We start from the raw sequence: 72,089 nt of genomic DNA on the forward strand, positions 1-72,089 counted from the left end.
TGTATGTATGGTATATTCACAAGTGTATCTTTGGGACAGTGTGAGAGAGGGTGAAAAGTGCAGCAGTGGAGCTCTCTGGGCATGGATGACAGTAAATTATACAACTGGTGGGTGGAGGGGAGAGGGAGGAACTGGGAGGGGGGAGGGACTGGAAGGGGTGTGGGAAGGGAAGACACTGTAGAAAAGGAAATAAATTCATTACCTGACTCATGGAATCATAATCCCTCTGGACATCGCCTCTATAATAACAACAAAGTATACAATAATTGTTGTTGTTTTTAAAGGAAAATAGTATAAGAGGAAACGTTGGTAGAGACTAGAGCCCAGGAACATCCAGTTGTGCCAGCAACCATAAGAAGCAAGGAAGGGTTTTCCAAAAGTGTTTCCCTAGAACTCCCAAAGAAAACACAGCTCTGGCGACACCTTGATTTATCACTTGTCCTCCAGATCTGGAAGGAAATTAATTTCCATTATCATTAGGTACCAAGGGATGGCAGCCCATACACCTGACACACTTTCCAGGGACACAAGCACGTCCTCCAGAAGTGCCCTGCTGGACTTCCAGCAAAGAGGTCAACCGGGAGCAAGCGGCCCCAGCATCAGAGTGGACAGGACGTCCAGCTGAGATCGTCCAGAGCTTTGCGGTCTCCAAAAGAGCTCGCCTTCCGATGCCAAGGATGAAGGAAAGGCAGGGACAGAGGAGAAAAGAGAACGAAAAGGGGAACGAAGACTGGCTTGGGGCCCAAGTTCAGATCCCAAGTCACGAGATGAGGAGCCCAGTGATGGACGGAGACCACGCTGCTGATCCCACGGCCTGGAGGGGCCCGCGAGTGGCTGACAGGACGCAGCCTTGCCTCTTCTGCTGCAGCCCACGGAGGCACACGTGACAAGGGTGGCGTAGTCGTGGTTGGCCGGCCAGCGATGGGACAGGGAGAACCCCAAAATGTCTAGAACTCAAATTCCACCTTGGCATTTTCTTTTCCAAGTATTTGGCTGCCGCTTGTTCTCCTTCCTGTTCGGCTTACTTTCAAATAAAACAACAACCAAGGCTACAATTTAAGCTCTTCCAAAGAGCCCATAAGTAATGTACCATTTGGGACAATGCCACAATGGGGTCTGATTTCTTCAATTTGTAAGTTCTGGGCAATCTGAAGAAGACATTAAAGCAGAGTGACCACAAAAACCTCACTCATTCAGACTAATTACCTGGAGGGCCTTCTGAGTGGATGGTGAAAAACTGAATCTACATAGTATTTTCTTTTAAAGATATCCAGTTTTATTTTCCTTCAAGGACAGGCACTATCCAGGAGTACCCCGTACATGGCTAGGTAGCAGCCCTCAGAGGCTGTGGGTTAATGAAGAGGTAAGAATGGCTTGTAATTAGTCCATCGTTTGTTTGTACGGCAAAGGGTGCTTGGAGATGCTTGAGGATGCTTGAAAGCGGTGTGTGCTCTTCAGGAGTTTGAGTATTTCCCCAGAAGTGTGTTTGTACAGCTAATGTGTTGCGTGTAGCCAAGGCTGCGCTGAGCCTACAGTATCCTTAGCCAATGCTCACCAAGGAGCGTACGGTGATGAGGTGGCGAAGGGTTTTGAATCGACATGAGGAGGCAGTAGAGGACAAGGAGCGTGAAGGAAGGGACTGCTGGCCCTCACTGGGCCCAGTACCACTCAGTGACTTGATCACCAAGCCTAAAACATGGGATGGTGTTGGAACAGAGGCATTTATTCATTCTTTATGCACCAAGAATCCACACACGCCTCAAGGCCGAATTCACTTTCTGCTTTCAGCTTCTGAAGTGTGAATGCTGACTGAGAGGTCAAAGGAGGTGACCTGATACTTGAACTGTCAGCTGTACGTCTCTTGGTATATGATTTAACCCATGTCTCCCTCTTTGCCGGTCAACCAGCAGAGGAGATTTAATGAGCTAGTCTGGGCATTTGTGTTCTCTGGAAGCCATATGCTATATACAACAAGCAAGCATAGCCACAATGCCTCAGCCATCCAAAAGCTCAAAGAATTGACTTTCACTTCTACAAGTTCCGAGTGTAGTGTTTGTTTTCTGAATCAGAGAGCTATGGTTTGAATCCCAGCATCCGTCTTGGTAAGAGTGCTGTTGTCATGATACGAAACTGTTCTATCTCTTAATTACATACATGTCACATGGAATTGGGAAAATAACTGCTTAAAGAAGGTGTATGGTGCTTTCCACATATGTGATGAGTACTTCACGGTAGCACACCGTTATACCACTGAATTCCTGCACCCACAGGGAATAGGCTCACGCCAGTGATTCTGGTGGTGCACAAATCACGAAGGAGGCAACCCGGAGGTCCGCTCTGGGAAAGCGGACAGTCTGAGGGGGCAGTTGTGTGGCCCACAGAGTACCATGCAGTAGTGAGCACTCACAGATTATAGATGCAAGCAAGAAAATTCTAGAACGTTACAGAAAAGAATAAAGAATAGAATGGAACGGGAAACGCAACTGCCGTGATCGTTATAATCCACGGACCAAAACCAATCTCCGTTCTGGAAGAATTCATCTAATACACACTGGAGATGGATGGGGAGAACTAACACGGCATGGGGGAGGGGGTAAAATGAATGAGTAAACGAGCAGTAGCAACCTACTCCATGCACACTTACGGTGAGATTAACTTGCCCCTCTGCAGCTGAAAAGTAAAGTATAATAAAATGTAGTTGTTCTCCTTATCATAATGCCTTCTCCGTCCAGATACATGAACTATTTTCTTTTAAGGTTTGTCTTGTTATCTTCAAGTAGTTGTACAAAGGACTTGCCATTCAACAAAGCAGTTTATGAATACAGTGCGTCATGGATATTTTCTTTTTAAGTAGACTTATACGTTACTTTCCTGAGGTGGCTGGAAGCCCTACAGATGGCCAACCGGAAACAACAGAAATGCATACTCTCAAAATTCTGGAGACCAGACATCTACGAAAGTGTGGCCTTCTGTGGGACGGCGCTTCCTCCAGAGGCTCTAGAAGGAGCCCAGCCCGGCCTCTTCCAGCTCTCGGCTGTGGCCACAGTCTCAATGCAAGCAGAGACTCCAGGGTCTGATGATACCCTCTGAGCTCGCAGATCTCCTGACTCTCTGACCAGGACCCTTGACATTTAATTAAGGAAACACCCTGATAATCCAGGGAAATCTCCTCCTCTCACAATCTGTAACTTAGCAGTCAAACATAAGACACTTTTCCCAAGAAGATCACAGTCCCCCAAAGGTAACCAATCAAATGACTACCACCCACAAGAGAAGGGGATGGACTCTCCCAGGGCTGAAGGACATCTTCTATGGAATGTTCAGGAGACCCACAGAATACAAAGCCAGCTCTCTCGGGGCCAACTATGGCTCCTCTCCTCACCCTCCCAAGGCTGGACAGTTGAGGTAGTCCTGAAACCTTCCATATACTGCTACTGTACCTCCAAACACAGGCCCTGAGGAACCCGCCCTCTAAGACACTCAGTCGCTCTAGCCAAGGCCACAGTAGGCAAGCAGTGTCCAAGTGACACCAGCGCCCTCTGCATCTGGGCCCAAGGCGAATGCCCTCTCCCATGGGAACCTTCCTCATTGCTCGGGTCAATGTGCACCCCTTCCCAGTTCCTAACACTATTAAGAACACCCACGGCATGTGGGACTACTTGATGCATACTCTATTATTTTAATTTTAAGTAGTGATACAAAGGGGTTTCAATCCCACAATGTATTTATACACAACAAATACAATGTTACATGCACATTGTGAATGTACATTTTAAATAGGAGTCTCTACTTCTCCCCCCCTCTCTTACACACACCCCTATCTAATATACAATAAATCGATGCAAACCTGCAAACACAAAGGTAAACTGAAAGACATACATAGGTGCTGAATATAAATCATAAGAGCATTCAAAGCAGGAAATTTCTTTTTGTTCTCTTTATTCTCAATTTGATCACCGGATTCTTGTTTGGGATAGATATTCAAGGTCTAAGGTGTTCTGGTTTCCTTACAAGATGGTGCTTCTATGATCCTCTGGTAAAAAAAAGACTTGGCCTAACATACTAACCATCCACATTTGTTTTCAGTTTCTGGGTGTGAACAGCAATGTAGATCCCATGGCCCTATGAGGAAACTCCTGACAACTTTCGTTTGTTCACAGAGATGTAATATGCTTGCTGTAGGATTGGATTGTAATATGCAAGCTGTAGGACTGGATTTGATGCATAGCCTTTACTAAAGTGAGGAAAACCATTCAGCCCTCAGAGCTCTATCAAGTCACAGTTCCAGGGCTAAGGACGGACACTCAAAGCTGAAAGAGGCTCGCGAGTGGAGACAGAGTGGCCCTTGACTGCATCTTTCTGTAACCTCAGCTGTCCTTGGGTGACAAATCTTATTTGCACCATTGTAGGAGCCAGTGGTCAACCTTCCTGGAAGCAAGGATGGCCCAGTTCAGTTCCAACTTGCAACTTCAATCCCTTTCTGCTCAGGAGGCATTAGTAGAAAACTCGTCTCTTTCTTCCTAAAGACAGTTGCAAGGGTCTTTCCCAAAAGGTTGTCCATATAACATAGGGGGTACTCATATAGGGTAAAAAAAAATGGAAATATGATATTGCTTCTGTAGTTTGGAGTGGAGTGATCATGTAAATATTTGTGATAGAGTTTAAGTGAAATGAATGTGGTATATCTATTCAACGAACTACTATACGGTCATTAAAAGGGCAAATAGAGTTATCCAATAATTATGAAGATTGCAAAGACTGTTAGGGATCTAGAATGTTATAAAACAACATTTTAAAATGTCACATGACTTGATGTATATAATCACACATATCAAAAATCGATTTCTGAAAACAAATTCAAGGTGTGAAGGACATTCCTTCAGTTTGTAGATTGTCAGGTGAATTTGTTTACTACTTCTTCATTTATTTGCCTTGTGTTGTAAATGTATGTTTACTTTATTAACAGAGGACAAGGAAAGAAAAAAATTATATTTATAGATGATGGAGTACGAAAGATAGCATTAATTTGAATGACTGTTAACCACATTCAGGTCTCAGAGATGATCAATTTGTAAGTTTTACATCCAATTTGAAAGACTCCACACAAAGTATATCTCATTTGGAATTATGAAAGGAATGACATAGATCAAGATGCCTTCTACTTACAAACTGACATGTTGAGTTAAAACTACTCAAATATAAATAACAATGTAATAATAATAATGTCTCTCTGCTCACATACAAAGTGAAACTAATGGTAATGTCTATCCTCAACAGAATATCAACAGAAGAGCATTTTTTTTTTTTTTGGTAAATGTGAGATACAAAATCCTGATGTGGTAAGAACGCCCCAGAATCAGACTTGCTTCCATTAAATCCCACTGCAATAGCTTCCTAGTTACAGGACACCAAGCGGGTTTTTTAACCTCTCTTAGTTTCAGCTATCCAATCTACAAATAAACATAATAAATGTACTCATGCCATAGCTTGGCTATGTTATGAGGATTAATTCAAGCAGTATTTGTAAAGCACTTCCATAATTCATAACAAACATTACATCTGTGTAATAAATAACTACAATGCTATGTGGAACACTTAGAGGTTACATTCAACTCCTTGTCTAGGTTAAGGGTTATTAATATGATGGAGTTGTGAGCTTTAAAAGCCTTTTTTGTGTTTGTATACATTTATGAACAATACGCCGCTGGTACCAAGCTCATCCAGGAAATTTCACCCAGTAAAATGCAAGCCGCATATTACAATGAGAGAGAATTGCTTTGTTCTTTTTCTCTCTTTTTTTTTCCAGACTGGCTTAAGCAGGTCTGCTCAAATCAATATTGTAGTTTGAAGAAAAAAAAAAACATTTTTTTTCCTTAACAAGGACAGATTTATCCATGAAAGGATCTGGCATGTTAATTGAAAGGTCTTTATTAGTGCCTGTCTGCTCCTGTCAGGAGCCATCTTTTAAATCAAGATGGCTGCCACTTAAATCAAGAATCAATTCGAAACATTAATAAAACAACCTTGTCAACTCCCATCAGACCAAGGCCAGACCTTTTTCTTCTCTATTAGGCAAGCAATTGCTAATCACTATTTTTATCAATATCTCAGAAACATGATCTGTAATTTACTTTCTCTAAATGAATTATTTCACTTGGTCACTGACTCTGCGTTGAAAGGATTCTCCCTGGGGATGGGTCGAAGGGGGAAGGAGAGTCTGAATTCTCTGTCATGTGATCATGTGATTCAGGGGGAAAAAAAAGATTCCAGTTAGAAATGGTTTTTATCAATTATTTGGTCCAACATACTTTATTCATGGATCCATTTAGGATGACAGTCTAAGACAAGTCTCCAGCTTCAGATCCAAATAATCCACCAGCAGTCCAGAATACCCCAGGTCCAGAAGCTGCCCTTTCTCATTCTTGGCTGTTCCTATTCCTTCAAGATTCTTCCATTGGTTCATAAGTGTCTCTTTTTTTTTAATTTATTTTATTTATTTATTTATTTTTACCACCAGCTTCTGTGGTTCTGAGCCCCGCAGGTTGGTGTGAGGTCCATTACTAATGTGCAACAGCAGAGCCCAGGTTAGAGCCAGAAAACCAGATGTGGGTCTTCAGTCTGACCACATCTGAACGCTGTGCCCTTTGAGTGACTCTTCTGTGGGAAAATTCTCATTAGCCAAAAAAAAAAAATATATATATATATATAACAGAAGTTTTCATCACCCAGCAGGAAGTTAGAAGATTCATGAGTCAGGTGTGTGAAAATAGCATTTGTAAAGCGCCAGGAGTGTAGTTTTTTTATCACAGGCAATTTCAGTGGAACAGCTCATGAGGTTTGTGAAGGACTCCTTGTAGTTTACCTGGTTCTTCTCATTTCTGCTCTTAAGATCTTGATGTTCTACAGTTGTTCCCAGGTATTGTGAGCGCCCCACCATAGGTTGAGAGGCTTGTTATATTTTGTGGCTTTGTTTTGTTTTGAGTTTGCCTCGTTTTCATCATTCTGGGGATGGAACTCAGATCCTTGCTCAAGCTTGGCAAGCAAGCATTCTACCACAGATGTACTATGCCCTGAGATTTTTGCCTGCGATTTTGTCCCAGTGCACAGCATTAGATTCAAGGCCTCTGCAGATCAAGTGAGTGTAATTGTAATATGGATTGTCTACCGAGTTCTAATGGCATTTATTGAAGAAATTTGGCTTTGCTCGTGTAATTGAGGTTTCAAGTTCATTATTTGCTAAATTTCTGAATATATCTCTGTTTGGGGGCCTTTCAGTGTTTTCCTTTAGCCAATTTATCCATTGGTGAATTGATCATGGGTTTAATTATTTATAAAATATACACATATATAGGTTTAGAATAAGGACAGTCATTATCCATCTTTTTTATAAAATCATTTTACACTTATATTAATTTTAGAGTAAGCTCTGTTTACTAGCAAAAGCAAACTCAACAAAACAGTTGAAGTGTGTTTAAATTGAAGGGAGACCTGATATAGTTATTATACTGAGCTTTGTTTTCCAAATCAAGGTACATTTTTATCTTTTGCTCAGTATTTATTTCTACCTTTCAATAGTGCTTTAGAGTGTTCTTTGTAAAGGTCTTGCAGATCTCTTATCAAATTTGTCCCCAGGCATTTCATCATTGGGGAGGGGTGTAATTGATGGGAATTGTGTTTTCCAACTATTGATTGTTTGTGTACTTTGATTCATGTTGATTAAGTTCAAAGCCTACTACCTTATTGTAAATTCTTCATAGAATTATTATTTGTAGCTGTTTCTACCTGACTCTCTTAGATTATCTAGCAATCAATCTTATGCTGTGACTTTTGCAATGAGTAATTCTCTTTCCTTTTATTTGTTTCTCTATACCTCTAATTGTTACCTACATGCAGCATTAAACAACAGGAGTGACAATGGGCATCTTGTCTGGTTGCAGAACCTACTCGTGTGTCTCTCATGCTGCTATATTAAGGGGATGATGAATTGTGAATTAAAAAATATATACATGTAACGCTATCAAAATTTTATCTATATAACTAACCTATCAACATATTTATATTTACACTCCTATCCATATCTAAAGATATAAGCCTACATATTGTACATAAAGATAGATATCTCTAACTATATAATCATCTTTGCCTATAAAATATATGTGAGTTAACATAATCATAAAGAAGAGAGATATATCTTGAGGGCTTTACATTTTCTTTGATAACTTTTTCTTAAATCTAAGTGTTCAACAAACTTTCTAGAGTACAGTTTGATGAATTTAGATAGATATGTATGTTATGTGTGTACTAACTTAATAAAGCTATAAATATATCCATCACCCCAGATTTTATTCACTTTTGAAACCCTTCTCACTCTCTTCCTCTGTTCATCAACGCTTCCTTCCCCTGTGGGGTACATATCATTTTACAGGGGTTGATACGAACCCTACAGTATAGACTCATATCATTTGTGAGAGGAAATAAACTAAATAAATAATAGCTCTGAGATCATGTTGCTTTGTTGTGTACATCAATATTTCATTCATACTGTTTGGTTCATTTCTTTGTTGTTGTTGTTTGCCAGTGCCTGGGTTTGAACTTAGGGCCTTGGGCTTACTCACTTTGCAGATTGGTCTGGAGCTCTGCTATGTAAGCCAAGCCCCCAGCCTGGCTTTTTGATGGCTAATTGGAGATAGACTATTACAGGCTTTTGTGTCTAGGTTGACTTCAAACCATAGTCCTCCGGATCTCAGCCTCCTAAGTAACTAGGATTACAGGTGTAAGCCACCAGTGCCTAATTAGCATTTAATTACTTTTTATTGCTGACTGGTATTTAATAACATAGACTTAAAATTTGCTTGTTAACTCCTCTCTTGATGTATGGTCAAGTTGAGATTATTACAATGCAGTGGCTGAGACCATTTTTTGCACAAGCGTTTAGGTCTACATTTCCCCATTTCTTCCAGGTAAATATACCTTTGAGTGCATTGATGGAGTCATACAGCAGATACAGGATTGGTATTTTATGAAACTGCCAGTTTTTCAGAATGGCTGTACCTCTTTCCATTCCCCTCAATCATGAGCGAGAGCTAGGTTTTGCCATGTGATCATCACCGTTTCGTAAACAGCTATTTTCATTTTATCCTCTCTAATGTCATCTCCGCATGCATGTACTCTGCTTTTCCTTAAAGACGTGTAAGGCTACAAGTTTCTCCTGATCCTATTGGCCATTCTTGTATCTCCTCTAGCAAAGCATCTGCTCAAAGGTTTGCCATACATGTATGTTATTTGGGTTGTTAGCATTCTCATTATTAAGCTTGTTGAGATCTAGAAGATAAATACTTTGCCTTTGCTGAATTTTGCCTTTTTTTAGGCATTTAAAGAGATGGCCATTCAATGTGTCTTTCTTGTTTGTTTGTTTTTTTAATGCAATGGATTTTTCTAATGTTGAAAGATTTTTGTGTACTTCTGAAATTATTTTGTGTCCCCTTTGTTTAAGATTTCCACACCAGAGGTAAAATTGTTCATTTATATTTTTTTTTGCCATGTGTATCAGGTTTAAACAACAAGTCTTAAACATTTGTTGACAAATGAATTACATCTGAAAACAATGAGGACATTGGATTTCTTTTAATTTAGTCAGGAAGAGTTGAGTCAGCAGGGGCTGTATTTGAATTTGTACTAAAACTTGCCCACACCTTGTAAACCCAGGATCCATATGAGGAGGGATGAAGATGAACCTAAGGTAGCTTGGAGTGCCAAAAAATGTGCTTTACAAAACCACCCTGCAGCAGGGAAGGTGAAGGAAAATTAAGGCCCAAAAGATTTCCCAGCAGCAAGCCTGTGTTGGGGTCTTTAGTACCCTGTGCTCCCCCAACCTGCGGGAGAGACGGGGAAGGCACACCCCAACCGGACGAGCCAAGAAAGGAGAAGGGTCGGCAGAACGCCCACACCCAGCCCTCCCTCACCAGAGGACAATCAGACGGCCTAGGAGTCATCTCCTTTATTGGGGAAGTACGTGCCACTAATATAAGGCACAGGAGCCAATCAAGTCTAAGATCGGCAGGAAGGGGAGGGATGAGCTGTCCATCAAGGGCAGAAGAGCCGGGGCGTCACAGCCCACAGAACCGCCTCAGGGTTAGAACCAAAGACACTTGTAGCAGCTGCACGTTGTTGTTAGGCACCGCCATCTTAGCCACATGTGGCCCCAAGACTGAGGAACAGGCAGGGCCAGCTAGTTGACTTCCAGGTGTGCCCCACAAACCTGTACCAATGTGAACAGCCAAGTAAACAAAATTGTATTGGATCAGCCTGGTAGGAGTGAAAAACTGCATAAATAGGTGGGGGAAAATAGATAAATATCCTGTGAATTCCAAATCATTTAAATAAATATTCTATCCAGAAATAGGAAGAAAGGAGCTCTTCATTCCTTAAGTACTGGTTGTACACAGAGACTTTCCTTCTGAAGAGCACAGTTTACAAAAATAGAAGGATCTTTTTTCAGTGGAACGAGTGGTAAGCACTCCCATGGCCAACACCAACATTGTCAGGTCAACATTCGCAGTGACAAGTGATATAAAGAAAACACACTCCAAAAGGATGCCAAGAACATGGCATTCACTTTTCTGATCTTTCTCTCCCAATCACTCAACCTTAGTCAAGTCACAAGAAACTATCATGCCGAACCCAACAGCAGGACATTCCACAAAATATTTGACTGACGTCAAAACTACCAGAGTCATCCAAAAGAAATCCTAGAAACTCACAGCTCCAGATAAAAGGGTTCTAAGAAGTCCTTGTCAAGGGGAAAAACTGGGAGAAAGCAAGGGAGGGTGGGGGGTGATGCTGTTCAAAAAGAAATGTACCCATTACCTCACTCGTGTGACTGTAACCCCTCTGTGCATCAGGTTTACAGCAAAAATACTTGATTAAAAAAGAATTACTTGTCAGTGACTGAATTCGAACACAGAAAGCAAGACAAAACAGCAGCAGCAGCAGCAACAACAACAACACTTTTTCTCTACTTTCTTTTCTTGGAGGTGCTGTTGATAACTTCACTTCTACACCAGTCAGATCATTTCCATTTTCTTCCTCTTTTTCTACTGAATCACATTTTCCTAAGAAATGAACTGTTTCATCCAGTTTGTCCAGTGTATTTGACAGAGTCTGGACATTTCTAAATCACGTATGTGGTTAGCATGTCATTTTGCATCAACGGTCATAATCATTGTATTTTTTTAAATTAGGCATAGAAAGGGAGACCCAGCCAGAGCTGATGAAATCAGAGAAGACCATGCAGAGCAAATAGAGCAAGCCCTTCCCCTGCAATCCTGCCCGCTTGCCTTGTTCCGCTGGACACTTAGACCATTCTTGCTTCAGGAATCAGGTCTGACATGGGCACTGTGGACCTGAGCGTACACCACTCAAAGATGAGAAACCACCCAGGTACAGTGCCTCACAAGGCAAGATGCACAGGTTAGGGCCTGAGGGCCCAAGAGGCTCCTGGCTAGCCAGTCCCTTCGGGCTGGGGCCCCAGCTGCTGGCGCCCTGGGTGCAGCCAATGCTCAGGATGTACTTTGGTGGCAGAGGGCACGGTGTCTGACAAAGTTCTGATCTAGGTTAGAGCTCAATGCCAAGGGCTCTTTGGAATAAGATCAGGTCTTTATTAATGAGCTCCAACCCCATCTCTCTGATAGGAATGATAGGAGAAGGTGTCTCTTTGGTGCTATTCAAATGAACAGGCGAGAACAGTGGGTGTTTTTAAAACTCTCTCCCCATCATAGGAGGACGGAGCTCATTAGTGAGGGGAATGATTTTGCTGGGGAAAGGCTGTTACAATAAGAAAACACAACCTACTCAGGATGAACCAGATCCAAGTCAATTAGACTGGGGGAAAAAAAAGGAGGGAGAGAGAGTGTGTGTGTGTGAGCTTCAAAAACACTACCTCTTTTCCTTCCATTCATTTGAATAACAGCAAGAGGACTGTTTCGTTTTTTAATCATATTTTTCCCTTGAATCAGTCTGGATCTCATTAATAGAGGAATGATCGTGCTTAAAAGACCTGGTGTTAAACTCCTGTTCAACTGAGATTAACCAAATGGAATGCGATTTGACCAAAAAAGAAAAGTCTAAAGTATTATATCTATTTCTAATACATTACGATCTGACTTTTAAAAAGAATAAAGAAAGGATACACATGGTATTTCTTACTCAGCTTCTTTGATGTTTCTAGAGTTGATTTCCCCAGGTAAACTGGTATTGAAATTCCAGTGAAAATAGTTAGACACATAAAGTTACCCCAAAAGAGGAGACGTGGGAATTTACATGTGTAGGGGAAGGAGAAGAAGAGCCTAGAAGACATGTCAGTTCTGGAGGCCATACACTTTCAGTCAGGATATTTTTTTTTTCCTAGGGTCTGTCAGGGACTTACACTTTGTTAATCTTTCTAGGCCACAATTGCTAAATGCTTACAAGTAAACATACTTTACTGGAAGGCCTCAGCACAAATGACCTTTGGGGTACCATTTCCATGGCAGGATGTTTAGCCATGGCACCATTCGCACCCACTAATGCCAGCAGGACCCTCCAACACAGTGTTGACACCCAGAATCATCTCTCTACATTGCTGCCTGCTCCCTGAATGGGGAAAAAGTGCAAAGGTTACCTAATCCTCACGAGAAGGCAAAAGGAAGGGCAATTCCAACAACCATGTACATGGGCCTGGGTGCAATCTGTCATCCCAGATTGGTTCCCAAAGTTTCTCTGAGGCACCTTGACCTCGGAGCCTGTCCCAACCTGCAGGCTGCACTCCATCTCACTACTTCCCATCCCAGGATGATGTAATGAAAAGATGTGCTCGTGCCATGGGGAGCAGGTGCTCTGGGGTGTGAGGGTGGACAGCCTGAGGTTGTTTCTACTCAAGAAGACAACCAGGCATGACACATGGCGGAGCCTTTGGTAAACAGCAAAGTTTGAGTCATTGCAGTTATTTCCTAGATACGTTCTGAGTTCCCCATGTTTCAGTTTATGATTCTTTGGCTTCACAATGGTAGGAAGGCCATCAGAATGAGTTGAATCCATCCACGTGTATCATTTCTCAGGGCAGTCCCTCTCCTGAAACCGGGCAGAGGTGGTAAGCCACAGCTCCCAGATCAGGAGAGGAAGCAACCAATAACTTACAGCATCTTATCTTGTTAAGCTTTGGTCTTCATTCGATTAGGTGTATTAAATGCATGCTTACCCTATGATGACCTGGATGTAGCTTTTATGTAACTCATTGAGATCTGTAATTAAAGTTAGGGCCAAAGATAAGCATATGGCAGAAATAAAAAGAGAAGGAAAAGGAAAGACGAAGGAGAGAGGGAGGGAGGGAGGGAAGGAGGGAGGGAGGGAGGAAGGGAGAAGAGGAGGGAAGGAAGGAAGAAAGGAAGGAAGGAAGGAAGGAAGGAAGGAAGGAAGGAAGGAAGGAAGGAAAGATGGGGATGAGAAAGTGAGAGGAAGGAAGGAAAGAAGGGAGGGAGTGAGGGAAGGACAGAAAGTAAAAAGGAGGGCAGGAAGAAAGGAAGGAAGGAAATAAAGAAAGAGAAAGAGAAAAGGGGGGGAAGGAGGAAAACCAATAAAGTAACAATACAAGGAAGAGTAGTGTGAAGAAAAGGAGGAAGTGGAAGAAAAGGAGGAGGAGCAGGACAAGGGCAAGGGGCAGGGATGAGAAGAAATACCCTGACATCTCCTTCTCCAGTCTCCAGATCTCTGGCTCTGGGTTCCAGCAGCCATGTCAAGTAAAAGTCCATGGATGTAGGGGACTTCAGAACAGCTTCACAGTTCAGCCATTTTACTTGACAAAAGTACCCAGGACCTGCCCTAGCACCTAACAACATGGGGAGGTGCCCATTATCCAGTGCTCTCTTCATCTGTGGTGGGTCTGGCTTTTAAACCAGAAATGGTGTGACAAGTAAAACTCAACCTCCAGTGCCAGCCTTTGAGGCTATGGGCACTGTTGATTATTGGTTGTGGAGAGCTTAGCAGAACCACCTCTAGATCTGAGGAAGCCTTGGATACCTTCTTACATCTTTGTGACAGAGAAGAAACTGTTGGTATGAGACTCTATTGCTGGAATTTGAAAACCCCACACAGACACATTGGGAATACTTTAGGCTTTGCAGACATCTGTCACAGACACTCAGTTCTGGTGTGGTAGTGCAAAGGCAGCTGTGGACAGTTTCTAACTAAATGGATGTAGTTGTGTCCCAATAAAACTTTATTTACAAGAACAATGGACTAGCCTTGGCCCACAGGATATTTGTGGAACCCTGCTTTGTAAAATTAAACAAAATGGTTCTCTCCTCGCTCGCTTGCTCTCTCTCTCTTGCTCTCTCTCTCTTCAAACAGAGACTCTATGGGATTGCCTGGCATGCAGGAACCAGTCTGTAGCCAGTAGTGAGGAGTGGGACAATGGGATTCAAGTTTACAAAGCACTTCTTTTTTGTTTAATGGTTCATGTTTAATGTAAACATAAGGGTTATATTATTCACACTTAAAATATACCACTGATCAGGAGATTATTAAACATGATTTGAAGGGAGAGACAGACCTAATTGCACAGGAAGAAAATCATTTTCCACAGGGTATATGCTTCTCTTGCAGAAAAAGCACGTCAGCCTCCTTGGCAAATTCACAGCCTGGCATTCCAGCATTCTTAGTATTCATGCATGCCACTAATGGATTTACAATTGCAAATCAGCCCTGTACAGGAGCTGCTGATATTTTAGACTGTGTTTATTATGTCTCTTGTGTGCCTGCACGCTTGTGTGATGATCCCTATTTCTTCTCCCAGAACAATTAGCAGCAGGCCGACCTCCCTTTGTTCGTATTAGCCCGGGCTCTGTGATGTGGGGAAGGAATGGCTTGTACACTCAGTGTCCCTGACTTTCCAGCCACAGAGCAGGTTGCTTTCACCAGAATACATGAGCACAGCTCTCCCTTGGGTCTGTCTGCATTCAGGGTGCGTAGCGAAGTCGGACGCGTTCTCTACATCAGCTGGTCACAGTGTCCACAGACAATCCCCGGTGTCATCACTCTGTCCCTCTCCTGAGAGTCCTCTCCCCCACAGCCCTTGCAGCATTCTCTCTGCTACCTCTCCTGTCCCTGGATCTCCTCTGGAACTTCTAGAAAAGCATCCCTTTCAAAGATTCTGGCTAGGATGGCCGCCCATGCTTGGCCTTGTTCCAGTTAGAATGGACAACTGGGAAGGTACAAGTTTGAACCCCAGTTCTGCACTTGCTGACTGGGTGGCCTTAGGCCACTTCCTCCACCCTGGATTCTTCATGAGTGTCCTCCCTGTGCTCAGAAGATCAAAGCCTTTGTCCACAGAACTCAGAATCCACTTAGGTGTAATGAAGTTCAAAACATTAGAAATGGAAAGAGGAATCGGGGTGGGGTGGGGGATGCAGTTAGAGTATTCCACATACACTCACGCAAAAGAAACAAGGTGGCTCAGGGGATGGGGAGTTTTGGGGGGAAAAATGGAGGAAAATGATGGGAGGGATGACACTAACTAAGCAGGGTCCACTGTACCCATAAATGAACAGGTGAAATTGAAACCCCTTTGTACAACTGCTTGAAGAGAATACATGGAAAAGAATAATGTCATTAGAGTTGACACCAACCCCCCATGACTGATGTCCTCTTAAAAAGAGAACATTTGATCTGGGACATGCCAGAAAGAGAAGGCCCTGGGAAGGCAGGAAAGACAGCTACCTGGAAGCTAAGGTTTACCACTCAGAAGGAACCTACCTGCTGCTATGTTCTCCAGACTGCACATGGGTGAGGTGAAGCATTTTGCTGAGCTGTGTGAACCACTGCCTGTGGTGCCTTGTGATGCACAGAAACCCCAGAAATCATCCAGCATAGTGGACGTCCTATTGGTATTGGGGCTCAGGACACTACCACCAGACAGACCTTAATCTATCCATTTAAAATATGCCTCTATAGTACAAAGATTACTATGAGCTGCCAGTTTTACAAAATTTTATTTATTTTTGTTGTAAAGGTGATGTGTAGAGGGGTTACCATTACACAGGTCAGGTAATGCATACCTTTCTTTTTGAACCATGTCACCACTTCGCTTGTTTTCTCCTGCTTTTCCCCCCTTTCCTACAAGTTGTGTAGATCATTTTGAGTAAATGTGAACACAAGGGCAGCTCCAACCATTTCCCTTGTATAGGAGTTATTTGCATCTCTAAATGATTTATATCAAATGTACTGGGGCCCATCCTCTCTGTGAGGGAAGAGGAGTTAGGATCAATGATGCTTCTCATCAAAGAATGTCCAACTTCATTTCATAGTGCTTTCCTTGACTGTATAGTTTATACAGACTTCCTCAATTTAACCTGTCTATTTATGGGTAAATTATTTTTTTCTTTATCTTAGCATACAATGATACATGTAAACTCACATGTAAGAACAACATATCTCCTCTTGAGACTTTCTCTTTTGTCTGAGTTATCTTCCCTCTATACAGAAGGACTCCAGCATTATTAGTCTTAGTAACTTCATGAGATGCCCCAACTATAAGTTAGGGAGAGGAGAGAGAAAATTCTTTCCCCAGGGGGGGGTGACCGGCTTTTTTGAATATGGAAGCAATTGCGAAGTCTCAGAACACATTGTGCAGATGCCATGGTAAGAAATGGGAGCCAGCGAGGTAACATGTTTACAGGATGGCCTGGCCCTTTCTGGTGCTTTGGCGTAAGACTTACAGGAACTCACTTCTGCGGAGGAGAGCAGAGCAGGTTCCACTGCTAGAGAGTTCTTTCTTGGTCTTTATGGTACTTATTTCTGGTACCTCTTTTTTTTTGTGGCTCCTGATGAACATTCAGGGACTTGCAAATCAAGTAAGATAGTGGAATATAACATGTGTGCCCCCAAGTTCACCTTCCTGAGGCCAAATGAGGTTGATCTTTAACTGACCCTCATACAGTGCAACATCTCTCTACCTCTACCCTGGCTCCTGAAGGACCCAGACTTATGTATTTTGTGACCCACACCCCTTGGTTCCAGGAACAGCTGGTATCTCATCCCCACCCCCCTTTTGTGCTCAGGATAACTATTTTGGTTGATTTTCACACTTACGTACTAGACCTCACAAGGTTTGTCAAGATAGAAAAGATGTTCTTTAATTAGGTTAATATTTTATTTACTTTGGATTCAGCCCCTGGTCATGTCTAACAAAGGTTCCTTTTACAGTCTAGCCAAATACCACAGAATCAATCAACAGGACACAAATTTACTTTTTCTAAAGATGCTATTTGGATGAGATTTACATTTGATATTGATGTTTGTGCTTCTTTGAAATTCTCTGATTCCCTCTCTGTCTCTGAGGAAGCTCTGTGGGGATAGCAGCTGACACATGCTTCCCTCGGATCTCAAGTTGCAGGATGGTACTTCTGCTGGTCTTCTGTGTGGTGATTGGGTAAGAGAGAGTCAGAGACAACAGATAGACAGAGAGAGGCAGGCAAGAAGAGATGAGAGACAGGAAAGAAAAGATAAATAAGATGATGGAAAAAAGAGATTACAGGCAGAAAAGAGAAGATGAAAGAAAAAGAAGGAGGAGGAAGAGCAGGAGGAAGAGGGAGAAAGAGAGGTGTCTGGGGAATATTTGAACTAGAATCCAAGAACTCAATATCACAGGTCTTCATCTTCTCATCCCCTAGATTGCTGATTCTTTAGGGATTACTTCCTGGAGCTCTTTGTATATTCTGGATACTAGGCCATTGTCTGAAGTATAGCTGGCAAAAACCTCCTGTTCCATAGGCATTTTAGCTTGCTAAGTACATCCTTTGTCATGTAGCAACTTCTTAGTTTGATACACTCTCATTTGTCAGTTTTCTTTGGTTGGCTGACATCTTGAACTTTATCCAGAAAGTTCGTGCCAAGAAGTTGGAGTGTTTCTCCTCTCCTTCCTGTAGTAGTTTTGAAGGTTCAAGTCCTACATTGAGGTCTTGGATCCATGTTGGACCAACCTTCACACAAAGTGACAGACAGGGAGCCAGCCTCAGGTTTCTGCATGTGTCCATCTAGGTTTCCCAGCACCATTTGTTCAAGAGGCTGTCTTTTTATTTAATCATATGTTTTTTGCCTCCTTATCAAATATTAGCTTGCCATAGATCTGCGGACCTATTTCTGGGCCTTCTGCTTGGTTCCCTTTCCACTAGTTTGGAACCGTTCTCACCCATGCACCTCGGCTGTACGTAGTGTGACTTACGAAGTCGTCTCTTGCCATCACTCACTGTCTTCTTTCTGTTGGGTGGCAGGAATGCAGGGCTGTCACCTGTTTCTGTGTCCAGATAGGTGCTGGACACCATGTTGTTCTTTAAGAATGACACAAACACACGGCCATGCAAAGAAATTAGTGTTCTCATCACAGTGACTGCTCTGGCAGGAACACGTAGTTCATGTGCTGACAAGAATAGAGATGGCAGAGGGCTGACATGACGCTCAGAGACCATGTTTCTCTCGGAGAGGAGCTTAGTGAACTTCTCCTACCCCCACACTAACTGAGAGGCAGGGAAAACCACCCAGAAAGGCAGCAGAAGCAACGCTTCTGACACAGCCTGTTCCTGCTCTAAGTACTGCAGACCCTTCACATCTGTGTGGACGTGATACCAAAAGGACCCCAACAGAAGAAAGCCCAAGATGCACAGTGTTCAGTTTCCATAACACCATCCAACTTCTACAGTGACTTGCTTCTCTTGAGCGCATCTGCCATTTTTCACTTTGTCACTCAGATCAAACGCATTCACTTTTACCTTCATGTGGGGGAGGTATTTTTTTTCACAAATTTAAGAGCAGCAGAGCACACAATGATTTGAACACCCTGATGATGACGTGAGATCCTCTGGGAGCTTCTCTGTATGAACCCAGATGTGCACTGTACATGGGAATTTAAAATCTGCACATTTGGAATTTCTTTTTTTTTTTCTTTTTTACTACACTTGGTCAAACTTCACATAGTGGCACTAAAGTGGGCTTTCTTACAGAGAAGCCTTCTTCCAGGGGCCATTTCCTTGTGTGGAAAGTTGGAGTGAATGCATTCTTCGGGAGTGATGGGGAAGCTAAAGAGGAATATGTGCTTAAGTATGTGTTACTGAATCTGATACTTAGTGGATTCTCTAAAACAAGAGGAAGGGAGGGAGGGAAGAGAGAAAGAAGAAAGGAGGGAAAGAGAAATAAAGGGTGATAGGAATAAAGGAAGGGAAGGGAAGGGAAGGGAAGGAAGGAAGGAAGGAAGGAAGGAAGGAAGGAAGGAAGGAAGGAAGGAAGGAAGGAAGGAAGGAAAGGACAATGAAAAGCCAACCCATTGGTCCTACACGTAGAAAGTGCTGGGTCAGAATTGACTTAATATACTGATGATTGTTTTTATATTATCTTGTCAATCTTTTGTGCCTACAAATTGTCATAAGATGATCTAACACTAATGAATGCCAGAGGATATTAGAAGGGGGATGTTAAAGGAATGAGTGGAATTCAAAGTGTATCCAAGGACATCCAATATCATCTTACCTGGAATGAGAACAGAGGTGTTTGTCTGTATTCTGCTCGGTGTTACAATGTGGATTTACAAAGGAGACTAGCTGAAGCAGAACTGCCCAAGGTCCTCTTTGATTCCTCATGATGCTGTTACCATTGCAGGGGCCTTTTTCCAGACAGTAGGGCAGGAGAAAAAGACCACAGGGTTCACCAGGAGAGTCACTTATAGAGGAGGTGGTCCCTAAAGATGACATCGGCCCACGATGAGCGTAGTCCTCTGACAGTTGTGAGACTCCTGAACAGGGGATGGATAAGTTGAGTCCCTTCTTTAAGCCTCATTCCCTCCTTCACACACTGGAATGCATTAGCGCTCCTTGGCTTTCTGAGACTGCTTTGCAAATGTCGACAGTGAGTACCGAGCATGTCAGAGAGCACAGCTGGGCCGATGCCATTGGCCGTTGCTATTTTTATATCCTCATGTTTCCCCTACGCTTTCCGAGACTCCTTTCCATCCCGCAAGTGAGACTTCCCTCCAGAATAAAACCGACCACGTGCCTTTGCACCAGATTTGGCTCTTTCCCCTTGAGCTGATGGAGACAGTCATCGAATTTGGAGCAAATGGTCCACCTTGTGATAATAGAGATGAATCATCGGCAGGGAGTCACTGATGTGCTCTGAAGGAGGAAGAACGCTGAGGTATTCCTGAGGATGGGGGTAACCGTCAGGATGTGAGGGGCAGCCGTGGTGAGGGCAGGGAGAGGGACCCAGACCAGCCAGCCCCTGGGAACGCTGGGCCTGGCTGCACTCGGCTCCCCAGCCAGTTGCTGTGGGGGTGCAGCCTCCTTGCCTTCCCTGCTGAAGCTCCGCTAAGTTAGTGACACAGCTGTACTCGTTTTGTCTTTGAGAATGATGGCCTAAAAGAAGGAAAAAAAAAAACAGCTTGTTTTAGTTGTGTGGTTCCAATCCTCCCAATCCACTCTCTCTTGGCTGGGAGTGTCTTCTGCCACAAGGAGCCGGCACCAGCTCCTGCCTTCCTCTGCCAGCCGCAAGCCATACTGCCATCCTGCAGCTCTGGGAAGGGTTTGCCCGCCCTTGCTAAGCCTGATGACAGTAGACCTGGTCATACGTATGAACTCCCGGCTCTTCTCTCCATTATTTCTCAGAGCAAGAACTCCCCTGTCTCTGGTCCCTGTGTGTCAGTAGATTTCTACAAATGCCCTTTTCGACCCTCCCAACAGTCTCCATGTGAGTCTCTGACAGGGATTGTCATTTCTTCCTTGCCCTGGGCTTCCCTTTTCCATACTGAACCAATGACCTGTTTCCTGTTTCCTAGGCTCACTGAGGGTGGGGGTCTCATCCCTTACCAAAGTACGTGCTTTGTGCTTTCTACATGTCACTACCTATTGCAAATCAACGTGACAGAAGATTTCACCAAGGTTTTACAGCTCCATTAACATAATGGTACTGTTACCAAGATGATCTGTGAGGCTGCAGAGTGTGGGGACCTCAGTGGACTTAGGAGAGATTTCTGTATTCCATCAGCACAAGAACCCCAAGCTCAGAGGGAAAGTGGAGACAGCCCGATGGGCCTTCATACTTTCTGACCACTATGAAGTAGCACAGGGGCCAGCGGGATGAGATCTTGCAGCCAACTGGAAGAACTGGCCATAGTAGATGGGGTATTCCCTCTCATCCTACATCACTCACCGATTGATCTAGAGGAGCTGCTCAATAGCTCTTGTGGTAGCTTTGCAGTCAGTCCCAGGCCAAATCATAGGGACTCTGTGGATCTTGACTTTCATTAAGAACTTACAACGTTTCTGTGCACTCTACTGTGTATACACACATGTACAAACACACGTATATCCTACATAATATGAATCTCTAATTAGTTGGCTTATAATTGCTTAATCGAGTTTATAATTAGTTGGTTTAAGGGAGTCTGCAGAAGGGGTAATGAGAAACTGACACCGGAGCATCAGGGCCCCCCCATTCTAGAACCCCTACTGCTTCTCCTAGGCACTGCAGGAAAACAACTGATTCTCCCTCTTGAACTGGAAGATATGTGTGCATATACGTGTAAAATGTATGATTTGTTCTTGTCTAAAGATAATTTCTGGTTATCATATAGGCTGTATAAATGTCTCTGCAATTTCTTTAAAAAATAACCAGAGGAAGTCTGTAGAAATGTTGGGAGCAAATGAGCAAAGAGACCATTTAATTATCTCTGTCAACTAATAAAACTAGTCCCAGTTTTATTCTCACATGGACTCTGATGGTGGAAATTATCACATGTTTAATGAACCTAAGGGGGATGTTCCTTCTCAGACCAATTGTGTTCCTGCCTAGATTATACCCATTATCTCTCTGTCCCTGTACCACGCTATTTGCAAACATGCCTTGTCTCCCACTCCTTCTAGGGGAGAGGCTCCTGGAGAGCTGAGAACCACATTTGGAGAAAAGAGACAGAATGGGAGCTTCATGAAGTATAGAAATAAACACAACTGCTACAACCACTCAATACTGGTGTGACCCCAGGCAAACCACTTATCCTCTCAGGAACTCAGTTTCCCAATATGTTAACAGGATTAACAATCCTCAATTCAAAGGTGCCTGTGAGGATTAAATGAACTAACACATTTGAGGGCACCCATAATCATTTTGACTTTGAGCTTGCATTAATACGGTTGAATATGAATTTAAATAGACAGGTGAAGGGTGAAATTCAATAGTAGGTTAACCGTAATTAGCTTTCTCTAGCGCACTGAGATTTGGGTGGGTTTTGGAACGTTTAAGAACCCTTTGAGATTCTGGGCAATGTATCTACCATGGCACATGCATGTGTTTTTCCTCTGGAGAGTAAGCCCGTGGTTGGCACCATTCTGGAGGGCAGGAGGAAAGGCATAGGTGAAGGGAAATTTGGTGGCCATAGGGTTGTCAGGGCTGCAGACCGATTGCCCAGATGCAGGGAATATGGCCTGTCAACAGCGTGAAGAGCTTCCCTACGCGAGGTCAAGCTTTTCCAGGATCACTGCCCCACACGGGCATACAGATCTCTCCATTATTCCTTGGCCTTGGGCACCCCGGTAGGCGCGATGTGCCGAGCAGTCCAGCTGACAGCCTGTGTTGGCCCAGGTGGGGGTGTACTCAAAAACCTTCTCCTCTGTTCACCTGCCTCTCTTCCTCCCCTTCCCTGCTCAGCCACTAACCCTCATAAATACTTGGCACCCTGGGCTCCGTTCCTGGAGAGCCTAACTTTTGCCAGAAAAAAAAATAGCGTTAAGGAAGGAAGACGGTATATGAGAATAAGGGCTCGTGGGAATGTTGCAAGAGGATAAGTGTGATTAGCAGGGTCAAGGATAGCAGCAAGGTCAAGACAAGGGCAGGGATCACTGAGCAGCATCTAGCCTATGGGACCCTTGGAAACCACAATTTTGTAGAACCAGTAGGGGAACTTTGGGGGAGACATTTGATAAGTCATCAGAGGATGAGAAATGAAAAAGGAAGGAGACAGTGAGAGCTCTTCTTTGGAGGCAAGCATACAAGAAAAGGAAGTAGATTGGTCACAGGGCCAAGGGGAGACTCAAGAATGTTGATCGACCATGGAGATAATCTGAAAGAAAAATCCTTTCTTATAAGAAAGAAGCCACAGCCACCTTCAACTTTACACGAAAGCCTGAAAACCCTTGGCAAGAGCAAGACTTCAAATCTCCTCCAAATGATTAAGCAAAGTAATGGGCTTTCAGAACATGGGGAGTTCAAAGCCTGTCAAGTTGGAGCCAGACAGCTAAGGAATGTGCATGCCCTAAGAAGAGGTGTGCTTCCATTTAGGTGTATCGGGTGACCCTTATCAGAGAGTCCATCGGCCAGTCAAAGGATAGGTTATTGTGTATGCCAGGTCACCCAGAATTGGCCCCTCTGAAGTTAACTGAGAGCTGTGGGCCAGGCCCTTTCCTCAAAGCCTTGTTCAAACAAAGCACAAGGCTCTGTGGTTAGGGGCAAGGAAACAGAACTGAAAGAAGATTCTACACTGTAGCGAGGCCATGGGAACACTGAGTCATAAGGAGTCCGATTCCCTTTTTGTGGTTTCTGTACCACTCTGGACAGCGTCCTTTCTGGGGACAAGACAGCCCCATTAGGAGGGAAAATCTTGCTTGAGTATCTTTCATGCAGATGAGATATGCTAGAATTTTCTAAATAATGCCAAGCCAAGGACGTTGGCAGAATACCAAGATACAAATGGTCTGTGGGATAAGTGGTAGAAAAGTGCTGAAACCATTAACCAGTCTTATGTGGAAAGAACTTCATTTTGGCTACAAAAAATAAATGCTAACCATGAATGGACACCATGCTTTTGGCCTCCTTTATTTATGATATGTTACTGGTGTTGAACTCAAAATCTCACCCTTGCTAGGCTGGCAATATCATAAGCATAAATAGGAGAAATATGGTTCAAGAAGGCCTGGTCAAAGAGTAAGATTCCATCTCAAAAATGACAAGAGCAAAAAGAGGTAGAGGCATGTCTCGAATGGTAGAATGCCTCCCTGGCACACAGGAGACCCTGACTCCATCTTTCCCCTATCTCTGATCCTCCCCCAGTCCTATATAATTATCGCTTGAGCCACCTTGGCACGCTGTGAGAACTACTGTCAATGTAGCTCTATCCCAATATGCTAGTCTATTTTACATTAGGCCCCTGGCTCAGAATCCTCCCAGATTGCCAACCTTTCATGGAAAAGAATGAAACTCAGGGAAAAACACATTAAAGTGCTCGAAAAACTGTTTTCTAATCAGCCTCATTAATAAGCTAGGGACTTGGGGTCCTGGCAGAATGGTGACTTCAGAATGGCGTCTCCCAAGAGCACCCGGCCCCTCTCTCAGGACCCGCGCACACCGCAGCACAGGAGCCGGGGGCTTCCGCTCTGGATCACACTGTGCTGGTAGCGTAATTTATAATGTGAGCCCAACCAACAAATTCTATTACTCAACTACATGAAGCAAACCCAAGGAGAGGAGTACTTTAAACTAATCTGTGGCTCAGAAGCGACATTTGCAGCTCTTTTCACTTACATTTCATTATTTCACCACAGGGGAACCGTTTCCAGGAATTATGATGTTAAACAGTATATTAAAAAATGAGTCTTGGTATTTTCTTCATAATAAATAACTGTTCACATTTGTTCAAGCAACAGAAATGCTCACCAGAACCTCTTCCTGAGATCTACCTTAAGAAACATAGACCTATTAGCTGCCATCGAGAATTGTGTTGCAGGAACAGGAGGAACTTCTGAGGGACATTTGATGAATTCTAGTGTCCATGCAGGATGAAGGAGAGAGAAAGAGAGCAAGACATAGGCCTCTCCTTCACCAGACACACGGTAGGTCTTGCAGAAGAATCGAGCGAACAACGGTTCGATCATCAGAGATGGGAATTCCAAGGCTGGATTTGTTCATTCAGTTGTGAGAACACGTCCATTTTCAACCTCCGTTTCTTTGTCAGTAAAATGAAAACGTTGGAGTCTGTATTTCAGGGTCTTTGGATTGTGGAAAATAAAGACCCTCCTGTGTGAAAAGAAGCAGAGGTCATCGACTGAGAGCTGGCTACAGCAACAGAGGTGGCCACCATCGCTTAGGTTTGGCACACTCAACATCAGGGAAAAGATGAAGTGGCTCAGTGATGATGAGGGAGGGCTCCAGAGGTTCTCTCACAGGTGGGCATAGGTAGGAGGATGCCGGGGAGAAGTGACCTGGGAGAGGGCATTTTGTATGAGCTGTCGAGAGGCAAATCTGCTTTCTCCGGTTGCTCCTAAATTATTGGTGTGTGTGTGGGGGGGTGAAATTTAGAGAAATTGACAGTTCTCAACTAAGTCTTACTGGTTGTGGGTCACTGGTTGCAGAGGCTGGAAATTAGAGTTGACTGTTCTCTGAGGTATAACTGCTACATAAATGTACATATTAAGACTCTCAGGGAGACTCAAACGATGTGGTCACCATCTGATACTTATTATTATATGACTCTGTTAGGGAACAAAGGGTGCTAAATTAAAGGCAGTAACTCTTTGGGCATTCTGACAAAGGAGCCATTATTTATACGGAAGAGTTGGGAGACTCTGGACTTTTATTAGGGCTGCAGATTACAGGTGAGACTTAAATAGACAAGGAGTAAACACAAATCTTCCCATAGTGAGAATGCCACCAGACCACAGGCAAAGACATGGGGCAAGAAGAACTCTGCTGATATGATGCATATAACCTAAGACATATGGGAAAGCGTTAAGCAGATGGAAAAACAAAAGCCGGCTAGAGGAATGGGAAGAAATGAGAAGAATGAGCTTAGAGCAAGGCCAGAACTTACCAGATGGAAATGACGCTGGTGGAGACCAAGAAAGACCATATCACATAAGCAGTACAAGTGGAGAAGAATCTATCATTATCTCTTTTAGTTTGCAGTTTTTTTTAATAACATTTATGTTTTAGTGTCATTGTTGAGGTGGTATACAGAGGGGTTACAGTTGCATGAGTCCAGTCACAAGTACAATGTCTCTGTCTCTCCTCCCCTCGCTCTCTCCCAGTTTTCCCCTCTCCTCACCCACCGTTCATTTTCTCCAGAGTATCTAGTGAATGCCACTCTTGTATCTGTTCGGCCTTTGTGCCACCTTTTCTGTGCCCTCCCCTCCTGCCCCTCCCAAGACAAACAAACCAAAAAGACAAAAGGAAAAGAAAACCAAAACAACAACAAGCTCTGTAGCCTGGCTGGATCACTGTTGCTCAGTAAAGAGCTGGGTCTCCCTCCCCCCCACAGTGTCCTTGGACCTGCCCCCCGAGGGGCTGGCTCTGAGGAGCCACAGCTGCCCCAACCTAAAGGAGGACGTGCAGGACTTGCCTTTCCTTCCGGGGATTGGTGGGAGGGACGGGGGGTTACAATGCAGAACTTGAACTTCACTTTGAAATTCTGTGGATTTATTGTCTAAGCAGTCATAAGTTCAGTAGCAAAGCAAGGGATGTTTTCAAGTTAGTCGGTAGAACTCTATTACAAAACCAGGCATTTAGAAGGCTCCAAGGCGAAGGCACACATGTATCTATTGTCAAGGTCTGTCCTGAATTAAGGATTCTCATGGAAAGGAGGATGTTCAACCTTTGTCTTGTACATGACCTGGGGCCTGAGCCATTTATCTTGGCCCACTTGTTACCCATGAACCAGCAGAGGGTTTTCATAGCTTTTGACTTGGTAATTACATCCAACTAAAAGTCGATGGCTATCCCCTGGGATCCAAGTCACTTTCTGAGGACAAACTACCTCCCTTGCAGCCTTCCCAGCCCCAAGGCACACTTGCCCACCACGACACAGTAGCAGTAGTCCCACTTCTCATTTAGGTTCGATATGGCTTAGATATGATAAGGCTTGATAAGATAGACCCAGGCTGAGTGATCGCTCCTATGAGCGAGTTCATTCCTTACAGAGTAGGTATTGCTATGCCTACAAATCGGGTTTGTAAAGGCAACACGGTGGAATGGCCTCCCAAAGCAATATCACCTTGTGAGCACATCTGCCCATCTCTTGGACTGTACAGATGTGGATATGCATTGTGTGCACCTGTGCACATACACCTCCCCATAGCAGTACATATCTGGTCATCAAAAGTCCCTTTAAACAAAAATTCCCCCCAAAGGAAGCTTCCAGACTTGAGATAACTTCTACTTCCAGCTATTCATTTCAATGCTAGACAGACACCAACTCAGAAAAGAAAATGAAAAGGAACCCCAGGGTTGTCTTATTGCATAGCCCTCACGCCAAGCAAGACCCTGTGAAGGACAAAATAGCCTACACTTTCTAAATTCTTTCTGTCCATTTATCTAAGGTGGAAAACCCCAGGAATCAAGATATTGATGGGCTGATGGTAGTCTTGGCCTTGCTGTAAAGTGGTTAAATCATATTTGTTATTCTATTGAGCATAGGGTAAGATCAAGCAGAAATTGGTGGAGAGACCCAGGAATATTTGACCAAAGGCTTCTGGAGAGAAAGAAATGTTCACAAAGGGTTATAACAAGGGGGGAAAAGGTGCATTTGTTTCAAGAGGTTTGGACCTACATCTCCTGTGCTCAATAATCTCTAACAGGCCATGTCTACTCTGCTTTCTAACTATGTCAGAAATACTACCTGTTAGTTTGCACCAATCCCATGCTATTTACCTACAAAGTGGTGTTAGCTGTAGTGGAATAGGCAGATAATCAACCAGGAGGCTGAGGCAAGAGGGTCACAAGTTCAAGACCAGCCTGGGAAGAAAAAATGTGATATGGTTCCATCTCAAAATAGTACCCTGACCTCATTCCATTAGCTATCTTGTGGGAGCTATCGGAGAGTGGAATTTTTTGGTTTTCTAATGTACTTTTACTGTCTTTAAGTTGTTGTACAAAGGAGTTGCCAATTAACAGAGGAGTTTAGGAAAACAGTGCCTCTTGATCAAGGTCACCTCTTTCAATATTCTTATCCCCACTCCACCCCTTTTCTTGTTTTTCAGGTTATATATTGAATTTTTTCCATTTAACAAAGCAATTTATACATATAGTATACCTTGATGTGTGTCATCCCTTTAACATCATCCCTCCCCATCCCCACCCAACCACTCCTTCCCTTATCCTTCTTAGTTCTGTGCCATATGCAACACATTCTTGTCCAAATTCTACCCATCTACCTCATTCATTCTTCTACCCCTCTCCTCTTGCCCACACCCTCACAAGTACCCATTTCTTAGTACTCATTTTGTTGGGATTTGGTTTAGTCTTTCTAAATAGTTTTATTATTTGTGCTGTCTATAGATTCTGTTATACTCAGGAAAGCAGTGTGAAGGGTCTTCAAAATACTAAACATAGAGCTACCTTATGACCCATCAAGTTCACTTCTGGGCATTTATCCAATAGAGCACAAACAAGGATACACTGAAGCCACCACTACAGCCATGTTTGTTACAGCCTTATTTACCATAACCAAGATACAGAATCAACCCATATATTTCTCAGTGGATGATTGGATCATGAAAATGTGGTATAGACATACAATGGAATTCTACTCATCCATCAGAAAGAAAGACATTGAACCATTCATGAGGAAATGGAAAGGCTTGAAGAGAATTAGGTTAAATGAAGTAAGCCACACCCAGAGAAGCACAGATGGCATGGTTTTCCTCATTACTGGGCACTAGAATGTGCCTCTAAATCTAGAAGTAAGCACACTGGATGGTGCGCATGTGGTTATAAATGAATTAACTGAAGTATAATAGAGAGTGGATTTAGTGCTAAGTATCTTGGGAAGAATACGAGAGCTTTCCCAATGGCAGGTAAGTACCCAGATATGCTCAGGTATCTAAGTACCCAGATGTGCTCAGTTATGCTGTCTAGACCCTAGTCATCACATGTAAGACAGAAAAACATTCCCAATGTTTCAAGGACTGTCATACCGTCACAAGGAAACAGAAAAACCATTCACAGTGACTTCAGGCTGCTTATAAAAACAATAGTTGATCCACTTACAATCGCTATCATCACTAACGAAAGCCTGTGCAAAATCAACCCTCAGATTCTTAATGCCCCAGCTGCTTGGGGAGAGCTTCAGTGGAATTCCCTGACTGACATCCATGCACCGTGTGTAAGATTAATCTTGGAGATTTCCCAGTTTCCTATGCCAGCCTCAGGGCTTTCTATCTATGACAGTGATATCTCGGGGACACTTGGGTTTGCACCACATACATATCCTTTAATGTATGACCCAGAGATGAGTAGTCCATCTTGGCTTTCCCCAATACAGTGGTCCAGGATGGGAACAAAAGACAAGAACTCCTGGACTTGCCTTGAGGCCAGACATGTAGAAATGTCTACCATTTCAGCTCGTGGGGGGTAGGAGAGGTTCCCAACAGAATATTGTCCATGGAGCACATGCTCAGTGAGTGTCTGTTCAATTGATCTGAGTTGAAGGAGTACATTGTGTTTGAAAAGATAAAATTCACACCTTCTTGTGACTCAAACTAATGAGAAAGTCTGAGGGATGCACACACACAAAAAAAAAAAAAACAGAACAGAGAAAAGGAAACAGGGGAGAAAGAAAAATTGGAAAGAGAAGGATTTGACTGTGAACTCTTTCACTAATACTAACTCCTTTGACCCACATTGATTGAATGGCTAGTCAGAGGCACATCTAGTTCCTGACTGCCACCATGAGAATTAGAGACAATACCGTTCCAGAAACATCACACAGCATCTGGAATCATTCCATATTGTATTTGGGAAGAGCAGCCTTGATAGTGGGACTTGTAGAACACACACACACACACACACACACACACACACACACACACACGCTGTTGATCATTTTTCATATATTCCCATTGTTTCATTTGCTCAACCCTAAAAACTTACTGTTTTATTTTCTCCACTCCCACTCTCTTCCAATAAAATAAAACTAATATCATGGTGTCATTTGAAAATATATTTATGTTTGTTTTCCCTATAAAAAGAGATAATAATGTTATGTTCCAATAATATTAACTTGCAATGTTATTTGCAAGATTGTAGAGCTTTTAATTTTCTGATTATTTCCACAGTGGGAGTTTCAGCTCAATTTCGATGAAGACACTTCTATCTGTTTCGGTTATTTTTTTATTACAGCTAGAAGCGACAATAATTGCCTTTAGTGTAGGGAAACCTCACAGAGGAGACAATTGCTGTCCCCAAAGAATAAGATCATCAGGGCAGATTTTGATGTAAAAATTTTGTAAATTAATTGCAGATTCCTATAAATATTATATTTACTAAAATGCATTGGCTGCTGTGTTCAAAGAATTCATCATTTTTGGGTTATTCTTTTAAAGACATATATTTCTTGAAAACCACAGAAACAAAAAGTGAATGAATCCAAGAAAAGCACTAATAATATCTATGCATGTGGTACACAAAGGAGTGCCTATCAGTGAAGGGAATGTGGGAGTAAGCATTGGCTCTCAAACTTAGTAGATACTTGTTTTTCAATAAGCCCTGCAAGCCCACAAAATAACGATTTATGCCACTCTGGAAGGGTGACTCTGTGAAATGCCCTGTTATATGGTCTGGCAATAAAGCTAATTAAGGTGCTAAGTGATTGGCAACTCTAGTGACAAGAATGGTTAGGTTTTGGAGTTCATGTTTCTTTGGGTCTGGCTCACTTCACTTAGTGTGATTTTTTTTTCCTAAATCTTTTCATTTTCTTACAACTGGGGCAATGCCATTCTTTCTGATGGAAGCATAGAATTCCATTGCATATATGTACCATAATTTCTTGATCCATTCATCTGCTGAGGAGCATCTGGTTGGTTCCATGTTTTAACTATGGTAAATAATGCTGCTGTGAATATGGTTGCACTGGTAGCTTTAGCATAGCCTTGCTTGTGATCCTTTTGGGTAAGTGTCCAGAAGTGAGATTTCTGATTCTATGTTTGGCCTTTTGAGGAACCTCCATACTGCTTTCCAGAGTGGTTGAGCAAGTTTACATACACTCTCACCAACAGTGTTGTAGGGTTCCTTTTTGGCCACATCCCTGCCAGCAACTGTTGTTATTAGTTTTCTTGATAATGGCCATTCTTACTGGGGTGAGGTGGAATTGCAATGTTGTCCCTTACTTGCAATAATTAGTATATGTCTAGGAGAGTCCTAGCAGATTATCACAATAGTGCAATAGCTATGTATATATGATCACATAAGATGACGCTAAGTGAAATGATCTCCAAATTATGGAAACGAGTGGTTTATTATTGATGTTGTTATTTTCAACGTACTATGTGAAATTGTTTCTTTTTTCTTCTGTTCATCTTCCCTGTAAGTTTGTCCCTCTTATCACCGTATTTGATTCTGGTACCCTGGGTATTTTATATATATCTGTTTGAATTAGGGAAGGGGAGGGAACATTAAAATGAGGAGACAAAAGGTAAAAGGCAAACCAATGCAACAAGAATACTTACAAGACAATATTTTGTAAACCAGATGTACAACTGGGTGGTGGGGTGTTGGAAAGGAGGGAAAGTAGGAGAAAAATGAGAGAAGGGGTAACAAGTTAGACAAGAAATGCACTCACTACCTAAGGTATGTAACGGTAACCCCTCTGTTCTTTACCTTGACAAAAAAAATTTACATAAAAAAACAGTTAGGTTGCACTCTGTCATTGATTCAACATAGGGCAACTACTGTATAACTTCTCCAAGGAAAGTTCCAGGCCCAATGATAGGGACAACACTGAGCTCATGTCTCTGTGGACACTGCCATGAACAGAGCAACAATATTGATTAAAAAAAATCTAAAAGTGGACTATAGGATCCTGCTTGTTCTTATAAAGATATTATAATTATTTCCTTGCCTACCAAGTAGTGTCTTTCTTATCACCCTTCTTTCCTTCTTCCTTTTGATTCACTGTCTTCATTATAAAAGTTGGAAAGCAAAATCTAAAATTTCCAGTCTCCCTTACAGTGAATGTCTTCCAGGTGACCAAGTTCTGACTTTTAAAATATATCAGAATACCTGGTGAGGATTTTTTCCAATTTGTAAGACTACCATGGGCTAAGAATGACCAAATTGTGACTCGCTTTTTTCTTTTAATATATTTTATTGTTATTGTGGAGGTGATATATAGAGGAATTACAGTTGCATAAGTCTGGTAAAGTGTGCATTTCTTTTTGAATAGTGTCACTTCATATTTTCTTAGTTTTTCCCCCCAAACCCCCTCCTTTCCAAGTTGCATAGTGTCTAGTGAGTATCACGACTGTATTTGTTCACTCTTTTCCCACCATTTCTGTGCCACACCTTACCTCCCTCCCAAACAGATAAACTTACATACAAGACCAAAGGTACAAAACTCAAAAGCAGTGACAAAGTAGAAAACAAATGAAACCCCAAAAGCAAAACAACAAAAACTTCTTGTTTCCATACCTCAGAGTTGATCATTTTATAAGCTCATATGCACATCGTTATTGAACAACATGATCCTCTCCTAAGAATATCTTCCTTTGGTCTCCCTGTGTGAATGTTTAGAGTCCTGTATAATTTGCCATGTCCAAGTATATTTTTTTGTCTTTTACCATCCAATGTGTCTACTTATATATTTATAGGCACATTTAGTTACAACAAATCAGGGAAACCATACAACCTGTGTTTCTTTAGGTCTGGCTTACTTCTCTTAATATAATTTTTTCCAAGTCTTTATGCTCTTAGAGAACAATCCACTTATTTCATTTTATTATGTAATGTTAAAGTCTAAGACTTTGTCTACCCAACTAGATCTCCTGAAAAATAACAATATTAGTGTGGCAAGCGATTAATGCATATGTACTATGTAAATATAAGTGAATGTCACTGTTCAATTATTTCATCACTAAGCAGGTTTCTGATAAACATGACTTATCTCTAGTATACTAGGTACAGGGGACATTTTATTAAGTGGTTTTTCATTGTCTACTGAAATAAAAAAATAAATTCGGTATCTTAGGATATTAATATATTAACTATTTGCACAGCTATTCCAATATTGATCAATTTCTGCATTTTAAATAAACTTTAGGTGATAAAGAGATATAATTGGAAAATACACTGCTGAAATTTTGTTTTGTTTTGTTGTTTTTGCCACTCCTGGGGCTTGAACCCAGTGTCTGAGCACTGTCCCTGGCTTCTTTTGCTCAAGGCTAGCACTCTACCAGTTGAGCCACAATGCCACTTGCAGCTTTTCCTATATATGTGATGCTGAGGAATCGAACCCAGGGCTTTACCAGTAGGCCATATTCCCAGCCCACACTGCTGAAATTTCTATCCCTAATTTTTTCCCTAAATAACAAATTCAAAGTACCAATAAGTGTATATACTGTCCGTTCACCCATTCTCTTAAGGTATACAACCTAAGCTTAGAAGGAAATAAAAGTAAGGTTTTTAATTGCTTTTAAAAAAAATAATGGAATTATTGGAGCCTAACAATCTTCCTTTCACCTTTTCTAATTTTCTGCTACTCAAATATTTTAAATAATGCAGTGCATTCTTGAGCAACAAAGTACCTCACTGCCAATCCCCAGGAGCGGATACTGCAGAATTAGACACAGAACATGAACGTCTCTGTCTTCATCTCTTCGTTTCAGCTGAACTCTCTTCAAGATTATAAAGTTCTCCTTGCAATTTCTTACTTTAATTTTCCAGAGGCATTTCATGTTTTATTTTCAAGAGCTTCTGAGATTTGGTTGCCTTTGCTCAGTTCTTATTTTAATGCAGACAATTTTTTTTCCTTTTATCCCTAAAGAGTTCATAGTGCATGGGGAATGTCAGCAATAATTAGACTCAGATTAGAAAAAGTCAAAAATGAAGGTGCTGTAGAGTTGGATAATGGAACCGGCTCTAAGTCTTCAATACAGAGGTTGTTCCAACTGCCCAGGAGGCATATCAGAACTTCCAGAATGCTCTTCATATTGTCAGTGCCCTGGCATACTCTGGGTGAGTTGCTGGACTCTTTGCTTCAAAACTGAATTGTAGAAAAGCAGTGTTTGAAAGGACCCAAAGTTTCAGACCAGACAGGCCAGTACTGGGCTTCTGCCTCCAGTACCGTCATCTGAGTTTACAGAACGTGATGATGTTAAGGCCTGCTGGCCATTCCGCTGTCAGAGAAGAAGAGATGGGTCCATATGCCTGATCTTCCTTGGGTAGTGTCCGTTACCTGTGACATTGAGTCAAATCTCAGCGAAGACTAATCAGCCACGAAACAAGATACATCATCTCTGTGAAGCCCAAGTCTCAGTTGAGTGGCTGAGCTTTTAAACTTTCCATCTACAATCTCTTTAGCTGGAGACATGAAAGCCCCCTTGCAGCATAGACTGTGATGAGACCAGAATTCGAGGTAGACAGATCGCATTGCAATTTCAAGCGCTGAAGACAATGTTCCTGGCTGTGCTTTAGGAACTATCAGCGTAGCCCGTTGTTTCCTCCTGTGAGGTGGGGACAATCAAACTACTTTAGTACCCCACCCCTTTGTAAAGATTAGTGAAAGCAGACAGCTGGTAGCATAATACACGCCTAATACCCAGTTTTGAGTGTCTGAAAAGTTCCAGGCATTGTGTTAAGAATGATTTCCTCAAATATCCCTCACGCAGGACTAGGTGTTGTCCTTATCTGACTTCAGTGTCAAGAAAGTTGAGGTTCAGAGTTTTGACCAACCACCTAAACCCTACAGATAGTCTTGTCCATCACTCAGCCCTCTGTCACAGAACTGTCAACATGAACCAAGGTACAGGTAGTAAGAAAAGCTGTGTAGCCAGGCACCAATGGCTCACACCTGTAATCTTAGCTACTCAGGAGTCTGAGATCTGAGGATCATGGTTCAAAGCCAGCCCAGGCAAGAAAGTCAGTAAGATCTTTATTGAGCAAAACAGCTCAGAGCCGCTCCAGGCTCTGTGTGGAGGAGGAGGAGGAGGAGGACGAGGACGAGGAGGAGGAGGGGATGGGAGGGGAGGAGGAGGGGGGGGAGGAGGAGGGGGAGAGGAGGAGGGAGGGGGGAGGAGGAGGAGGAGGAAGAGGAGGGGGAGAGGAGGAGGAGGGAGGGGGAGGAGGAGGACGAGGAAGAGGAGGAGGAGGAGGAGGAGGAGGAGGAGGAGGAGGAGGAGGAGGAGGAGGAGGAGGAGGAGGAGGAGGAGGAGGATAAGAAGACAATCTGGTTAGACATTTGGCTTCTGTACCAAATCCCCTTACTTCTTATAAGCTGCTCTTTAGAAGGTCCTTTCCACTTGGCTAGAGCATTCTAAACCATTGGTTACGGTTAGGTGTGTACCTGCTGCCTCTCTGTGTCCCCAGGGGCTGGTGCAACCAGTGTTAGGAAGCACCTGGTTTTGGGTTGGCCTTTCCCAGTTCTTGGCCTCTTCCACCCTGTGGTGGCTGAACCCAACTCTATCCTCCATGACTGTGAGACAGAAGGTGCAGTCTTGTGTCCTGCAGCAAGTCTTCTGAGGACTTGGCAATGTGGGATTTTACAAAAAGTCCTTATAAATGCAAAGGTAAGCTGAAAGTGTCTGATTTTTTTTCTGAGATGGTTTAAGATGCCAAAACAGGGAAATGTGTTGACTTGAAGATGGACATTTTTATTTATAAAATCTAAAAATGAATTCCTCTGCTTCCCATTGCCAAGTTTAGGATTCTGTTTCACAGTAGCTCTGATTGCTGAGACTTTTCCAATATCTGCTGGAAATGCTAGGGACCTCATCAAACTTGTGTCCTGCTTGCTTTGAGGGCAAGTTGCACTCAGAGATACATGTTAAAATAAGAACTATGGAGGTTTGAGAGCCCTACTGGAGGAGATTTGAATTGGGAAGTGGTCAGTGTATTACTAGCATGCAAAAACAGAAAAGGGAAGGCAAAGACGGACTCTATTCACCTACATTCAAAATGCATCATATACACATTTTATCATCTCTTCTTCCCTCTTTCCTTCCCTTCTCTTGCACCTTCCTCTTTTCTTCACTTCCTCCTCCTCATTCCCTCTCTCTTCTCCCACTCCCTCTCTTCCTCCTTTCTTTCAGGAGAAAACAGAAATAACTCAATTTCTTCTTGACAGTGCTGAGAATGGAAACTTGGGCCTTGCACGTGGCAATTGCTTTGTCACTGAAACTGCAGCACAGCACAACCCACATTCAGCTTTTGAGTGTGAGTGATGTCTGCCTTCTTTCTGCTCCTAGGGTACGTTACACATCGCTTCATCTTGTGCATGGTCGTGTGTTTACTTTTGCTGGGGGTGGGGGCTTGTTTCCCCATCATTTCTTCTTCCCATCAGAATGTGAACTCTGACATGGAATTGAGTTATTCTGTGTTCTCCAGCAACTGTCTTATTCTGTGATGCTTGTTATTTTCACACAGCATGTATTACATTTTCCCAAGTTCAAAAAGTGACCTGTTGGGTCACAATGGCCTCTGGCCATGTCCCTTTAGAACTCTACTCAAACACAGAATGACAAAGGCAGAGAACCTTTTGAGGATGTTACAAGTGGGCTTTTTTTTTTTTTTTTGCAATGTTCAACTGTCTTCATTCTTTACTGACCAGCTCTGTTTTACATGTGTTTTCAGTGGAGCAAAAGCAAATAGGCAAGGCCAGTAGTGTCTAGAAATCTCTAATGCCTTCTAGAACTGGCTTAGCCTTTGTGAGCAGCCTGAGAAACCCGAAACACATCTTGTCGTCTCCAGAAACCTTCATTTCCCCAGTTTTAAAATGGGAGGTCTTAATTGTGTGGCCTTCTGTATCCATAGAGATACCAGAATTCTAGGACAGGTCACCATACAAGAATGGGATGGTTGTGACAGAAGGGCTGGATGCCAGTCACATTGACAAGATGGCTACCATTTTGCATTCAGGTGTTTGGTGTACCCTAGAGGTTGGGATGGGAAGACACAAATGATCAGAGAAAGCTTCCATTGCCTCCTACATATCCTCAGAAATATTCTCTTCCTGCTTTACTATCAGTCAGGAAAGTTCAGCCAATTCTCGATAATTGCACATTTAGTAGGATTTCTTCGCTGAGGTGTAAGCCCCGGTTTCCGACACTCTATATTAATTCTTTCACTAACAACAATAGTTGTGACAAATGCATATGGTGTCAGACAAGTCACAAAATGTTCCTGGTTGGATTCCAGGTGAACGCTTTCCAAAGCAAGCAAGGTCACCTCTGCTGGGAAGGGAGGCAGCTAGAGGTGGCACACACATCAATAGCCAGGAAAATTAATGTGTATCTTATCATTTCCGCCAAGAGGTGCTTCCTTACCTTATGGCATATCACAGGCAACACTGATGTGTTTCTTTTATATGTGCATTTCAGTATTTTATCAAATAAAGAGAACATCGGGCTGGGGAAAATGTTAGGGAAGTGATTAGATCGCAACGTAACTAGACGAAAGATTAAAGTTTGACAAACCGATCTTCATCGAATCTTCATGAAAACTTGAAGATGGGCGGTATAAACACAATTTTTTTTCTTTAATCATCTCTGAGTAGTTGTACAAAGGGGTTCAGATCCAAGTGTCGATTTATGTATACAGTGCATCCTGATCAATGTCGCCCCTTCTATCACTCTCTCCCAATAACCTCCTCTTTCAATGAGGGAACTATATACTCAGGCAAAAGAAGTTATGAGACTCCCTTACTCCAAGGCCCAAAGTCAAAAGGCAATCATAATGATAACCAAGATTCGGAATTTGTAAAATGGTGTTGAAGACATCACGTTCTCTAAAATCCTTCCATTCACTTACATGACTTAATTCACTAATTTACTGATGTTCCTCCTCTCTGTGGATATGAATTGCCCTCAGTCACACCAGAAATGTGTTCTGGAGATGGAACTTCTAGAGTCATCTTAAGCCAGGGATCCTAAACAAAGGTAGATGGCCACCTTTACGCCCTGTACAGAAATACAGAAGTGAGCTCACTTGTGAACCCATGTCACACGAACCACAAAGGCTGAGGACAGGAAATATCCTCTGGACAGCTGAGAGTTAAGTTTCTATTTTGGGGAAAGTCAATCTCCCGAGTTCAAAGAAAAACATTCAAAAAAAAAAAAAAGCCGGGGGGTGGGGGGGGGAACCAATGTGCGCAGTACAGGCAGCATCTTGAACATCAGATATCCTCAAAAATGAAATGCTGATCTATGAGTGAAGAAATGAGAACCATATGGTTTTTCCTCCTTAATTGACATATGGGCTTTACAAAATAGAGAAAAACACACTTGGCAAGATGCGTTTGAAATTTTACTCAAACCACAAAACTTTAAAAATATCTTAACATGTCTAATGAACCCAAAATGTGTCGTGTTCACCCAAATTAATCTAACATCATTTCAGTAAACATTTATTTGATTGCCCTACTATGTGCCAGGCACACACACACACACACACACACACACACACTTACACTTGCACACTATATGAGAGAGAAAGAGAGAGAGACAGAGACAGATAGAGAGGAAAGCAAATGCAGGGCTCACTATAACACACTGACAGATATTAGTGGGAAATTCCAGGTGGTCTTTGAAGAAAAAGGGTCTTAATTTTGGCCCCTTGGTTCAGGGCTCATGTGGGAAAGGTACTCAGGAGAGGTGATAATCGCGTCAGACCTTTATGGAAGGATAGGAGCTTTCCAAACAAGAAAGAGGGAGGGAGAACACTTCAGGTCAAAAGATCCCCAGAAACAAAGGTCCCAAAGACATAGAGGGGTCCTAAACCCAGAAGACGGCAACCTCAGGAAGCTGGTGTGGAGCAAGAGGATGTGGACAGGAGAGGAGAGAGGCATGCTGGGCTGAGCAATATGACGCAAGGAATTCGGAATCCAATCCTCCAACAATGGGAGTATCCTGAGAAATAAAAACAACTTTCTACTTACCAAATACCATACACTCTTAACATTTTGCTAAGTGTTATCTCCGTCTTTACCTCCCAGCCAAACTTCACAGAAGAGGAAGGAAACAATAACTTTCTCCATAACATTCTAGAACTTTCTACAGAGGTATCAGGAGTGTGTGCACCCCCCCCCACACACCCCCATACACACACATATGAGTACTTCCAGATATAAATCTTACCACACTTAGCATTGTTCAGAAGGTTTAAGCAGAGGCAGGACATTATCTGAGAGCGATTTACAGGAAACATGATTGACAAGCCTACAGGCCTCACAGGCCAGCAAGCAAACATGTCCTGGCCTTGGATGCCATCCACACACAGTGGCAGGAAGGTCCAGTTCTGCTCAGCCCATCCCCAGATGCGTGTGAGATCTCTCTCAGGCTCAGAGTTTTATGGGATGTCTCTTACTCGTTTTTTTTTTCCTGCTGTGCTATTTACTTCCATTCATAGAGTAGCTTTAGTTCAATAAATGATGTGTTTGCCATCAGAACAATTTGATTCTCGTTCTAATTATAGCAACAAGCTGCTTCCCCTAAGCATATTATGGGCGTTTCATTATTTTAAATTGTTATCTTCCATATTAATTACAGAAACAGTTGATCTTTTCTGATAAGCAGGCAGCTGCAAATTCCCTTTTTATGTCTCATTGTAATAGGTGAGGCATCAGGTAAAAATCAAATCAAGTCCTAATCCGAGCCACGGTGTACTGACACTGAGGCTGCAATCTGGCTCTCCACTGAGATGGGACAGTCTGTGTTCCAGAAACCAAAGGCTGCCTGGCTCAGCCCTCAAGCAAGACGCCCCCTCCAGCTAGCTCTGTGCTACTGACCAAGGCACAGAGACTGATAACACCTTGTTCTTACCATGAAGCCACAGTGGTGGGACATTGGGGTCTTGGCAAAGCCACTCCCTGCAGGGAGAGAGGCCCAGGGTTCAAGTGACTCCACTCAGATAGTCCAAATATCTGAGTAGGGACAGGCAAGGGCTATCCTAGCTCAGAGCTCATGGCATAAATATGCCCAGACAAACTTGCTGGTGAAGACTGGGTATATGTCAAGGCTAAACTCAAGGGCAAAGGCGCATAGTTCTGAAGTAATTAGCCTGCATTTAGTGTCTCATCTCACACTGTGGGAAGGAAGCTAAGCCATAGCCTGGCCCCTACTTGCACATCTTCCTACTATGCATGGATTTGTGTCCAACATGGAAAGGAAGAAAAAGGAATGAAGTTTTGGGAAGGGGAAGGGAGGGAAGGAGGAGAAGAAAGAGAGAAAGAATGAAGAACTGAATAAAAACTCAAGCTCAAAGAAGCTAGAGAGGAGATTCATAAAACAGAAAAAAAAATAGTCCATAGCAATGAACATTAGGCGGTTTTCTCTAATGGTTCAGCTTTCATGGGAAACGGAGCTCCGAGCAGTACAACAGCTAAAATGAAGAAGGAAACATGGCCAGTTATGCGATCCAGAGAGGAAAAAACACAGCACGAGCCACTCAGAAGACCTTAAACAGAAAACAACGCTCCCCAGGACATCCTCCTGAAGAGGTGTGGGCCTTGATAACATCCCAGTCTGTGTGTAAAAGGGAAGAGAAGACTCTCCTTCCTGGAGAAGATTAGCTCCCACGCCGCGGCCCTCCTGCAGCCCCGTCCTTGCTGAACTTCGGGCAGCGACAGAACGACCTCCACTTGCGAGGTCCAATCTGGCAGCCACGTGTGGCAACCGAGCCACTTGAAACGTGGCCAGGACAGCTCAGTTTCTAAGTTTACTTCCTTCTAACTCGTTAAACATGAGGTGTAAAGAGCCAGTGGCTGCTGTGTTGGGTGACAGCAGACTTCGTTCCTCCTTCGCCCGCCCCGTGGTTCTCTTGTCCATCCCTCTCCATTCGAGGCTTGGCCAACAGTGAGAGGCGGGCGGGCAGCAGCCTCTGAGTACAGCCCAGGCTGCCTGGAACCACAGGACACTCAGGGTCACCCACGCTGCTTCCAAACTCTGATCATTCGCTGAGAACATCACTTCTCAGCTTCCCCGTCTCATCTCTTGATAGCTCCTGGAGACACTGCTTCAGATACAACCAATCCTACAAAGTCTCAGGTACACAAGGAATCATATTGGCTTGTTTGTTGACTTATTTGGTAGAACCAGAATTTGAACTCGGGTCTTTGCATCTTTCAGGCAAGTGCTCTTCCCCCGCTGCTGAAAAGTAGGCTTCACTGGATATAGACTGCGGAGTGGACAGAATGGCGCCTTCCAGAAGAGACCGTCAAAGGCATCTGTGTCCCTGTGTTTACTCTCTTCACATCAAAAACTTATTAACATCAGACATGTAGAAAATGACTTATATGCTAACGTTAACGTGCATGTGTTTTTATTTTCTTACAGCTACTAAATACTGTGTGTCATCGAGACAAGGATCATCATTCATTCTTCATTCATTCATTCACTCAGTAAACACGAAGGAGCGTTCCCCCTGGTGGCTTTGGGCATCCCTCCTTCTGAGCGGTGACCTCCTGTGGCTCCTCTTTCGTAGGACGTAGCTGTGGCTCAGCACTCCTCTCTAGGGGACATCGAGGCAGGCCTCCAGAGCAGGCCGCTGGGGAAGACCGAAGCCTTCCTTTCTTCAGAGTGCAGTAGCCTGCTGGGAGGAATCCCTTCATTTGGTTTTACTGAAGCAATAGCTGTTGTTTTCTGATACAACCCAAAGCAAGGCTAAAAGGCAATGCTTTCCAATGTGTATCGTGTCAAATGCATACATAGGTCAAAGCAACCAGGGAGACCAAAGTGCCAGATGCCTCACAAGAGAAGAACTGTACTTCCTGTCCTCTCCTAGGACAGGCTTAGCCACTCAGCCGAGCTCTGAAGAGCATAGATGTTTAAGACAACAGTGTAAACCTGGCCCAGTCTCTCCTCGCTGTGTGAGTCACACTAGGACCCCCCCACCACCCACAAGAGACAACAAACACTCTTGAGGGCGTCCTTCAGGATCCTTCTTGTTCTGGCGTTCGCTGAGAGTTGTACATCTCTCCTTTGCTGCTCTCTGATTGGATATCTGGCTTACCTCTCTACCAGGCTGTCTTGGCTTGAGTCCCCAGACCAGCTCCCCCTGGTGTGCTCCACCCTACACTTTGCATGTTGCTTTCGGGTCCCGCTCAAATCTCTGCTGATCTTCTCCATTAAGAGCTAAGTCGCCAGATGACCCCTCAGCCTACCCTCTGCGTGTCCCTAGCCCCAGATCACCATATCAGCTGCATACACTCCGCTCCTTTACAGGGATGGGCCTCCCTGACTATGGGAGAAGAGCTGATTGGGATGAGGGGCCCTGGCTAGATGAAGATGCTGCGCTTTGGTCTTTGGTCCTTGCCTTGCTGCTAGCATCTTTCTAGGACGTTCTCACCCACCTGCTCTGGCCCCAGATCCCACCCTGAAATAAGGCAGCCACTTTCCACATGTGGCTGTTGAGGTGGAAGCAGGGCTGATTCCCCCGGGGCAACTTGGTTTGAAGGTCAGCACTGTGACCTGCCTGCACCATCTAAGTCTTGATGTCTCTCTGCCACTAGGTAGGCTGAAGCCTAATGACTGGCACAGAGAGATCAGAAAAAAAAAAAAGTGTGGGGGACTCCTTGATGGAAGAGGAGAAGCTGAGGGGCGCCAGGGCCAGCCCTCTCCAGAGCTGTGCATCCCACCACGTGGCTGGCTCTCCTCATTAGCGTGCACCTCAGCCCAGACCCATCGGGAAGCTCCCTGGGCACCAGGCTCCCATCCCCTTCCCCACCTGCTGTATGCTTCGCAGTTCACAGCGGACCTTCTCCAACCCCAGGCTTGCTCCCTTCTCTCTCTTCCTCTGAGAAGATCCAGCGAATTCCTACTTTCTCAATGTCATCTCAGGGCCATTTGAGACCTCAGGGTTCCTTCCCCAACCTTTCAATTTTGCATTCAACTAATGTGGTTTATCACCAACCAAAGGCTACCACCAGAGACACTTTTCTTTATGCTGTTCCTGGACTCTTCCCCAGATCCCAGGGGCTCAACATCATGCTTCTGATTGACTTGCCAAAGGAAAAGTTCTTCCTCCTGGGTACCTAGGCATAGAGCCAGGGACTTGTTTATTGCTTGCTGATTTACGAGTGCTTTTATGCGACAATCATGGCAGGCACCTCTAGCCTCCTATCTCCTGCTCCTCACAGCCATCCGGACGTAGGCACTATGGAGCCAGAAGTAGAGAACAGTCAAGCGCCCAACGCCACCCAGCGAGGAAGCCTAGGATCTTGCATTTGAATCCAGGTCGGTGTAGTCCTAGAGAACTTGTCCTTTGCAACCATGCCGGAGCTTCCCGAGCTTATCTGAATGTTAGTATCTCCTGGGAACTGTTGGGAATTTCCAAAGCCAAGGCCACCTCCTCGGTTGGTGGATGTAATCCCCTCTGGCTGGCCTCAGTAGCAGCATGTTTAAAATCTGCCCTGATGGTCCTAGTGTACACACAAGTGAGGCTGTAGGTGCCAGAGGCAGGGTGAGCTTTGGTGTCAGAGACCTGAGTTTCTCTTTTACGCTGTAACGTCCTTCACCAATGGGCAGATATTTACGGTGCATCTATCAGCTCCAAGTCCAACCCCTAGCCCGCCCGCCCCCTCAGAATTCTTTGCTCTGTTATCAGCTCAATAAGCTTCCGTAAGTCACTTTCTCTCCTTTCAAATACTTCTCTGATGTCTTTGTTGACAAAGAATCAACAAAGGGTGAAAATCTAATTAACTGTTCAAAAAAAAAACCACCCCACAATAAAAGTGCATTAAATGTCGAATCTGAATGGCCACATTGTCTATAGCCACTTCTGAAAAGGTGCACACATCTGCCCAGTTCAAAACACACACACACACACACACACAGACATTCACACCCAGACACATACACATGTTCACGCAGACACACTGGTGGAATGAAGGCCAATCTGATTTCTGCCCTTTTCAATTTCATTTTATTTAAAAAAAAAATCTCCTGTTTTGCTCATTGCTTGTTAGTTGATCGTCTTTAAGTTGCGGGGGGTGGGGGGGCGAGGAAAAAAAGGCTACATTGACTTAAGATGTTTTCCTGCCTGGAGTGACAGCAGTAGTGACGGGTTTTTCATAAATTTGAAAAAATAAAAGTGTTTTCATGTTCTTGTTGCTATAATAACCTTGCAAGGGATAGAAATGAGAGTCTATTTTCTAAAGGAAATTGTGGTCCTCAATCCGAGGCTCTCTTCACACTTGTTGGCTATTATTGTAGGGTTGTTAATGAATGTTGACCTCCCCCGCCATGTGCAATAATGCATTCTCTTAAACACAACAGAGATGTCTCAAATTACGAGGAGCTTTCAAAGAGGAAGATAATGTATGCTTTGCTTGGGTGGCCCCATTCATGAGAATTGTCTTTTTACCTATAGAGTTAATAGAATCAGCCTCATTCAGAGTTAACATTTTATCAGTGCAATGGTGCTAGAATATTGTCACTTGCTGTAATATGGCTCTGTGGTCTAAATTGGTCACTTGATGCTGAAGAGTCATTCTTAAAGAAAAAAAAAAACTCTCTTGAATGTGTCCCCCAACCCTAAGTCCTCAGTCCTGCAAGCGACCCTGTCTGTCTTTTCAGCTTCTCTTGTCTTCACGACTGCTGCATCTGAGTGTCATTCCATCTCCCTGTCTCACTACACCAACCCGTCCTCCCATGTCACAAGAAATACCTTCTCGGTGCGTAGATCTAGCGTCCGCCGCGGGCGTGGGACCTCTTCAGGACCTCTGCTGGAGCAGTGTGAGAAGAAGGCCACCATTAGGCCAGGTCCCTACCAGACTCCTTGCCCTCTGGGTCATGGGACCTTCCACACTCCCTGGAAGTATCCCGTTCTCTCTTGCTCCGATGGCTTTGCTGCTTCACTCTTGTCTATAGTGGAAAGGAGCGACAGACATCATTTCTTGAGCATCTGCTACGCGCTGTGGGCTGGATACTCTACATTGGTCATCTCTTGCCTGCCATCCTCACTCCAAAGCCAAGACCCCCCCCCCCCCCCCGAGAGGTCTCAAGAGCAAATCTCTCGCTGAGCAGTGCTTATTACAGCACTGTGATTGAAGTCAGGCTACCTAGATACAGAGTTTGAAACAAGGGCTTATTGAGGAAGAGCTCTCAGGGGGAAAGTTCTAGAGTAGGTGACTGGTGAAGACGGTGCTAGGAATATGGGATTTCAGCCTGCCCAGACTGTCCTGCTCGCTCATAGTCAGCCCTTGGCACACGGGGTTAGAGCAAGTGCGACTTTCCAGGCGTCACAGGGCAGGAAGGTTCCACTGGCCATGGTAAGTTCCGGAAGGAGACATGAGTGGTGAGCGGGAGCAGTCATGGCAGCTGAGACATGGCTTCCTGAGTCTGGAGAAGTAACTGATGCTCTACTATAGTTGTATTTTTCCCCAATGGATCCCTTCCAGTGGTATGAAACACACTTAGAGGGTATCATAGTGAGTCTTGAGGGCCTAGCTGACACCATGGAGGAACACTGTGTTGTTTGGAATCTATGGCCACTGCATTTTAAATGAGCAAGTTATACATATAGCACATATAGCACATATACATACATACATACATACATATAGCACAAATACATATATATTTGTGTAGGTTTATATAATTTATACAAAATATGTTTATATGGGTTTTATATTTGTTTTGGGAAGTACTTTTCTGATAAGAGGGCCTGCTGTATCACCTAAGCCCAGGTTTTAAGCCCAGGTTTTAAGGACATTGCAATTTGCCACCATGGTTCTGGTCTCCTAGAAACTCACTGTTCATTTGGAGAAGTGGCTTGAGACACTTGAAGCTTCACTTTAGCGGCTAGGACGTGTTTGCCAGTAACACTGCATTAATACAACACCCTGTGAGCCTGCGGGATGTATTTAAGATAGGCACACACAAAAAGCATCTCCTCGCTATGTCTTGGAACATTTGCATCCCCCTAATATCCAAATTAAAATAATTTACCATGGTGGTGGTACTGGGACATTGGTCCCATCAGAGGTGGTCAGGTCCTGAGGGTGGGACGCTCAGGAACAGCGTCAGTGCCCGTAGAGACGACGCAGGGAGCTGCCCACACCTTCTGACAAATGAGAACATGAACAGCAGGTGAGTTCTGTGACCCGAACCATTCAGCTCGGAGCTTGACGCTTGCCAGCAGCTTGAGCTTGAAATTCCACAATGGTGGACAATGTGTTTTTGTTGTTCACAAACTGTTGAATATTCGACATGTTATGATTTTAAAAAAAAACCCATGCAGGTGTATACACTTATTTAATGGTTATTGGATAGAGAGATTGAGAAATCTCTGAATCGGTCTCTGTGGTCAACGCCCACATCTATACTCTGGTTATCATGGCTGGAAACGACACACATGGCTGAGAGTGGACCTCGGAGAAGCATTCTGGAAGAAAGCCCGGTTGAGCTTTAGGTTCACGGTGCACAGGTTCTGTGTTAGGAGTCCAGAGCGGATGCTGCTCTCAGACATAGGCCTTCCACAGGACAGGGGACCCAAGGACCCCACGGCATCCCTGTGACTGCAGCTGCTGGCGAGACAGAGCTCACCGTTTCCCCTTTGTCTTTGAGGCTTGTGCTCAAAGCCTTCAAATGCCAATGTGAGGAGGGGAAGTGGCATTATTCCTCTTTCCCTGATCGCCCCCGGGGTTGGTGATTCTCCATACTTGCTTCGATACCTTAGCCCCACATCTAGAGCTCCATCCCACTTAGAAATTAAAGGTTCCTTTCCCCTCTGTTGTGAGAAGGACTCGGGGTATGATAGAATGGTGATGAAATAAGGACACTGGGTCTTAACTGGCCCCATCTTGGCAATGTGGTGGATGATAGGGATTTGGGTTCAACTGGCACCATCTTGTCTTCTTGGTGGATGGGAGTGAAGTCCCACCCCCAGGTGATGGGTGCACCTGAATTTCTAGAGGCAGAGAAGTCCCACCCCCAGGTGATGGGTGCACCTGAATTTCTAGAGGCAGGGACAGACATTTGGAAAATAGGTTACTGGACTCGCCAGTCCTGTGCCATGAACTCTCAAGACTCTGGAGCTCCCTGTGACCCTGGCCCCTGACCAGGACCCTATTTAGGCCCGGGCTAGCTCAGGAGCCGTACCTCATGTCTCCTGGCTGTTTCCAGGTCACCATGGCGCCCCACTTGAGCTCTGCATTGGCATTTATTTGGTTTGTTTTTCAGCTCTTTCTCCGCTCGACTACTTTTATGGCTAACTTTTCTAACTATGTTCAATGTATTGGCGGTTGTGTTCTGGGGACATGCATCCGCCTGCAGTCACCAGCTTTCTAATACAGGCTCCTGACTCGACCTCTCCAAAGGTGGCTTCTCTGTATCTTGCCAACCAATTCCCATCTCACAGTGAGGCCCCTGAACTGGGACTGCGATTCTGACAGCCACACACTGGGTGACACTGGGTGCACAGTGTCATCTCTCAGCTTTAGAGCCTGCTCTGCAGCGGGCTGGGTGATCGATACCACCCCGCGCCTCCACACAGCATGGTTTTAAAGAGAGGAAAGTAAAGAACGCGTGAAAGCAAGCTTTCTGTACTGGAGATATTGTTCACGTGCATGTGGTTATTTTTTTAATTACCCTTAGATTTAGAGCATAAAGTGGTTTCTCAAAGCTTGAATAATAGCCACCAAAAGAACCAAGAGGAGAGATATTTATAGAAGAGATGTTTGCTTTCCCTCGTCGGAATTATCAATTGCTCTCATCTGGCATTTCAAATAATAAGGCGTGTGATTTTTAAAATTCAAATAAGGTTAAATTTCTGAAAAGAATAATAGTAAATGAACATGAATTATGTAATAAAATACAAACACCCAACAGCAGCGGAGATGAAGTGGTTATCTGGAGAAGGAAAGATTCGCGATAAATTCCTGGAGGGGCTGCACTGATTGGTCCTAATGTTGGGGTTGCATTATACATGAGTGTACACTTTTGTCACTTCCTGTCATGTGTTCTGACGTGACTGCAAAGCCAAGAGCCCACCCTGGGGGACGAGGGAGTCTGTGGAGGAGGGGGCTGGGGTCCTGAAGAAGGGGACTGCCAGGTTCTGGAGGAAGGACAAGGGGAGTCACGCCCTTTCCTTCCCCTTCGCAGCCCACCTTGGCTCCTGGAGGAACAAACTTCTTAGCACCCTCATCTCCTCCCCTCTCCTGTTCCGGCCTCCCCGGATCCACGGTGAGGCCTTCCGTCCCTGTGGAGATGATGCAGACATCACAGCAAGTCACTCCAGCCTGACCTGAGCATTCCCGTGCGCGCCACAAGCCGAGGCCAGAAAACCCTGAAGAACAACACGAAAGGCTTCCTCTTCGGGGGCCACGTTTGCTCTCTTAAAACAGCCAGAGAAACAGGCAGAGAAAGTAGAAAAGACCAAATACACGGAACAATATTTAAAAAAAAAATACAGATGGAAGGCAAAAAGGCAGGGCTACTGAACACATAAAGTGGACTAGCCAAACACATTGCTTTAAGTCAGTTAAAAAAAATCAGAGGGCTGAGGATATAGCCTAGTGGCAAGAGTGCCTGCCTCGGATACACGAGGCCCTAGGTTCGATTCCCCAGCACCACATATACAGAAAACGGCCAGAAGTGGCGCTGTGGCTCAAGTGGCAGAGTGCTAGCCTTGAGCGGGAAGAAGCCAGGGACAGTGCTCAGGCCCTGAGTCCAAGGCCCAGGACTGGCCAAAAACAAAAAAAAAAATCAGAAAGTAGAATTCTTAAAAGCTAACAGAGGTATTCTAACTCACGTCTCCACTCCACGTGTGTGGCTAAACTATAAAAGTGTGATCATATCGGGTATTCAAGAAAATTAGAGCCTGAGACACAGCTGAAAGGACTATAAAATGGTACAATAATTTGGAAAACAATTTATACAAAGGTCCCCATCCATTTCCTGTTGCTGACAATGCAACACTGCCAATTGGGGTAAGTTATGACGAGGAAAAGTTTATTTTGGCTCATGGAGAAACAAATCATGGTTTATCCACAAAATGGACTACGACTCGGAAATAAAAAGGAACGAACCACCGATGTACTCTACAACATGAACACGTCTCGCGATAAGTATACAGAGTAAAAAGAATGCAGACCCTCAAGGATCAAATTCGTGTGATAGAAGCAGAAAGACACCAGTGGTAGAGGCAGGGAGAGATGGGGGAAGAGCTTGGAAAGCTCAGTTAAAAAAAGAAATGCGGGGAGGCCAGGCACCGGTGACTCACACCTGTCATCCTAGCTGCTCAGGAGGTTGAGATCTGAGGATCCTGGTTCAAAACCAGCCCAGGCAGGAAAGTGCATGAGGCTCTTATCTCCAATGAACCACCAGAAGACTGGACGTGATGCTGTGGCTCAATTGGTAGAGCACTAGCCTGGAGCTGAAGAGGTCAGGAGGGACAGTGCCCAGGCCCTGAGTTCAAGCCCCACAACTGACAAAAAAAAAAAAATTGAGGAGCTGTGGACTTGACTGTTGTTTAGATATCAAAATTTACCAAACTATGCATGTACAGTTTGACTGCATTCAATTCAATCTTAAAAATGTCTTAAAATAAACATCAGGGCCTCCTAGATTTCATCTCTCAGTGGTTTCCTGTGACACTGAAAGTGTCATCTTGCTGTCGGAGCACGACCGGGCTGTGGAGCTGATCCTCTCCCTTCCATTCCCCCAGTTCAAAACTCACTCCCTTGCCATGGCTGGGTGTTGATTTTGCCTCCTATCCACCTCGTCTGACCTTCCCTCCTGAGCTGTGTCTGTTCTCACCCCTGCAGTCCATTCCCACTCGCCCCCAGACCCTCTCCTCGCTCTCCTCTGGGAAGCAGCCCAGGTGCTTTCCCTGCACGCCTTCCCCGATTTCACAGAGTTGACGTGGTACCTTCTCACTGTGCTTTCCCTGCACGCCTTCCCCGATTTCACAGAGTTGACGTGGTACCTTCTCACTGTCCATCTCCAGGCCCACCCCTACTGCAGGTCACTCGGGCAGCGGCGATCTGCTACTTCTTCCTGATCTTTGTCTGCTTAGACCTGTACTAGATATACACTTGGAACCATGAAGAGGTTTGAAATCCTACTTGCAGAGGATGACGCGGAGAGCTCACAGAGAGCATGTCCCAGCTGGGGCTCTCTCCAGGCCACAGCAAGCTCCTCCTGCCCGGGTTCCTGCATCCTGTTTCTGTACCAGGCTGTTCTCAGGCTGCTCTCGCTCACAGCACAGGTAAAGACAGCGAATGTTCCTGGAAAGAAGTTGGGGAGAGCGAGGAGAGGAACGGCGGAGGAGGGAGGCAGGCTCTGTCTTCCCAAGGCAGCTTAAAACAAACAATGCTTTCTAATCTTCCAACAGCTGTCAGGTGAGAAAGAGGTGGGTTGGATTCCAAATGTCTATTTTTAGCACACCAGCAGAGAGATAAAGGCTAAGCTCACAAGTGATTAATTTTATAACTTTCGTATACATACTGAACCAACACACTGGCAAATTCTACAAAACTCAGGGCCACTGTACCAACATCACTGTACCTCTGATATGTGTGACTTGTATCCAAATAGTTTCCCGCTTTCTCATCGAAATAGAATAAAATAAAATGTGATCATTGATGAAACTCAGTGACTGACCAGAGGGGGAAATGAGGCATGTCTTTGGGTTTCTTTGTCCTAGAAACTCTCAGAACTCGTTCCCGTTGCTTTTTCTCTGGAGGTAACTCTCAACTCGATTTAAGGACAGACGCACTTGTGAACTGTTCAAGAGCTGATCTCTCCCCTCTCCGCTCTCCAGGATGGATGCTCTTGTTCTGAGTTTAAATGATGAGCAGTAGGAAATGGGAAGTTTCCTGGGAACCTCTTCTCTCCCCTGCCCTGTGATGTCATCTGCACACCACTGCAGAGGGGTTGGGAGAGGTGGGGTACAACAACGGCTGGAGCGATCATGATTCGCACGCATTGTACTCGTAAACTCACACGCTGACTTGAGATCTGCCTGTACAACTGTCCCATCCGAGTTCAGAGCTCCCCTTCAGGACTCAAATGTATTTTTCTTTTTAGCAGAGAAAAGGAAACTCATAACCAAGCCCAAGATGAGTGATGTGATCCTCTGTTGAAAAAAGAAAAGGAAAATGATATAAACGTATGACAATCTGCAAATATACACACACAATGGAGAGGGAAGCACCAAAATCACCACTCATTCATCATTTAATTTTGGCAAGAATCAGAAATGTTTTAATTAGAGAGGCAACATATATAGATAGGAGTCGTGGATAAATGGAACCCAGGCTTGGTTTGCACTGGCTTTGGTGCCCAGGTCCTTCTCCTGCTCATACAGGGTGCAACCGGAAACAGTTCTGTAACTTCAGAGTTTACCTTCTCCTGCATGGGCTGTGGATGAGGGCCGGCTGCAGGACAGAATCTGCTCACAACCGAGCAAAAAGGGCCGAGCCAGTACCTGGAAGGTCTCCAGTGCAGGGTGAGTTTGTTTTGCCATCATCACTGTGTTCACCTGCTTCGGGTCATCATCTTCGGGGAACAGGAGCCCAGAGGACAGGCAGAACAGTGTAAGCCAGGCCAAAGGGGGGGGGGGGCAGAGGTCTGACTCCAACACTTGTAAGAGTTCCCCAGCTTGTTTCACCAAACAAGCAGTGGATGGAAAGCATTCTCAAGGATACATGCTTCAGATGTGTTCCAATAGCCAGAGACCAGGAGGGCAGCATGGTTGCCTTGGCTTCTTAGTTCTAACTGCATGGCAGCCACTCAGCTGAAGTCTTGACCCCCACCTGGTAGATCCAGCCAGAATCGTGTGACTATTTTGGAAATCACATGTCAAAACAAATCTTTCCTCCTTTAACATATTTTCCCTTGGTTATGTTGTCATAATGATGAAAAAAAATGGATGCACCCAGTACCTTCTACCACTGAGCCCAACACAGACCAAGTACGGGCCTCACCAGGCATGCCAGAGAGCTACTAATGATGGATCGATAGCTTCAAAGAGCCCTACTTTTCTTAATTTAGACTTTCCTGTCTGTGTTTGCACTTACTTTTCTGTTCTCAAGAACGTACTTCTTTTCCCCCCTAAATGCTAGTTCCTCTTGGTCATCCTTCTAACATACTAGGTTTCATTAAGTTGCTTTCTCAGAGTTTCTTGAATTGCCCTCCCTTTTATTAAAATGCAGGATTCTTCAAGATGGAAGTGTTAGTCATTATTTTTCAATATTAATGTTATTGTTTTCCTGAAGCTACTATTGTTCTGTAATTCAAGGACCCCTTGTTGAATCCCACAAGTAGCATGCTTATGAGATGTAATATTTTATCTCTCGGACTCAGTGCCTGCCACCATCATTTCCTTCTTATTTCAATAAAAATGATCTCCCTCTTTGCAGTTCTGACAGGAGCTAATGGTTTTCTTTATCACAAGAGAAAGTAAGAGTGGAGGGCCGCACTGTAAGACAAAATGAACTGTATATATTTGTGCCTTAATTCAATTTGGAGCATAAAATCCGATCCTAATAAAGTAACTTCCATAACATTAGATATCACAAAAAGAAAAAAAAATTCAGCGTGGAAGTCTACAAGCCTCCATTCCCCCCCCCACCCCCAGATTTGCAGATGTTAGGATTGAAAAGCAGTATTCAAGCATAACTGGGGAAAGGAAGACCCTGCTGTAAGTGCTCAAGTGCCTTCTTGTTTTTCCTCCCTTCTTTCTGTCCTTTTCCTTTTTTTGTGTGCTTGGGTGAGGAGGATTTCTGGCAAGGTACTTTAATCAAGTGCTAATACAATCTGATATAATGTCACCAGCAGAAGAATGGCATTAGTGGCTTGACAAGAATTGTTCTCTACATGTAAATTCCAGGAGGATTCTGCCTAGCTTTGTAGATTTATTGTGGGGGCGGGGGGAGCACATTCCGTTCACAATTAGTTCATGAACATTCCTAGGTAAAACTAAGAATTTTATAGCAGGTGCCAAACCATTGTGAAAATAAAGATACTTAAGGAGCACAGCATATGTGTGTACTATGTCCCTTATTATCCATCAATTAAATAATAAAAAATATTTAAAGTCCTACCTGGATGTGATGTGCTCATGAAGACTTGGGAGAAATTGTGAAAACCTTACAAAAGCCAAGACTTGGACTTGTACTAATAAAAGTGATAGGATGACAGCAGTCTGTCCCCTGGCATAACCATCTTTCCATATGTCATGCTTACGCAGGAAACCAGTGGTACCAGACACACAGCCTAGAAACAAGCCACTGTGTTTGGGATGATATATCTGTCGCTACCCAGCTGTGTAACTCCACACACCTATCTAAGCCCAGAGAAGTGTGTGGTCCCACAGAATGTAGCAATGAGAATTTGACCCCTTGGATCACTGTCAGAATTAACAAAATAGTGTTCTGCACAGTGTGTAATACATGGAAAGAAAATAAACAACATCAGACTTAACTGCTATCGTTGCGCTACTGTCTTTGGCCAACAATGCTACCACACTCAGCCCTTGGATTTGCAATATAGAGTAGACTAGAAGGTTCCATTCTGATGTCAAATTCTCCAGCACTTAGTAGGCATCAACTTGGGACAGTATCCCAAGGTAGACACTATAGGGAATTCGGAGATTAGTTTGCCATGATCTCTGACTCCTACAGGATTGTCAGTTCTGTGGGGAAGCAGACCTACACAACGCCCATCGCTCAGTAACGGCATGGCTCTCAGTTGACCCTGAGTATGTTGCTCTAGTTACATGTGTGCTGTCTGTCATTCAGGATAAAGTATTTCTACACAGAGAGTGAGCTTGTTTAAGGCAAGACAGGAGCCATTTCTGAATCATATTTGCCTCAGTGGCTATCACAGGGCATGGATCCTCTGTTTATTGATCTTGTGTTCCTTCAGCAACATGTCCATCAAGATGCTATCAGATGACAGCAAGGATGCAGTGATAAGACTTCACATTTTATTCCAACGGACAAGCAGTAATCAAGAGTCTAGCATCACAACTAGCACAACATACTGAAACTGAGTATTTGTTGAATGACTAAATGGATGCAAATAAATTCATGTATACAATGTTGATTCAGGAAGACAGTAACATGACACAAAAAGGAGGAGGAGGAGGAAGATGCAAGAGGTTATTTTAGGATGTGAATTTATGTCAGGGCAATGGAAGCGTCTAGAAGCCGGAATGAAGTAGTGAAGTTGTACAGAGTTGGAACAGGGAGCTTCCAGACAAGAATCCCCTTCAACCTGGCGGTGGTCCCTGCAGCCTCCCTGGCTCAGATTCCCCCCTTCTTGCATTATAAGCTGTTTTGTCGCCAATGTCTGCCATCTGTATGTGCGGGCAGAAATGTGAAGCCGTGCCCTTTGAGATGGTAGGGATTAAGAGTGGAGATACTATCCTTCTTTGGGGAGCCACCCACCTTGCCCCAATGGGAACTCTTGAGGGAATGCCCAGTGGGAAACGTCTAGTGAGGTCACCCTTGGAAACGTTAACTCATTCCATGCCTCTGTTCTTTGTATCCACTCATCCTACAGTCAAGAACTGGGTTTTCCTGTATGCCAAGCTAAAGCCTCAGCTACAATGGAAACAGAAGTGGGCAGCCTCCTCACGCCCCTTGGCAGGTACAGTGTGGAGCTACTTAATGCTCACCCATTGGTAGGGCGACTCTGCACAGTCCCTCACCCTAGGTGGCCCAGCCTAGTGACAGAGGCACAGGCATTAGTATCTGAACTCAGTGTGCTATGAAGGCTGCAGTTCAGGCCATGATCCCTGATCTGTGTCTTGCTAGAAGTGGCCACGTGGGCTATGAGTTCTCTTCCATTATCAGAGCAGCGGCAAGCATGGGGAATGAGGTTGATTTGTGCGTAGAGATGTGCAGGTGGTGAGTATTTGATCCAGTGCTGGTGGGCTGGGTACCACCTGATCCTTATTGGAGTAAAAACATTGTGTCTGCCTTCCCCCCCAACCCAAGCATAGCCTGACCACACAACAACATAGCCTGATTCACATCGACAACCTGCTGAGCTCTGCCAAGATCTACTCACCCCCTCCATGGCACTGAGGACACACATAGGAAGCCAGGCTAATCCCCCGACCTTAAGAAGTGCCCGGCCTTCCTCATTCACCGGCCCCAGGAAACGCTACTGGGGATGCTGTAGAGCTTCCACCTTCGTTCACTTTGCTGCCAAGCGTGTCTCTGTACAAAGATCACAGAAAGTCAAAGAGCAAGGACGATCTCTTCAATAGCCCCTGTCCAGTGATGCCCGGGACTTGTCCTAGCTCTCCATTTCCCTCTCCACAGTCTTCCTCACACATGCTCCTAGCGGGCTCAACCATGAGCATCCCCTACCCTCTGTGAGCCTTCATTTGCTGGCCCGTACAATAAAGTATTCCTTCTGACCCCGGCCTGCAGTGGGGATATGTGTGATTCTGTCAATCAACTGCACAGCTCAGGGCTGGCACCAAAAAGCCCATGGATACCGACCGGCACGCCCCCTCTTGATGATGTATCTTCTCACACTAAAAATTACATTAAATAAAGTGAAAAGCTTGTTAGAGACTATGTTAATGACATTGTGCTATCAACACAAGAGCTTCTAAAAATTTCCAGAAGACCATGCGTAGGTAGACCTTTACGTGAGGACTATTCGGAAGCTTGGTGCTCAACCTTGTGACTGCTCTTCGTTTGACAAGGTCAGATGAAGGCTTGGTGGTGGAGTCTAAGTGTCAGTATTGCTTTTTTAGAGGCTTTGCAAAGGGTGAACAAATGCAGCTGTGGTACTCACAAGACACTATGTGGAAAATGAACTGTACAACTTATGGGTGGGGACGGGAGGGAAAACCCTGGAGAAAGCAAGGGAAGGGGTGATACTGTCCCAAAAGAAATGTACTCTTTATGGGACTTAGCTTACTGTAACCCCTTTGTACATCAACTTTGTGATAACAAGGAAAAAGCTTAAAAGTAGACACACACACACACACACACACACACACACACACGCACGCACACCAGTGCTAAGGGCCAAGTCCCTCAGTTTCAAAAAACAACTGCAAGCAGTGCTAAAATGAGGGCCCAGCTTTTTTGAGAGACAATTGTTAAATGCATGAACTATTTATCCCAGGGCCCCATTAATCCACTCTGTCTTTGTATGAGTACAAACAAAAGACAGAAAAGAAATGGCAAGACAGCAGAAGACCGTGGGCATAAAAAATGTAAGAATTAAGTTAATGAGAAACCATTAGAACCAATTCAATGAAAGAAGTTTCATCCCCAAAGCTCAGATACACACGAATTGCCATTTTCTGCAATTCCATTTCCTAGCAACCTTGGGCTTTTGTCGATCATTGTCACTTTTCATAACAGTGTTCACTCTATATTAATAAAACCATAAAGAATGCACTCTTCAACAGGTTCTCTGGATAGTTTTACATAATTTTTCCCAGTCATTAATTTTCCCTAAAACGGACCTTGAAAGAATAAAACTATTGCTTCTTTAAATTACTTACCTGGAGAGAGAGAGAGAGAGAGAGAGAGAGTAGCTTAAGTACCAAAACAAAACCAGTTAAAACATTCTTAGAAAGTTATCAGCCCTGTAGCTCCATGCCTTGATTGCATTCCTAGGGTCATGTGACTCTTGAGGCCTATTTATTTATGGACTCTGGATTATAGGAAAAGATGAATTGAATACTCAGTGTCTAATTTTTCTCTATTTGCAAATTTATGTTCAAAGTGAAGTATGAACTGATTTATGTTCACAACAATGTATAAATTGAAGACCTCATTTACCCCAAAGTGTTCATGTATAAATTTATTTAAGCAATTCCCTTCCCCCCACCCCAGTGATATTATTAAAAAAAAAAAAAGGAGCTCTCTTCTGCATAGCTACCATCTCCATTGCCTTGGTATTTTATCGCCTACCAAATGCATGTGAGTTGAACAAGAAGGGCAGAAATGATGTTGAAATACACCTCTGTCTTTTTATTTCCCTTGACTCTACAAATATAAGAAAAAAATGGAGAAAGGAAGAAACGGGGGCAGAAACATGCCCTCTTGGGAAATGAAAAATGGAGAAGAAACTAGGGACTAGAGAGAGAGGGAGAGAGAGAGAGAGACAGAGACAGAGAGACGGAAAGAACGCAAAGACGGAAACTACATGCCAGCACACCAGGAGAGAAAGCTCCACTGCGGTGGTGATGGAAACCCGAAGTGAAGGAGTCAGGAGGGTATTATGTAAATTACCCAGGCAGCCTAGCCATGCACTGATGATTATAGAGGATGTGAACAATGTGGTGGTCCCCAGACACCCCTGAGCCTTGTTATTTTTCTTCCCTCCAACTACCCTTGGGGTGGATTCTTCCTGACCCTGGTCCTTGCAGGGGGAAAAAAAAAATCAAGAAATAACCTCTCCCTCACCAGCACATTTATTCTATCTCTCTCATTCAAGGCGTGGGGTGGGGGGGGCAACAAGAGGGAATGGAGAGAGATGACACGTGGATTTCCCCTCCCTCCTTGGTTGCCAACTGGATGCCCTCAGACTACCTTTTGTTTAGATCAGTGAAGCATTTGACTTTATCAAGCTCCTTGATTGGGCCTTAGGTTCAAGGACAGGGCTGAGAGAGAGAGACAGAGAGAGAGAGAGAGGTAGCTCTGGGCTCATAAAATGATGAACAGTCATGTGGGTGTATGTGTATGTGTGTGATACCAACTTTCATGATGTCCATTTTTAAATATACTCGTCTATATTCTCTCTCTCTCTCTCTCTCTCTCTCTCTCTCTCTCTCTCTCTGGATTCTTATTGGGAATCTGTGGAATTTTGTTGGTTATGGGTGAGGATTTAGCAGCTCGGAACTGAAGGTAGATCTGAATTTGTCATTCGTGCCAAACATGCGTATGCACAGAAGGAACAATAAAACCTTAATTGCCAGTTTGGGTGGTATACACTTTACCCAGCTGCTTGGGGAGACTAAGGCAGGAGGATCACAAGTTTGAGGCCAGTCTGGAAAACTCAGCAAGACTAGAAAAGGCTGGGATATAGGTCCACTAGATAGAGTGCTTGACCAACATGTGCAGAGATCTGGATTCCATTCCCGGTGCTGCTGAGAGAGGAGGGAAAGGCCTCCAAGGGCGCATCGTAATATTACTCGGTTTGCAGTCACCCATGCATTACCATTTAAAACATTTGCGGACCATGCCTTCGATACCAGGCCTTCTCCAAGGTTTGGGATCCACAAGATCAATAGAAGACCGCAGCTGTTAGCCTGACGGGAGAGCACATAAAGAGCAGCCCACTGCTTGACTCCGTGGAGTTTCCGTGAGGATTGGAAAGAGCTGCTTGCTCTTAAAAAGTGGTCCCAAAATTAGGCTCCCCTTGGAGAAGGGGAGAAGCCCCCCCCCCCACCATCCCACTGGCCATCTCCTGGATAGACCCTGTCATACATTCATGTCCCACGACACTGGCTGCCGCCATCATCATTTATAGTTCACAAACGAGCAAAAGTACACACTGGGTTTGTTTTTTTAATTTGGCTCATCTTGTTCAACATGATGGGGTCCAAATCCATCCATGTTGCTCAGCAATATAAACTAATACAACCACTATGGAAATCAATACGGAGGCGCCTCAATAAGCTAAAAAGAGATCTAACTTGAGTCCCTGAAGTATCTCTCTTGGATCTATATCTGAAGGAGAGTCGGCCAATATACCAGACAAGTCCTTGCGTATCTGTGCCTACTGCAGCTCTGTTCGAAATAGCTAACCCACTGAGCTGCTAAAGGCACGAGGGAGGGTCTTCAGTGGTGCGGCAATGTGCTCAGGCTGGCAAGGATGAGCAACGGTGCGGTGAGTGCCCAGCACCATGGAGGGAGCCCGTGAAGAAGACCAGGAAGCAGGCTGTCAGCTTTGCAGAGACAAGACTTGTCCGGCTTGTCCGGTCTGCCATGGAGTTGCATGGTCTTTATGAATCTGACAATTGGCAAGTGTTTGAATTAGGAAGAAGAGGGCAAATGGATTCCAAAATGCACTGAGGATGGGCACAAAAGCATCTCACTTCCCCCCCCCCCCCCCCGGCCCATACTGGAATTCAGCCCTCCAATTCTACACTTCCTGTGGCCGCTGAGATAGCAGGCACACGCTACTTCATGCAGGTTCTCTTCTTGACATGGGGTCCTGCAAAATGTTTCACTTGGGCTGGCCTGTGACTGCCGTCTTACACAGCCTTCCTCACGACAGGCCTGCACCTCCATGACCACTGTTGGCTGAGACCCTTCTGCCTCCACTTCTGGAGTCGCTGGGGTGGCAAATTTCCTACCACGTCCCATGCCTATTTCGTTTTGTAAGCAAGGATCAGCTCCAAACCTTCACACGTGCCTGGCCACACACGCTGGATATGCTGGTGGGACACTGACACTAGTGGGATTAAGATTTTTCCATAACCAGAGTCCCAAAAGGAAAGCGACGCGAAATGACGATTGTCACGATTTCCGTATTTCCATCCTCAAACGTACAAACGTGCTATCCTGTCTTCTCCGGATGCAGATTGAGAGGACAGGAACCACATCTCATTTTCCTTTAACTTCAAAGCACCTCCTCTGCCCTCTGAAATGTAGACATGCTTCACCCGTGGTTTCCAGACACTCCAAGCACCGGCTAACTGTTTTTTTTTTGTTTTTTTTTTTTTTCTCTTTTTTTTTTTTTTGGCCAGTCCTGGGCCTTGGACTCAGGGCCTGAGCACTGTCCCTGGCTTCTTCCCGCTCAAGGCTAGCACTCCGCCACTTGAGCCACAGCGCCGCTTCTGGCCGTTTTCTGTATATGTGGTGCTGGGGAATTGAACCTAGGGCCTTGTGTATCCGAGGCAGGCACTCTTGCCACTAGGCTATATCCCCAGCCCCCGGCTAACTGTTTTAACAAACGCATTTAGCAATGTTGAATCGTGGCTTTTACCATCCGTTGCCTACCATGTGTGGGACGTTCTTTCACACCGGAACCTGGTGGCCAATGCACAAAGCGGGCTCCATCATCCGCCTTCGTTGACAGAGGAGCACCTTGTGGTTTGGAGAGTTTGGATTGTTTTCCCCAAGTCCAAAACATCAGTGAGGGGGCATTGCCACGTTCGAAGGACAGACATCCTTGCCTCAGAAGTCTGGGATCTAAATCACAAGGCTGTGTAGCTAATCTCCTTCATCTCTTCTGCGATTTGCTCATTAGCATCCAATAACAATTCCTACCCGTTACCTTTTAGCTGCAGACATCACATAAAATGTGTTATTATAGAGGTGATGTGCAGAGGGAATGTGAGATATTTTTTAAACATAGGAAGACTTCCAGGGTCTTCCCAGTTGTGAGATCAGAGCAGAAAACTCAACGATGAAAGCCAGTGAGCAGACAGAGGCGCCTGCCCAGCACACTCCAGAAAAGAGCCTCTTAGCTATCGCAACCGAGCGTGAGCACGGAGTGCACGTCACTAACGGACATTGTCTCGACATCGTCTCAGGGGCTCGTGAGGACAGAGCGGGGAGCACACCTTCACGGAGCACCGTGTACCTCGCCCAAGTCTGGAGGGAAGAGAAGAGGCGAGGACCCCCAAAGGGAACCGTGTTGTCTTCTATGGAAAAAGAGTTCATCGGTATTGCCTTAAAAAGCTGATAAACAATTCAAGAGAAAATACAGCTCCAACGTTTTCATGCTTCGGGCAATTTACTGGAAGCAAAGGCTCTACAAACAAACAAAACTGTGCCCACAGAAGTGTCATTAAAGTATTATTTGCAGTAGAAGGGAATGAGGGGAACGTCCATGATAATTAAAATAATTAAATAATTAAATTCGGGTACAGTAAAATGATAATTATTGAAACTGAGCTGGAACATGCCCTTAATGGACAACACGAAAAACAGAATGCCCCACTGTGATCCTATCGTATTTGAATGTGGTGTGCATAGAGATACATATGAAGAATGACACCTCTACCCTCACGTGCATGCGTGCACACGTGTGCACACATACACACTCCTTTCAGCTCACTATTTTAATCTGTTTTCCAGATATTCTGGATTGAGCTGGGTGGCACAAATATTGGCAGTGTAGAGCAGACTTCCAATAACTGTTCTTGAAGGGACAAATGAATTGATTGCTGTTTTCTACTTCAGTCATTAAGTTCTTGCCATGTTGCTAGGTAAACTCAGGCTTTCTGAGCTCGCTGGGCTATCCTTTGAGTCTCCTGATTTAGCCAGTACATCTTTTGCCTTCCAAGACTGGCTTGTCCCCTTTTCAAGGAAATCATCTTTGGATTCCAATGGTTATTACCAAATATTGTGCAGAACTATAGAACTGTATAACATAGATGTCAGAAAGGAAACCCAGACAGATTGTTATTTCAATTTTTTTTTGCAATAACAGCATAGATGCTAATTGTTACAGAAACAGAAATTAAGAGCCAAGACTGTGGAAAAGACAAGTTCAGATATTTAGTCAATGTCTTCGTTTTCATGGTGAGTAACCAGACTGAAGAGGGTAAGTGACATTTGTAAAGTACCACATTGGGTCAGCAGGTCATCCCCAAATTCACTTGACCAAGGCCCAAAGTCTCCTTGCCATGTTTCATTGGAGGAAAGCTAACGCTGGGATGGTCATAGCTGCTAGCTACCATCAGAACAAACGTGGATCCTCAGCCTGAGGTGCAAACAGTACCTGAGGAGTGCCCAGAGCTTTGAGATGAGGAGTTCTATAGTGGGGGAGGGTAGAGCACCCATTCATGGCCTTGGCGGTGCTTGTATGCTGAACATTGGACCTGCGCCCGTGGCTGAAAGGCTGGGGGAGCCACACAGTCCTACCTCCAGGGGAGGTGCTGGTGCTCTGGTCCTCAAATCTGCCCCATCCTAGCTGCATTGAGTTAGGTGTCCGGGAGATCTGAGGTCCACAGGACCCAGAACCAGAGTGTGAGGGCTCAGCCAGATGATCCGGTGGAAAATACAAGCTCGAGTAGTCACACATCCCACCACAACAGCTGGGCACTCCCTCAACAGCCACCTGCTGAGCCCACCCACTGCCTTGACTGAGTTAGGGCTTTAGGGCCAGGTCTTGGGACTCTGCATCCCACCGGAACTATGGATTTTTTTTTTCTTTTAGCATGTCAACATTGTTGGATCTCCACATCTATTTGTTTTCTTAAAAATTATAGTACATGTTACCTTTTAATCTTGTAATGTCCTAGGTGGATATTTTTGTGTATATGTCAATGCGTACATTGGAAAATTAAGAAGAAACATGAGCGGAAGGAAGGACAGGCACAATATGTCTATTTGCTAGGACAAATATGCACCATGGTTGCTCAGAATATAAAATATTAACCTTATTGCTGGTTTTTATTTTAATAAGAATCTTGTGGACTAAATAATAGGAACCCAGTACTGTAATATACTTTCCAACAGTGCTATGGGCTTCCCCCTGGGACTTTTGGAGGGGACTTGGTAAGTGACACTTGTACAGGTTTAAATTTGAAATTGCATTTAATTTGTATGTCCTATTACTTAGTTGAAAACATGCACCTCTAAGGCAAATGCAGACAGAAATGGGCATTGAGCTAAAAATATTTGAGAGGCAATAATTTGCCTTAATGGCATCTACACCTAGATGGAGAAAGTAATGAAGTCTCTCAGGGGAGGCATTTCTTTGGCTTAATTTGTTTTCACGCTGTTACCAAGTTGTCAACCTAAGACTGTACTGAGCAACTGCTCATGAACTTGTCTTTTGTTTCCCTTCTTCCGGAGCCCACTCCATCTCAGATATTCTTCCCTTTATTTATGCCGCACTCCAAGTATTTGGCCAGGAAAGGCTGGCCCAGTAACGGGCCACCAAGCCAGTTTTGCACACGCGGGCTTTCCTTGTTCTCAGTCCTCACAACCCTGTTGGATTGACATGAAGACAATGGGGCAGGAGGGGAAGGGTCCTAGAGCCTACCTGCCCTAGCTGGCAGTCGTATGGTAGTAGTATTAGAGCTCCGCAGGCAGTTGGAAATGGTGGAAAGGGCAGGGAAGGGGAAGACCAACCAAACAAAATTGTCCTTGTGAAGTAGAAGAGGTCAAAGCCAGGGAAGGAGAACCCTTTGCTGAAACCTGACGCTGAGACACCACAGATGAGTGCAAGGGCCCGAGGGAAAGGAAGAGGGGGGACGGGAGGCAAAGGTGAGGGGCCCAGGCTTCCAGCTGTGTGCATGGCCTGTGTACTTGCACTGTGCGCGCGGACACACCGCTGAGTCTGTGGATGCCATCCATGGGGAGTGAAGGGAAACACCTGGACTCAATGCTCAAACCGGACGGATAAGGGGAGTTTCAATGGGATATTCCTGTACGTGCATACACGTCCCGATTAAACACAACTCCTCAATTATCCCCCCTTCACCCCTTCCATTTCTTAAAACAATCACAGCAGGTTTCATCGTTTTCTTTTCATGCATGTAGATAAATAGTCCGGCCGTACTGCCCCTCATTCGCCGTCTCCGCTAGCCCACTCCCCTTCCGCTGATACCCACCCACGACAGACCCTGGTCATTTCAAGGGAGGGAGATTTGCTTTCCTTCTGAGGTTCATTCAGAGGCCCTCAGGATCACAGTGTGTCTGAGCAGTGGCTGGGCAAACAACAAATGTTAAAGTATCTAATCAAGGGTGACAGGGACCCAACTACCTGTACCGGGGGATGGAGCGCTGACGGTAAAGGAGGAAAGAACCAGGAGTCAGATGATGGCAGATGCACTCTGTAACCTCTAGCACAAGGATGGGGCTGACCACACCCAGGGAGGTTATACGTCCTCATACTCCAGGCTACACCCAAGATAGGAACGTGTTCATACTAAATCTATACATTACTGCATCACTCCCCTGGCTCACAGCAGAGGCGGTGTCCCTGCAGTGGAGTCTGAGTGGCTGGATTGGACTCTGGCCTTAGAGTAGGGCCAGACTATGGATTCCTTTGCCATCCCTAGACTTGTCCCTGAGGTTGCTGGGGGCTCCTGGTTGCTGAGGAAGGAATACAGCATGGCTATTTGTGCATGAGGTTTATGAATATTGAACTAATGGTATGGTCATGTCATTGGCTCTCAGGTCAATTCAGGCCTAGGCATATGACACAGCAGAGCTAAAGTGGGAAATGGTGCAGTTCAATTACCAAACTGAATCTGGTTTTCCTCGTGCTCTTGTATTAATTTCTACCAGTTCAACTCTTTTTTTTTTTTTTAATCCAAGAAGTTGCTCAAGAGTTGAGGGTTTGGTGCTGTACTCTCTGAAGCTGTAGGAGAGGCGGGCTTGAGAAGAGACTTTGGCATAGAAATGCCTGGATTAAGTGACCTGAACTTAGATCTCAAGATTGACGAGGGGTCTCTTCACCAAGAGCAAGTCTGTCCTTTCCTAAAACACAACCTCAGGCCCTGCCTGATCCTGCCAAGGAAACACAACAGCAGCCAGAAATGGGCGGCTACTGCTGGAGACCAGAACCTTCTGTCCAATAAGGCCCAGGGCCCAGCCGGCAGCCAGCAACATCGTCAGCGTGTGATGATGACAGTCTCCCTGCTCACAGGTCAGAGGTGGTGGTTGCTACCTTCCTACCTACACCTCAGGAGACCAGAAAACGCTCCTGTCCTCCACATGACACCCCAGGCCTCATCAGTACAGAGTCAACATGAGCGGACACTACGTTTGAAAGAAGAAGCAGATGACTCAGGGCCTGAGCACTGTCCCTGGCTTCCTTTTGCTCAAGGCTAGCACTCTGCCACTTGAGCCACAGCGCCACTTCTGGCCATTTTCTGTATATGTGGTGCTGGGGAATCAAACCCAGGGCCTCATGTATACGAGGCAAGCGCTCTTGCCACTAGGCCATATTCCCAGCCCCCAACTCAGCTCTTAATATGATATCTAATATGCAAAGAAATGACGCTCAATACTAGCTAGAACCAAGAAGGGCAGTCATGGCTGATGTCCAAACACATAATTTTAACTTTTGCTTAAGATAATACTATCTAATACTATCTTGCTTAAGATAATACTATCTAAGTTAACAAATTAAACTCTGGATTCTCTGCAGTGTAATACAAGATAATTTGTTACTCTGTTACCCCCAAACCATTTAGTCAGCAGTGGGGCCCAGCTGAGAGGAGAACTTGACCTCCGTTATCCCTCAGGGACCCAGGGCTTACCAGCCAGCTCCCACAGCTCCGGGGTGAGAGCCTCAGGTAGGAATGTTGCACGAGCCAGTCCTGGAAGTGACACTTCACTTTGGCACTCATTGTCCTGGTGAATCTCAGCCCAACAACACCATCCACCAATCGCTTGGAATGAAGAAATAAGACGTTTTGTCAACAGCCAGAAAATCCTGGCCATGCAGAATTAGCTTGCTATTCTACAAAACCAAGGCTTGAGGGACCAAAACTCAGCTCCTACGTTGTGAGCTGTGGTTGCATCTGGGTCGTGACGCAGCGTGCCGGGTCCTGTATGTGGGGACAGGGCGGCAGGCACGGACAGCTCCTATAGAGGTGGCCTGGAGGGTAGGCAGAGTTTCTACCGCTGTGATTTGTGCCCTACTGTGGTTCTTCAGGCCAGAAGCTGTCAGTGGCATTGTCAAACGTTGGCTGCAAGAGCACTATTCATTAGAAGCAATCACTGGTGTGCAGAACTTAAGCAAATCACTTCATCTCAGAGTCACATCTTCCTCCTCCACAGAACAGAACAGGCCTGCCTGAGAGGGAAGGCTTGTAACACCTCCCGATGTTGCACTCAGGAAATGGAGTCGTTGCTCTTGCAGAAAGAAAAATGTCCTCTCCTGCTTTCCCCTGGCACATAAAGTCGAGGTCTGAGCCCTGAGGGAACTGTGACTTTCCGGATTGAATCTCCTCTCCCACTACCCACAGCTAAGCAAAGAGGCGAGCTGATTCCAGTCCCCTCTCTTGCCTCCCAGCCATTAGAACTGACACTGTGCATTTGGCCATCACATACACCTCACTGACGGTCAATCAAAATACACACATGTGCTTCCCACCTCACTGGGTTTCACAGGTGTGTTGCTGGTGGCCGTCTTTTACGCCACCCAGATCTTAGCTGTTTTATCCTGGGTGTCGGTCTCGAAGCAGACATCAAAACTCTTCTCCTGGTATTCAGCACAAAGCCTTTTGCACTGCATTGATGAGAGCTGATGGTTGCTCTCATCAATTTTGCTGATTTCGCTGAAGTTTTCATAGCCAACAATACATTTCAAAGGAAAGGCCCTACTAAACATATCTACTAGACAAGTTCTCCTCTGTTCCGCTGCACCACCAAAAGTTTTCTCTTCCCATTCTTTCCTCCCACACAGATTGCACCAGTTTTACTGTCTTCCGTGAATTCAGCCCATTCGTGGCTTCTGACTTGACACTTCATAACCAGTGCAAGGCCTCAGGAAGCAAGCAGCCCGCCAGTGTTCACGGAGAGTTATTACTACCAATTACATGTGTGCTGAAAAGGCCATGGTAGAAAAGACAGGGTATTTGGACCAAGTTAAAAATGTGATGCCAAACTAGTCGCTTTCTTCTGTTTCTCAATGAAATGGTGGAATTCTTGCTTTAGACATCAGAAGTGAAACAGTGCTTTATTCCGTCTCCTTCAATACCATCCAGTTGCATTAGTAAAATATGGTGTGTCCTGTTGGATTTCATCCCAGAGAGGGTCCAAATACTTTCAGTGCTTTTAACTTTCAGTGACTGCTGAATTAGTTCACTGGCAGATTTTATTTTCTTTTTGAAAATCAATCAATCAAAAAAGAACACCTCTCCTGTGAGCATGCCTGAAAGTTTTAAATGCACACCTTCAGGTTTCAAAAGCCCACAGTGTATATTTTTAGCTCCAAAAAAAAAAATCCAGTTTGGATAGTTTCAATTTGCTCCACAAAAAAAGTTTGCCAAAATGGGAAACAATTTGTGCTTCTTGTTTTTGTTCGGTGACAGGGAACGCAAGTTAATAACTTGATTGAAATAAGTGGAAATATGCAATGAAATGGAAGAACATAGACATCTGCATCTTCATTTTAGTTAAACCTGTGAGTCCTGGGATATATTAGATAACAGAGAAGCCAAAATTAAATAGTGGCAGCTGCCATGTGCAGAGAGTTATTGGTGTGGGAAAATCTGAAGTTGAAAAGGTCTCAACAACATAGTTGAATGTATCCAAATGAAATCTCAAAAAGCAAAATCGGGGCTGGGGATATAGCCTAGTGGCAAGAGTGCCTGCCTCGGATACACGAGGCCCTAGGTTCGATTCTCCAGCACCACATATACAGAAAACGGCCAGAAGCGGCGCTGTGGCTCAAGTGGCAGAGTGCTAGCCTTGAGCAGGAAGAAGCCAGAGACAGTGCTCAGGCCCTGAGTCCAAGGCCCAGGACTGGCCAAAAAAAAAAGCAAAATCCAAGATCCCCCATCTTTCCATCTCATCTTGGCTTGTAGAAACGTAACTACAGACTCTAATTCTCGAGATAGCTATCAAACTGATAGCCAGGTGATAGCCAGATGTGGTGAGTTTTACCCTTAACGCCAGCTACTCGGGAGGCAGAAGCAGGAGGGTTCTGAGTTAAAGAACAGTCAGGGTGAAGCTAGCCCTTATGACTTAGGAAATAGCACAAGTGAAACTCCAGATGCAGCTGCCATTGCGCCACAATGAGGACGTGACCGGAGCCAGCCATCTTGTCCTCTACCTGTGAGTCGCCAAAGAGTCCATGAGAACTCCTCGATGGATTTGCAAATAATGTGCTTTGGACGCATTATTTCTGGAAAGAATACCTGCAACTTTTACCTTGGTCTGAAAGAAACACTATGATATCCACTCCACAGGAAGTTTCAGTCCTATTGGATTAGTATGTTCTTTTACCAAGGTGTTTTGGCTTTGCCTGTGCCCTGTGCTCTGGTAAACATCTTGTGAAGGATGTCCTGTGTTGTTCTTGGAAGCCTGACTCTTCAGCCCGTGAGTCCCCCAGAGTCTAGAGGCTGTGCCCATCCACCATTGGACTCCTGCTCTTACAAGTGGTTGGGCTATAATAGGTGCACAATGGAATCTGTCAAATCAAATTAACTCACTTCCCTTTATTTAATTATATGTATATTCAAAATGAATCCCTTAAATAAATCCTACACAAATGATATGCCCTCACAAATACATATATGTATATACAAATCACTTTTATATCAGAAATATGTACATGCATGCACAAATCACCATTATATATGTAAAGCAACTGGCTTGCATGTAACTACACTAACTGAGCCTCTATGCCATGCCCTGGAGACAAGTAGCTAAAGAACATGTCCTTCCTGCCCCTGAAAAACAAACAGACCATACAATAGAATACACAGCACATTGCAAATGGGTCCCTGTGCTTTGAGAAACCCAGGTGACTCTAGGAGCACAGGGTGGAAAGTCTTGACTGATGGTAGGCCAGCGAGAAGCCAAGGGAGGTGCTAACAGGGAAAAAGCCCACGAGAGAGGCTTACGGGAGAAGAAGCAAACACAGGAAGAAGATAATGGATCATGACTTTGAGAAGCAGAGAGATTCTGCAGAGGTACATAAAGAAATATTAGTTCATGTTCACGCGCATACAAGCAACACCACACACACACACATATTCAACCCCAACCCCTTGTTAGAGCAGCACTCTTAATTTACACTGGATGCTTAGACATGCCCTTTCTTCTCTTGAAGCCTCAGTTTCCCGATCTATAAAATTAAAGGTTGTGCAAGTTCAATGGGTCTAAGTCTTGGCTGAAAACTTGACTAATGTAGGATTCTCCTACCAACATCCTGTGCCTAGAAATTCTAATTCTGTTGGTTGGTGATGAACCCAAAACGAGAGTCTATAAAATCCTCTGCGCGAAATTCTATCCCAGCTCCACTGCCAACCACTGGAGAGGCTTGCCTTCGACTTCCGTTCATTTCCCTAGTCTACCTTTTGATTTTCCTTCTACCCATTAGTCACATGAGCTTCGGCCATAGCAAGCTTTCTGCTGGATGTTGCTTGAAATAACTAATGCCACAGTTCAGTCCTGGGTTTTGTGGAGCTCATAATTAAGCAGATTGGATTTCTCGCTTCCCATTCCTCAGGCTTCCCCAGCCATGCCTCTGAAACCACTTCAGGGTCACCTTGTTCTAACTCCCTAAAAGCAGTTACACAATCTTGTGCTTCTAATCCATGGGGCCCATCGTGAGGCTTGGCTAGGTTATTTTCTTATTAACTTGACTCAACACAGTGCCTGCCAGGGCTCCGTCATCATTACCACTCCTAATACTCTCACGGTGGACCACGTGGTGCGTGGAGCACTCGACGGTGCATGATTTTGCTTGCTCCTGTCTTTCTTGAGTTAGGTGGACCTCTGAGATGCCCAAGCCTGTTTAGTGGATGGGGAACTTCATTTTCTTCCTTCCTCCTCCATGGGGGAGGAAGACTTTTCTCAGTAGCCTGCCCTTTGCATACAGAGTCCCAGCACTATGGATACCAAGAACATCCAGGGAAGAAGTATGGAAAACCCGATTGATGTGCCTACATGGGCTCCGGGCCTGATGAATGGTCTTCCATTGGCAGGACAGTAGTCCAGGACTCATACTGAGGAGACAGCCTGCCCATTTGTACCCTGTCCTTTGCCATGGCTGATGTGCTGCTGAGCAGAAAGTCAAGCTGCCCCGATCAGGAAATTGGGTCCTAGCTCACATAACCCTCGCAAACCCCAAGCACTTGCACAAGGTGGGTAGCTTGTGCTTGGCCCCAGGTTCTGGAGAGTAAAACCATTTTGATCTGTGCTTTTCTTATATGCCTTCCATAATCCTTTTGGTTTTAAAACAAAGTCTTCCGATGTAACCCCTGCTGGCTCCCAGCGTCAGCCTTCTGAGCTCTGGGACTACATGTGTGTGCCGTTGTATACAGCTCATAATCATTTGGGGAGGTGGAGGCAAACCTGCTGTAACTGTAGAACTTCTCAGGTCATGTGAACCAAAAAGGTTTTAACTTTCTGCTCCATCTAATTCGTCACCCTAGACTTCTCTCTATAGCACCATCTCATTTAAACTTCAGAACAAATAGACAAATTCTATTATTATTTCTTCTATTTGGCTGAGTTTCACAAAAAAAGGGGGAAGGGGAGGGAATCTTTAAGGTCTTAGCATGAGAATGCATGAGATTTTTCTCTGGTCAGTCACAAGCAAGTACCCACAGGCTCTCTCTGTCACAGCTACTTCAACAATTTTGCTGCCACTCTATACAAGCTTGAAACTTCTTTGGAATTCCTTCGGAGTCCATTTCTAAGCCAACCATTACCTTTGGAGCATGAGGGATTGATTCTTTTGCGAATTAATAGTTGGATAATGAATCGCCCACATTTCAACAGCGTCAACCATATCGAAACGAACGTCTGCTTTCCCTCAGTGGCTACTTTGTAAGGTATAAACCCACCTCAGCCAGCCTTGGTCTTCTATATAATGCTAAATAACGATGGAAATGTTCAATTTCTACATTGTCTAGTGTAGCATCAGTGAGCCATGGGGGACAATTAAGCACTTGCGATTTGGCTATTGAGGGTACAGGGTGGAATTTAAGCTTTGACTTAATATTAATAAATTTAAACTTTAAATAGCCACTGCCGAGTTGTGATCACTGTTATGCTATGCAACAATATGAGCTATCTGTTAATAGCAGCCAAAAAAATTACCCATCCTCCTGTCTTCTTGGTTTTCGTCCTGTTCATTTATTTATTGTTTCTTTGGAATTTTTTTTTATTTCAGCAGAGTAATACAAGATCCACACTTTTAGCAAAGGTTTTATTCGCTTCGGGCATGCAGGGCAGCAGATCTGCGGAATTTCTGTCTTGCTTAATGGAAACGCCATGCCGATTGGTCAGCAGCTCTCCTCTCTCCCTTCCTCCACCCTACCTCAGATTCCTCCCACTCCTGCCAGGTTAGTTAATCAGCACTTTTTGAATTCTTCTTGTTAATGCTTTGCTTTATCTGACTGACTTATTTCACTTAGCATAATGACCTTACATGCTGTCTCACACAGCAAAATTCCCTTCTTCCCTAAGTCTGATACTCCTCAGTACGTATAGACCACATTTCCTTTATCCATGCATGCATCCATGAGCAATTGGGAGGTTTCTGCATCTTGGTTACAAATAATGCTGTATTAAGCACGAGAAGGCTAAGATCATTTTGCAAGACCCTGATATGAGTACTTGTGTAGTCTATGAGAGTACCCAGTTAGCTATGGGACTCGTCAGCCAATATTCATAGATTTTGTGCCAGAAAAGTCTTGCAGAGGGTTAAAGTGTACCCCATGTATCTCCTCTAAGAGAATAGAGACCTTCAATACTACATTAGAATGTGTGGAGAGAGCTCTAGCGTTACAACTAGACAAGCAAATCACAGTTTGGAAAATACCATACTGGGAAACATTTCTATTCTGGGCCAGTCAGTGGCTCAGTCCTGTGACCTTGTCTGAACCCAGCATTCTGACTCTTCCACTGTGTTAACACATTTCCAACTGCTACTCTGGAAGCTCACTTGATAGACCCATTTTCGGTTTAAAAGAATGGCCTGCAGTTCAACACTGGACAAGCTGACACCTAGTCCTGGGACCAGAAGATAACACACTCCCCCAAAGACAGAAAGGTTCTTGAGTTCCTCCAGACAAGCGTGAGGGAGGGTCAAGGCTGGGACAGCGTTCACCTTTCCTCGTCACCTGCCCGTGCCCTTCCGTGTTAACATACTGTGAATGGAGCAGAAGTGACAAAACCAATCCATCACCCCCGGCCAACACAAAGAGGAATAGAGAGGTTAACAAAAATTGATGACATCCCCACCGGAATTTTACACTGATTCGGCCAGCCCTGCGATTGAAACAGACAAAGATTTATAGTCCGAGTGAGGACGTTGGCTCCTCTTGATTGCCTTGATTTTTTTTTTATGCGCTCCTGCATATTTATCCCCAAGCTCATCGCCAGCTTGTAGCATTAGAATGCTGATTTGATTGTACATTGCGAGAAGAACGGGCATTATACAGCCATTTGCATGATGTGAGAGAAATCACCAGAACCGTTTCTGCTATCAGCGGCCCAAATGATCACTAATGTTCACCTGCAAATGTGG

The sequence above is a fragment of the Perognathus longimembris genome, chromosome 14, assembly GCF_023159225.1.
Source record: "Perognathus longimembris pacificus isolate PPM17 chromosome 14, ASM2315922v1, whole genome shotgun sequence".
In the NCBI taxonomy this organism is placed as follows: Eukaryota; Metazoa; Chordata; class Mammalia; order Rodentia; family Heteromyidae; genus Perognathus; species Perognathus longimembris.